The sequence below is a fragment of the Pristiophorus japonicus genome, chromosome 20 (assembly GCF_044704955.1).
Source record: "Pristiophorus japonicus isolate sPriJap1 chromosome 20, sPriJap1.hap1, whole genome shotgun sequence".
Classification (NCBI taxonomy): Eukaryota; Metazoa; Chordata; class Chondrichthyes; family Pristiophoridae; genus Pristiophorus; species Pristiophorus japonicus.
In genome coordinates this window covers 25,153,354-25,225,442 of record NC_091996.1, presented here as the reverse complement: position 1 = coordinate 25,225,442, position 72,089 = coordinate 25,153,354, and positions in this window count along the sequence as shown.

Genomic DNA, 72,089 nt, shown 5'->3' with positions numbered 1-72,089 from the left:
ATCATGCTTGACAAACCTTTTGGAATTTTTTGAGGATGTTTCCAGTAGAGTGCTCAAGGGAGAACTAGTTGATGTGGTGTATTTGGACTTTCAGAAGGCTTTCGATAAGGTCCCACACAAGAGATTAATGTGCAAAGTTAAAGCACATGGGATTGGGGGTAGTGTGCTGACGTGGATTGAGAACTGGTTGGCAGATAGGAAGCAAAGAGTAGGAGTAAATGGGTATTTTTCAGAATGGCAGGCAGTGCCTAGTGGGGTACCGCAAGGTTCTGTGCTGGGGCCCCAGCTGTTTACATTGTACATTAATGATTTAGACGAGGGGATTAAATGTAATATCTCAAAATTTGCGGATGACACTAAGTTGGGTGGCAGTGTGAGCTGCAAGAAGGATGCTATGAGGCTGCAGAGTGACTTGGATAGGTTAGGTGAGTGGGCAAATGCATGGCAGATGAAGTATAATGTGGATAAATGTGAGGTTATCCACTTTGGTGGTAAAAACAGAGAGACAGACTATTCCCTGAATGGTGACAGATTAGGAAAAGGGGAGGTGCAACGAGACCTGGGTGTCATGGTACATCAGTCATTGAAGGTTGGCATGCAGGTACAGCAGGCGGTTAAGAAAGCAAATGGCATGTTGGCCTTCATAGCGAGGGGATTTGAGTAAGGGGCAGGGAGGTGTTACTACAGTTGTACAGGGCCTTGGTGAGGCCACACCTGGAGTACTGTGTACAGTTTTGGTCTCCTAACTTGAGGAAGGACATTCTTGCTATTGAGGGAGTGCAGCGAAGGTTCACCAGACTGATTCCCGGGATGGTGGGACTGACCTATCAAGAAAGATTGGATCAACTGGGCTTGTATTCACTGGAGTTCAGAAGAATGAGAGGGGACCTCATATAAACGTTTAAAATTCTGATTGGTTTAGACAGGTTAAATGCAGGAAGAATGTTCCCAATGTTGGGGAAGTCCAAAACCAGGGGTCACAGTCTAAGGATAAGGGGTAAGCTATTTAGGACCGAGATGAGGAGAAACCTCTTCACCCAGAGAGTGGTGAACCTGTGGAATTCTCTACCACAGAAAATTGTTGAGGCCAATTCACTAAATATATTCAAAAGGGAGTTAGATGAAGTCCTTACTACTAGGGGGATCAAGGGGTCTGGCAAGAAAGCAGGAATGGGGTACTGAAGTTGCATGTTCAGCCATGAACTCATTGAATGGCGGTGCAGGCTAGAAGGGACGAATGGCCTACTCCTGCACCGATTTTCCATGTTTCTATGTTTCAAACAAGTACATCATTGGCTGTGAAACAGTTTGGATGCCCCTGAAGTAATGTATGCACCTGTCACAGGTTTATAGTTGCAGAGCTGTTGAAATTTCTGCAGTCTGGAAGAGTCCGTGTTCCTCGTTTTTATTGAGAGTGCGAGGTTGCAGCCCCTCTTCCACATCTGAAGGGGCTGCTCCTCAAATTCTGGTTGCACTTCAGTCTCACACTCCTGATCTTTGGGCACCCTATGCGGAGGGGAGCGGGCAGGTTGGAAGGCCTCCTCATAGGACTGCTCCTGGGCATGGCCAAGGGGGCCATCAGCCAGTCCAGGCAGCGGACAGTCGAGGGTGTCGTTCAGCCCGACTGCCTGCCTCTTTTCCGTGGTTACATCCGAGCCAGGGTGTCCCGAGAGATGGAGCACGCAGTGTCCACCAGTACGCTCGCGGCCTTCTGCGAGAGGTGGGCACCGGAGGGACTGGAGTGCATCATCATCCCCAGCAACCAAATTTTAATTTGAACCTTGTTCAAAGTTTACTTTTTCTCTGTTTGTCAGTTTTAGTGCTCCCCACTCTCCCCGCCCGCCCCACCACCCCCGCCACCCCACCACCGCCTTTAGCCAGGGGGCACTTGTATAATTTGTGTTTTTGGTGCCCTCAAAAAAAAACAAGGGGGCGCTTGTTTGAAAATGTTTGGGATGTGCACCCCCTTTTAACCAGGGGGCACTTGATTAAAGTGCACAACTAAAATAGTTGTGGAGCTGTTGAATTGGGAGTGGCTTAACCAGTCATGTGATGTTCACAAAACTCAATAAAACCCCAGCCAGTTGGGTTTGGGGGACCCACGATGAGGCAGGTGGTTATGAGCCTGGTGGATGAACTGGTAATGTGCAGTGTGATTGTTAAACCTTTTGCTAATAAACCAACTCGTTCTTAATCGCAATGTGTTGCTATGAATTCTTAAGGAAGGAACCCATGAAGCAAATACATTACACCTGAGATCATGAAGAGTGCTATATGAATGCAAGTTTGTTCATTTTAAACGAAAAGGCTCAAAACGAGAAATAAATTCTTCCAAATGAAAGTAAGGATAAAAAAAATGTCAGATTCAGTTTATATGGAATTTGCAAAATGTTTAGTTTGGAGATGAAAATAATTCCGTTACTTCTTAACCATCTTTCTCATTTATATATAATGGTCTTGCTATTAGTCAACACGCTGCAAATGAGCTGCATTATATTAATGAAAACTGAATGATTTTCAGTTCCTGTATATGGATTATACGATTTGACACTTTTAGTTAGTAAATCTCCATTAAATTGGTGGCCCTGTCCAATCTGAAAAAAAAGAAAGACTTGCATTTCTATGAAAGGGGATCTCATAGAAACATAGAAACATAGAAAATAGGTGCAGGAGTAGGCCATTCAGCCCTTCGAGCCTGCACCGCCATTCAATAAGATCATGGCTGATCATTCCTTCAGTACCCCTTTCCTGCTTTGTCTCCATACCCCTTGATCCCCTTAACCGTAAGGGCCATATCTAACGCCCTCTTGAATATATCCAGTGAACTGGCATCAACAACTCTCTGCAGCAAGGAATTCCACAGGTTAACCACTCTGAGTGAAGAAGTTTCTCCTCATCTCAGTCCTAACTGCCCTACCCCTTATCCTAAGACTATGTCCCCTGGTTCTGGACTTCCCCAACATCGGGAACATTCTTCCCGCATCTAACCAGTCCAGTCCTGTCAGAATCTTATAGGTTTCTATGAGATCCCCACTCATCCTTCTAAACTCCAGTGAAGAAAGGCCCAATTGATCCAGTCTCTCCTCATATGACAGCCCACCCATCCCTGGAATCAGTCTGGTGAACCTTCGCTGCACTCCCTCAATAGCAAGAACGTCCTTCCTCAGACTAGGAGACAAAAACTGAACACAATATTCCAGGTGAGGCCTCACTAAGGCTCTGTACAGCTGCATTAATACCTCCCTGCTTCCATATTCAAATCCCCTAGCTATGAAGGCCAACATACCATTTGCCTTCTTTACCGCCTGCTGTACCTGCATGCCCACTTTCAGTGACTGATGAACCATGACACCCAGGTCACGTTGCACCTCCCCTTTTCCTAGTCTGCCACCATTAAGACAATATTCTGCCTTCGTGTTTTTGCCCCCAAAATGGATAACTTCACATTTATCCAAATTATACTGCATCTACCATGTATTTGCCCACTTACCTAACCTGTCCAAGTCACCCTGCAGCCTCTTAGCATCCTCCTCACAGCTCACACCGCCACCCACTTTAGTGTCATTTGCAAACTTGGAGATATTACACTCTATTCCTTCATCTATATCGTTAATGTACATTGTAAAGAGCTGGGGTTCCAGCACTGAGCCCTGCGGCACTCCACTAGTCACTGCCTCCATATTCTGAAAAATACCCATTTATCCCAACTCTCTGCTTCCTGTCTGCCAACCAGTTCCCTATCCACATCAGTATATTACCCCCAATACGATGTGCTTTGATTTTGCACACCAATCTCTTGTGCGGGACCTTGTCAAAAGCCTTTTGAAAGTCCAAATACACCACATCCACTGGTTCTCCCTTGTCTATTCTGCTAGTTACATCTTCAAAAGATTCCAGAAGATTCGTCAAGCATGATTTCCCTTTCATAAATCCATGCTGACTTGGTCCGATCCTGTCACTGCTTTCCAAATGCGCTGCTATTACATCCTCAATGATTGATTGAGGGATGAGGTCCTACGAGATGAATTTAAGGAGCTAGGAGCTAAATTAAAAAGTAGGACCTCAAAAGTAGTAATCTCGGGATTGCTATCAGTGCCACGTGCTAATCAGAGTAGGAATCGCAAGATAGCACAGATGAATACGTGGCTTGAGCAGTGGTGCAGCAGAGAGGGATTCAAATTCGTGGGGCATTGGAACAGGTTCTGGGCGAGGTGGGACCAGTACAAACTGGACGGTCTGCACTTGGGCAGGACCGGAACCAATGTCCTAGGGGGAGTGTTTGCTAGTGCTGTTGGGGAGGAGTTAAACTAATATGGCACGGGGATGGGAACCAATACAGGGAGACAGAGGGAAACAAAAACAAAAGACAGAAAAGAGATGAGTAAAAGTGGAGGGCAGAGAAACCAAAGGCAAGAAACAAAAAGAGCCACTGAATATAAAAGGGCTGCAGGAGGGGTCAAAACTAAAAATCATGTTTTAAAAACCAGAATGAAAACACTCCACCTAAATACACGCAGCATTCAAAATAAAGTAAATGATTTGACAGCACAAATCATTACAAATGGGTATGATTTGGTGACCATTACAGAAACATGGTTGCAGGGTGGCCAAGACTGGGAATTAAACATACAAGGGTATCTGACGATTCAGAAAGATAGGCAAGAAGGGAAAGGAGGTGGGGTAGCTCTGGTAATAAAAGATGATATCAGGCCAGTTGTGAGGGATGATATTGGCTCTAATGAACAAAATGTTGAATCATTATGGGTGGAGATTAGAGATAGTAAGGGGAAAAAGTCACTGGTCGGCGTAGTTTATAGGCCCCCAAATAATAACTTCACGGTGGGGCGGACAATAATCAAGGGAATAATAGAGGCATGTCAAAAAGGAACGGCAGTAGTCATGGGGGATTTTAACCTACATATCGATTGGTCAAATCAAATCGCATGGGGTAGCCTGGAGGAGGAATTCATAGAATGCATACGGGATTGTTTCTTAGAACAGTATGTAACAGAACCTACAAGGGAGCAAGCCATCTTAGATCTGGTCCTGTGTAATGAGACAGGAAAAATAAACGATCTCCTCGTAAAAGATCCTCTCGGAATGAGTGATCACAATATGGTTGAATTTGTAATACAGATTGAGGATGAGGAAGTTGTGTCAGAAACGAGCGTACTATGCTTAAACAAAGGGGACTACAGTGGGATGATGGCAGAGTTGGCTAAAGTAGACTGGAAACAAGGACTAAACGGTGGCACAATTGAGGAACAGTGGAGGACTTTTAAGGAGCTCTTTCATAGTGCGCAACAAAAATATATTCCAGTGAAAAAGAAGGGCGGCAAGAGAAGGGATAACCAGCCGTGGATAACCAAGGAAATAAAGGAGAGTATCAAATCAAAGACCAATGCGTATAAGGTGGCCAAGGTTAGTAGGAAACTAGAGGATTGGGAAAATTTTAAGCAACAGCAAAGACTGACTAAAAAAGCAATAAAGAAAGGGAAGATAGATTACGAAGGTAAACTTGCGCAAAACATAAAAACAGATAGTAAAAGCTTTTACAGATATATAAAATGGAAAAGAGTGACTAAAGTAAATGTTGGTCCCTTAGAAGATGAAAAGGGGGATTTAATAATGGGAAATGTGGAAATGGCTGAGACCTTAAACAATTATTTTGCTTCCGTCTTCACAGTGGAAGACACAAATATCATGCCAAAATTTGCAGGCCACAGGAATGTGGGAAGGGAGGACCTTGAGACAATCACTATCACTAGGGGGGTAGTGCTGGACAGACTAATGGGACTGAAGGTAGACAAGTCCCCTGGTCCTAATGAAATGCATCCCAGGGTATTAAAAGAGATGGCGGAAGTTATAGCAGATGCATTCGTTATAATCTACCAAAATTCTCTGGACTCTGGGGAGGTGCCAGCGGATTGGAAAGCAGCTAATATAACGCCTCTGTTTAAAAAAGGGGGCAGGCAAAAGGCAGGTAAGTATAGGCCGGTTTGTTTAACATCTGTAGTGGGGAAAATGCTTGAAACTATCATTAAGAAAGAAATAGCGGGGCATCTAGATAGGAATAGTGCAATCAAGCAAACGCAGCATGGATTCATGAAGGGGAAATCATGTTTAACTAATTTACTGGAATTCTTTGAGGATATAACGAGCATGGTGGATAGAGGTGTACCGATGGATGTGGTGTATTTAGATTTCCAAAAGGCATTCGATAAGGTGCCACACAAAAGGTTACTGCAGAAGATAAAGGTATGCGGAGTCAGAGGAAATGTATTAGCATGGATAGAGAATTGGCTGGCGAACAGAAAGCAGAGAGCCGGGATAAATGGGTCCTTTTCCGGTTGGAAATCAGTGGTTAGTGGTGTGCCACAGTGATCAGTGCTGGGACCACAACTGTTTACAATATATATAGATGATCTAGAAGAGGGGACAGAGTGTAGTGCAACAAGATTTGCAGATGACACTAAGATTAGTGGGAAAGCGGGTTGTGTGGAGGACTCAGAGAGGCTGCAAGGCAATTTGGATAGGTTAAGCGAATGGGCTAAGGTTTGGCAGATGGAATACAATGTCGGAAAGTGTGAGGTCATCCACCTTGGGAAAAAAAACAGTAAAAGGGAATATTATTTGAATGGGGAGAAATTACAACATGCTGCGGTGCAGAGGGACCTGGGGGTCCTTGTGCATGAATCCCAAAATGTTAGTTTGCAGGTGCAGCAGGTAATCAGGAAGGCGAATGGAATGTTGGCCTTCATTGCGAGAGGGACGGAGTACAAAAGCAGGGAGGTCTTGCTGCAACTGTATAAGGTATTGGTGAGGCCGCACCTGGAGTACTGCGTGCAGTTTTAGTCACCTTACTCAAGGAAGGATATACTAGCTTTGGAAGGGGTACAGAGACGATTCACTAGGCTGATTCCAGAAATGAGGGGGTTACCTTATGATGATAGATTGAGTAGACTGGGTCTTTACTCGTTGGAGTTCAGAAGGATGAGGGGTGATCTTATAGAAACATTTAAAATCATGAAAGGGATAGACAAGATAGAGGCAGAGAGGTTGTTTCCACTGGTCGGGGAGACTAGAACTAGGGGGCACAGCCTCAAAATACGGAGGAGCCAATTTAAAACCGAGTTGAGAAAGAATTTCTTCTCCCAGAGGGTTGTACATCTGTGGAATTCTCTGCCCGAGGAAGCAGTTGAGGCTAGCTCATTGAATGTTTTCAAGTCAAAGATAGATAGATTTTTAACCAATAAGGGAATTAAGGGTTACGGGGAGAGGGCGGGTAAGTGGAGCTGAGTCCACGGCCAGATCAGCCATGATCTTATTGAATGGCGGAGCAGGCTCGAGAGGCTAGATGGCCTACTCCTGTTCCGAATTCTTATGTTCTTATGATTCCAACATTTTCCCCACTACTGATGTCAGGCTAACCGATATATAATTACCCGTTTTCTCTCTCCCTCCTTTTTTAAAAAGTGGTGTTACATTAGCTACCCTCCAGTCCATAAGAACTGATCCAAAGTCAATAGACTGTTGGAAAATGATCACCAATGCATCCACTATTTCTAGGGCCACTTCCTTGAGTACTCTGGGATGCAGACTATCAGGCCCCGGGGATTTATCGGCCTTCAATCCCATCAATTTCCCTAACACAATTTCCCGACTAATAAGGATATCCTTCAGTTCCTCCTTCTCACTCGACCCACTGTCCCCTGGTACCTTCGGAAGGTTATTTGTAACTTCCTTCGTGAAGACAGAACCGAAGTATTGGTTCAGTTGGTCTGCCATTTCTTTGTTCCCCGTTATAAATTCACCTGAATCCGACTGCAAGGGACCTACATTTGTCTTTACTAATCTTTTTCTCTTCATGTATTTATAGAAGCTTTTGCAGTCAGTTTTTATATTCCCTGCAAGCTTCCTCTCATACTGTATTTTCCCCCTCCTAATTAAACCTCTGTTGAATTCTAAATTTCTCCCAGTCCTCAGGTTTGTTGCATTTTCGAGTCAATTTATATGCCTCTTCCTTGGCTTTAACACTATCCTTAATTTCCTTTGTTAGCCATGGTTGAGCCACCTTCCCAGTTTTATTTTTACTCCAGAAATATATAAAATTCTGATGGGATTGGACAGGTTAGATGCAGGAAGAATGTTCCCGATGTTGGGGAAGTCCAGAACCAGGGTCACAGTCTAAGGATAAGGGGTAAGCCATTTAGGACCGAGATGAGGAGAAATTTCTTCACTCAGAGAATTGTGAACCTGTGGAAATCTCTACCACAGAAAGCTGTTGAGGCCAGTTCGTTAGATATATTCAAAAGGGAGTTAGATGTGGCCCTTACGGCTAAAGGGATCAAGGGGTGTGGAGAGAAAGCAGGAATGGGATACTGAAGTTGCATGGTCAGCCATGATTATATTGAATGGTGATGCAGGCTCGAAGGGCCGAATGGCCTACTCCTGCACCTATTTTCTATGTTTCTATTTGTGTAGCACCTTTCATGACCCCAGGACACCCCAAAGTGCTTTACAGCCAATTAAGTACTTTTTGAAATATAGTCACTGCTATAATGTAGGAAACGCGGCAGCTAATTGCGCACATCAAGCTCCCACAAACAGCAATGTGATGATAACCAGATAATCTGTTTTTATGTTGATTGAGGGATAAGTATTGTCCCAGGACACTGGGGATAACTCCCCTGCTCTTCTTCAAAATAGTGCCATGGAATCTTTTATCACCACTCGAGAGGGCAGACGGGGCCTCAGTTTAATGTCTCATCCGAAAGACCTCCGACAGTGCCGCACTCCATCAGCACTGCACTGTAGTGTCAGCCTAGATTATGGGCTCAAGTTCCTGGAGTGGGACTTGAACGCACAACCTTCTGACTCAGAAACCCACTGAGCCACAGCTGACACTGGAATAATGATGGGAGAATAATGGCCGGTGTCCCAATTCATTAATCACTTAAAATTGCTTACTATGAACCTGAGTTTCATTTAGCCAATAGGAGCAATGCAAGGAATGGCTGCCTTTATCTACAACATAGTAAAATAACAGAGGACTGGATTTTCCAGTAGCCATCAAGCAGTAATATTGCCGAGCCATGTTCTTACTTGCATTATGGGCAGAACTGTGTATCTCGGACATGGTGGCAGAAACCGATCTGATAATCAGTGCTTCCACGATTGAATTTTCTCCCCTTTCCTCCCTTCCTCACAAGACAGCTGATAAAGTTCCGATGTCATCAATCTTACTTCACCCATTCGTTGTGTGCGAACCAAGCCACTGTTTGCTTTATATATCAGACTACTTGCCTCGTATGAGAGATTCCTGCGATTTGTTCCTCGATGGGCCAGAACGTGAGCCTTGCAGTTAAACAGCAGATGTTGGGTTTGATTTCATGCATTGCATGTCTTTCCAGTGGGCACAATCTATTTTTTTTTAACGTAAATAGTGGCTGTCTACAGCTGAGAGATGATTTGAATTTATCGCCATCAATGATGCATTATTCTTCCCCATCCACTGTAAAATTCAGATGGATTTTTCTTTTCTCTTCCGCTGCCTCTGTAAATCCCATATCCTGTTCTGCCTTCAACATAATGTTTGAGTGAATAATCTCCAACAGGATTGAGCATGATTACACTGACATAACTGACATCGATTGCAGAGAATCAGAGTGCGATATGAAATCCTGCTACAGTCTAACTTATTTTACCACAGCAAATGTTCATGCTACCAAGAGCTGTGGGTGAAGAATGAAGCAGTCAGCCAAATCCTGTTGGAAACTATTGACTGCAACGATGGTGCAAATACATTGTGGTGCAGAGTAGCAGAAAGTCATCCCTGTAATGTATTTGTTTCATGGGTTCTTTGCTTAAGAATTCATAGCAACACATTGCTATTAAGAACTAGTTGTTTTATTAACAAAGGTTTAACAATCACACTACACATTACCAGTTCATCCACTGGGCTCACAATCACCTGCCTCATCGTGGATCCCCTAAACCCAACTGGCTGGGGTTTTATTGAGTCTTGTGAACATCACGTGACTGGCTACGCCACACACAATTCAACAGCACCACAAACCTGTGAGCATACTCACAGGTGCATATATTACAGTTCCCTTGATAGGTTAGGTGTTGATTATCCATTCCTAGCTGTTAAAATGTCAAAAGGACATTAGGCACAGCCATCAGGATGGGAGGAAAAATTGGAAGGCCAAACACCCTGGATCATTCTCTTCTAATACCCAGTGCTTTAACTATGGGAGGAATCCAGGCATCAGGTCTCATCGAGGCCCCGTCTGCCCCATCAGGTGGATGTAAAATATCCCATGGCAGTATTACGAAGAAGGGCAGAGGAGTTCTCCCCAATGTCCCGGCCAATATTTATCGCTCAACCAACGTCACTGCAACATCTATTCATTATCACATTGCTGTCCATCTCCTAACTTGCACCAAGTCCTGTTCACTGATCACCCCTGTGCTCACTGACCTGCATTGGCCAACAGTCTGGCAATGCCTCGATTTTAAATTTGCATCCTTGTTTTCAAATCCCGCCATGGCCTCGCCCCTTTCTAGCTCGAACAACTTCCAGTCTACAACCATTCAAGATCCTCTGCACTCCTCAAATTCTAGCCTCTTGATTTTAATCACTCCACCATTGAGCACAAAAAAATCTAGGCTGACATTCCAGTGCAGTGCTGAGGGAGTGCTGCACTGTTGGAGGTGCCGTCTTTCGGATGAACTGTTAAACCGAGACCCCGTCTGATCTCTCAGGTGTTCATAAAAGATCACGCGGCACTATTTGGCCTGAAAAAGCAGAAAACCTGAGGACTGGGAGAAATTTAGAATTCAGCAGAGGAGGACAAAGGGTTTAATTAGGAGGGGGAAAATAGAGTATGAGAGGAAGCTTGTTGGGAACATAAAAACTGACTGCAAAAGCTTCTATAGATATGTGAAGAGAAAAAGGTTAGTGAAGACAAACGTAGGTCCCTTGCAGTCAGATTCAGGTGAACTTATAATGGGGAACAAAGAGATGGCAGACCAGTTGAACAAATACTTTGGTTCTGTCTTCATGAAGGAAGACACAAGTAACCTTCCGGAACAACTAGGGGACCGAGGGTCTAGTGAGCAGGAGGAACTGAAGGAAATCCTTGTTAGGTGGGAAATTGTGTTAGGGAAATTGATGGGATTGAAGGCCGATAAATCCCCGGGGCCTGATAGTCTGCATCCCACAGTACTTAAGGAAGTGGCCCTAGAAATAGTGGATGCATTGGTGATCATTTTCCAACATTCGATCGACTCTGCATCAGTTCCTATGGACTGGAGGGCAGCTAATGTAACACCACTTTTTAAAAAGGAGGGAGAGAGAAAACGGGTAATTATAGACCGGTTAGCCTGACATCAGTAGTGGAGAAAATGTTGGAATCAATTATTAAAGATGAAATAGCAACGCATTTGGAAAGCAGTGACAGGATCGGTCCAAGTCAGCATGGAATTATGAGCGGGAAATCATGCTTGACAAACCTTCTAGAATTTTTTGAGGATGTAACTGGTAGAGTAGACAAGGGAGAACCAGTGGATGTGGTGTATTTGGACTTTCAAGAGGCTTTTGACAAGGTCCCACACAAGAGATTGGTGTGCAAAATCAAAGCACATGGTATTGGGGGTAATGTACTGATGTGAATAGAGAACTGGTTGGCAGACAGGAAGCAGAGAGTCGGGATAAATGGATCCTTTTCAGAATGGCAGGCAGTGACTAGTGGGGTGCCGCAGGGCTCAGTGCTGAGACCCTAGCTATTTACAATATACATCAATGATTTAGATGAAGGAATAGAGTGTAATATCTCCACGTTTTTAGATAACATTAAGCTGGGTGGTGGTGTGAGCTGTGAGGAGGATGCTAAGAGGCTGCAGGGTGAATTGGACAGATTATGTGAGTGGGCAAATGCATGGCAGATGCAGTATAAGGTCGATAAATGTGAGGTTATCCACTTTGGTGGCAAAAACACGATGGCAGAATATTATCTGAATGGCGGCAGATTAGGAAAGGGGGAGATGCACGAGACCTGGGTGTCATGGTACATCAGTCATTGAAAGTTGACATGCAGGTACAGCAGGCAGTGAAGAAGGCAAATGGTATGTTGGCCTTCATAGCTCGGGGATTTGAGTATAGGAGCAGGGAGGTCTTACTGCAGTTGTACAGGGCCTTGGTGAGGCCTCACCTGGAATATTGTGTTCAGTTTTGGTCTCCTAATCTGAGGAAGGACGTTCTTGCTATTGAGGGATTGCAGCAAAAGTTCACCAGACTGATTCCCGGGATGGCAGGACTGACTTATGAGGAGTGACTGGATCGACTGGGCCTGTATTCACTGGAGTTTGGAAGGATGAGAGGGGATCTCATAAAAACATATAAAATTCTGACAAGACTGGACAGGTTAGATGCAGGAAGAATGTTCCTGATGTTGGGGAAGTCCAGAACCAGGGGGCACAGTCTAAGGATAAGGGGTAAGCTAGTAAGGACCGAGATGAACATAAGAACATAAGAACATAAGAATTAGGAACAGGAGTAGGCCATCTAGCCCCTCGAGCCTGCTCCGCCATTCAAAAAGATCATGGCTGATCTGGCCGTGGTCTCAGCTCCGCTTACCCGCCCGCTCCCCATAACCCTTAATTCCCTTATTGGTTAAAAATCTATCTATCTGTGATTTGAATACATTCAATGAGCTAGCCTCAACTGCTTCCTTGGGCAGAGAATTCCACAGATTCACAACCCTCTGGGAGAAGAAATTCCTTCTCAACTCGGTTTTAAATTGGCTCCCCCGTATTTTGAGGCTGTGCCCCCTAGTTCTAGTCTCCCCGACCAGTGGAAACAACCTCTCTGCCTCTATCTTGTCTATCCCTTTCATTATTTTAATTGTTTCTAGAAGATCACCCCTCATCCTTCTGAACTCCAACAAGTAAAGACCCAGTCTACTCAATCTATCACCATAACGTAACCCCCTCATCTCCGGAATCAGCCTAGTGAATCGTCTCTGTACCCCCTCCAAGGCTAGTATATCCTTCCTTAAGTAAGGTGACCAAAACTGCATGCAGTACTCCAGGTGAGGCCTCACCAATACCCTGTATAGTTGCAGCAGGACCTCCCTGCTTTTTTATTCCATCCCTCTCACAATGAAGGCCAACATTCCATTCGCCTTCCTGATTACCTGCTGCACCTGCAAACTAATTTTTTGGGATTCATGCACAAGGACCCCCAGGTCCCTCTGCACCGCAGCATGTTGTAATTTCTCCCCATTCAAATAATATTCCCTTTTACTGTTTTTTCTCCCAAGGTGGATGACCTCACATTTTCCGACATTGTATTCCATCTGCCAAACCTTAGCCCATTCGCTTAACCTATCTAAATCTCTTTGCAGCCTCTCTGTGTCCTCTACACAACTCGCTTTCCCACTAATCTTTGTGTCATCTGCAAATTTTGTTACACTACACTCTGTCCCCTCTTCCAGGTCATCTATGTATATTGTAAACTGTTGTGGTCCCAGCACCGATCCCTGTGGCACACCACTAACCACCAATTTCCAACCCGAAAAGGACCCATTTATCCCGACTCTCTGCTTTCTGTTAGCCAGCCAATTCACGATCCATGCTAATACATTTCCTCTGACTCTGCGTATCTTTATCTTCTGCAGTAACCTTTTGTGTGGCACCTTATCGAATGCCTTTTGGAAATCTAAATACACCACATCCATTGGTACACCTCTATCCACCATGCTTGTTATATCCTCAAAGAATTCCAGTAAATTAGTTAAACATGATTTCCCCTTCATGAATCCTTGTAGCGTCTGATTGCACTATTCCTATCTAGATGCCCCGCTATTTCTTCCTTAATGATAGCTTCAAGCACTTTCCCCACTACAGACGTTAAATTAACCGGCCTATAGTTACCTGCCATTTGTCTGCCCCCCTTTTTAAACAGAGGCGTTACATTCGCTGCTTTCCAATCCGCTGGTACCTCCCCAGAGTCCAGAGAATTTTGGTAGATTATAACGAATGCATCTGCTATAACTTCCGCCATCTCTTTTAATACCCTGGGATGCATTTCATCAGGACCAGGGGACTTGTCTATCTTGAGTCCCATTAGCCTGTCCAGCACAACCCCTCTAGTGATAGTGATTTTCTCAAGGTCCTCCCTTCCCACATTCCTGTGACCAGCAATTTTTGACATGGTTTTTGTGTCTTCCACTGTGAAGACCGAAGCAAAATAATTGTTTAAGGTCTCAGCCATTTCCACATTTCCCATTCTTAAATCTCCCTTCTCATCTTCTAAGGGACCAACATTAACTTTAGTCACTCTCTTCCGTTTTATATATCGGTAAAAGCTTTTACTATCTGTTTTTATGTTTTGCGCAAGTTTACTTTCATAATCTATCTTTCCTTTCTTTATTGCATTCTTAGTCATTCTTTGCTGTCGTTTAAAATTTTCCCAATCTTCTAGTTTCCCACTAACCTTGGCCACCTTATATGCATTGGTTTTTAATTTGATACTCTCCTTTATTTCCTTGGTTATCCACGGCTGGTTATCCCTTCTCTTACTGCCCTTCTTTTTCACTGGAATATATTTTTGTTGAGCACTATGAAAGAGCTCCTTAAAAGTCCTCCACTGTTCCTCAATTGTGCCACAGTTTAGTCTGTGTTTCCAGTCTATTTTAGCCAACTCTGCCCTCATCCCACTGTAGTCCCCTTTGTTTAAGCATAGTACACTCGTTTGAGACACTACTTCCTCACCCTCAATCTGTATTATAAATTCAACCATACTGTGATCACTCATTCCGAGAGGATCTTTTACTAGGAGATCGTTTATTATTCCTGTCTCATTACACAGGACCAGATCTAAGATAGCTTGCTCCCTTGTAGTTTCTGCAACATACTGTTCTCAGAAACAATCCCGTATGCATTCTATGAATTCCTCCTCCAGGCTACCCCGTGCGATTTGATTTGACCAATCGATATGTCGGTTAAAATCCCCCATGATTACTGCCGTTCCTTTTTCACATGCCTCCATTATTCCCTTGATTATTGTCCGCCCCACCGTGAAGTTATTATTTGGGGGCCTATAAGCTACGCCCACCAGTGACTTTTTCCCCTTACTATCTCTAATCTCCACCCACAATGATTCAACATTTTGTTCATTCGAGCCAATATCATCTCTCACAACTGCTCTGATATCATCCTTTATTAACAGAGCTACCCCACCTCCTTTCCCTTCTTGTCTATCCTTCCGACTTGTCAGATACCCCTGTATATTTAATTCCCAGTCTTGGCCACCCTGCAACTACGTTTCTGTAATGGCCACCAAATCATACCCATTTGTAATGATTTGTGCCGTCAATTCATTTACTTTATTTCGAATGCTGCGTGCGTTTAGGTAGTGTTTTCATAATAGTTTTTAAACCATGATTTTTAGTTTTTACCACTCCTGCAGCCACTTTATATTCATACATATTGTCCCTTCCTGTCACCTTGTGGTTTACACTTACCCCAGTGCTACTCTGCTCTGTTGTCTCCTGCCTTTCGCATTCTTTCTTGGGGTCCTGTTCATCTGAGCTCTCACCCACCCTAACCAGCTCAGAGCCCTCTCCTGGGTTCCGAATACTCCTCGCATTGAGGCACCGAGCTTTCAGGCTTGCCTTTTTATTACAATTTGACCCTTCAGAATTTTGCTGTACAGTGGCCCTTTTTGTTTTTTGCCTTGGGTTTCTCTGCCCTCCACTTTTACTCATCTCCTTTCTGTCTTTTGCTTCTGTCTCCATTTTGTTTCCCTTTGTCTCCCTGCATTGGTTCCCATCCCCCTGCCATATTAGTTTAACTCCTCACCAACAGCACTAGCAAACACTCCCCCTAGGACGTTGGTTCCGGTCCTGCCTAGGTGCAGACCGTCCGGTTTGTACTGGTCCCACCTCCCCCAGAACTGGTCCAATGCCCCAGGAATTTGAATCCCTCCCTGCTGCACCACTGCTCAAGCCACATATTCATCTGAACTATCCTGCGATTCCTACTCTGACTAGCACGTGGCACTGGTAGCAATCCCGAGATTACTACTTTTGAGGTCCTACTTTTTAATTTAGCTCCTAGCTCCTTAAATTCGTCTCGTAGGACCTCATCCCGTTTTTTACCTATATTTTGGTACCAATATGCACCACGACAACTGGCTGTTCACCCTCCCTTTTCAGAATGTCCTGCACCCGCTCCGAGACATCCTTGACCCTTGCACCAGGGAGGCAACATACCATCCTGGAGTCTCGGTTGCGGCCACAGAAATGTCTATCTATTCTCCTTACAATCGAATCCCCTCTCACTATTGCTCTCCCACTATTTTTCCTGCCCTCCTGTGCAGCAGAGCCAGCCACAGTGCCATGAACCTGGCTGCTGCTGCTCTCCCCTGATGAGTCATCCCCCTCAACAGTACTCAAAGCAGTGTATCTGCTTTGCAGGGGGATGACCGCAGGGGACCCCTGCACTACCTTCCTTGCACTGCTCTTCCTGTTGGTCTTCCATTCCCTATCTGGCTGAGGGGGAACTTCTTCACTCAGAGAGTTGTTAACCTGTGGAATTCTCTACCATGGAGAGTTGTTGATGCAAGTTCATTGGATATATTCAAGAGGGAGTTAGATACGGCTCTTAAGGCTAAAGGGATCAAGGGGTATGGAGAGAAAGCAGGAAAGAGGTACTGAGGTGAATGATCAGCCATGATCTTATTGAATGGTGGTGCAGGCTCAAAGGGCCGAATGGCCTACTCCTACTCCTTTCTATGTTTCTAAGAGCAGGGGAGTTATCCCCAATGTCCTGGCCAATATTTATCCCTCAATCAACATAACAAAACCAGATGATCTGGTCATTATCGCATTGCTGTTTGTGGGAGCTTGCTACCGTGTTTCCTACATTACAACAGTGACGACACTCCAAAAGTACTTCATTGGTTGTAAAGCGCTTTGAGACATCTAGTGGTCGTGAAAGCTGCTATATAAATACAACTCTTTCTTTCTTTTTCTCTTTTTCTTTCGATCTCTCTCTCTTTCTCTCTTTCTTTCTTTTCTCTCTTACACTCTTCCTCTCTCTCTTTCTTTTTCTCTCGATCTCTCTCTTTCTTTTTCTTTCCCGATTAACAACATGAAGTGGTCTGTCTAACTCTTTGCTTTAATATATGTTTCATTTGCCCAAGTATATTCCAAAGTTTTTATTTAAAGCACTGCCACTTAACTTTCTGTCCTTGGGAGAATGAAACTTAAGGCAAAACAAACTCTCCCTTCTGCTCGATGATTCTCTGAAACGCTTACTCATCCACTGTAATACTTCAAGCGTAGAATGGGAATTCCCTTTTTTCACTTTTTGAATTATATCCTTGAAACTGACATGAAGAGTTTACTTATCATTGACACAGGCTTCAAATTTTCTCCCAGGCAGCACAGTTTGAGTTCAAGTTTCTGTCAATTTTTTTTTTTAAATAGGACTTGTTCCAAAAAGTAATCCCTAATGTTTCAACTCCTGTGAGCTCTGTCTCTGCTCGCAAACTCCTACCACATTCTTCACTGCTTCACTTTCTTGTAGGGCTCGAGATTCCTGTACCTCTCTCTCACTGAAGTCCCAAGGACCACAAAGAAGATTTACTAACATGTAAGCAAATTGGATGATGTTCCTCATCCTTCCTTCTCTATGACTAGGATTCAAATCCAACCCAGAGTGATGAGGAGAGATTGAGTAGAATGGGCATATATTCCCTGGAGTTTAGAAGAATGAGGTTATTGAAATATATAACATTCTTGGAGGGCTTGACAGGGTAGATGTTTAAAGACTGTTTTCCCTGGCTGGAGAGTCTCGGACTCGGGGTTAACGTCTCAGGATAAGCCATTTAACTCTATGATGAGATGAGGAGAAATTTCTTCTTTCAGAGGGCTGTAAATCTGTAGAATTCTCTACCCCAGAGGGCTGTGGATGCTCAGTCGTTGAGGGCCGAATGACCTACTCCTGCATCCATTTTCTATGTTTCTATGTTTCAAGACTGAGATTGATAGATTTTTGGAGACTAAAGGAATCAAGGGGAAGGGGTATAGGGCATTCTTTGTGACTGTGACAAAGGCAAACTATCCCTCCTCATCCTTCATGACTTGTCTGCAACCTTTGACACGGTTGACCACTCTATCTGATACGTCCTTACTACACAGTATAAATGCACACGAGGCCCATGCTTGAGAGAAGGTCAGTCTGTGACCTGTCCTTTATTCCTTAGCACTCAAGTGATGAAGGTGGGTGGAGCTTTCCCTTTTATATCTGAAGGTCCAGGTTAGGAGTGTCTCCCACCTAGTGGTCATTGTTCTCACAGTGTACAACTTAGGTCAGATTATACATGGGTTACAATGCTGGTTGAATACATGACATCACCTCCCCCCCAAAGTCTTATTGGGATCACAGGTTGAGTCTCTCTGGTGGTTTACGCTCCCTTGTGGAGCGCCTGAGTTGGGGCTCCGGTTGTTGGGCGCTGGCCTGAGTGTCTGCTATTTGCAGTGCCTCAGGCCTGTCCGGACTGCCCACAGTGACTGGGCTCTCCTCCCTTTGGTTCCGGTGTTTGGTCACCTGTGGTGGAGTGAACTCTATATCGTGTTCTTCCTCTGCTTCTTCTATGGGGTTGCTGAACCTCCTTTTTGTTTGATCCACATGTTTGCGGCAGATTTGTCCATTGGTAAGTTTAACTACCAGAATCCTATTTCCCTCTTTGGCAACCACAGTGCCTGCGAGCCATTTGGGTCCTGCAGCGTAGTTGAGAACAAAAACAGGATCATTTACATCAATACATCGCGCCCTCGCATTCCTGTCATGGTAGTGATATTGTGATTGGCGCCTGCTCTCGACAATTTCTTTCATGGTGGGGTGTATAAGGGATAATCGGGTTTTGAGCGTCCTTTTCATTAGTAGCTCTGCGGGTGGAACCTCTGTGAGCGAGTGTGGTCGGAATCTATAGGCCAACAGGAGGCGTGATAAGCGGGTTTGTAGGGAACCCCCTTGGAATCTGAGCATCCCCTGTTTGATTATCTGCACTGCTCGTTCTGCCTGGCCGTTTGAGGCCGGCTTGAACGGTGCCGTTCTAACATGGTTAATTCCATTGCCTGCCATGAAGTCCTGGAACTCAGTGCTTGTGAAGCACGGGCCATTGTCGCTGACCAAGATGTCCGGTAGGCCGTGGGTGGCGAACATTGCCCGTAGACTTTCTATCGTGGCAGAGGATGTGCTTGAATTTAAAATGTCACAATCGATCCATTTGGAGTAGGCGTCTACGACAACCAAAAACATTTTCCCCATGAAAGGACCTGCGTAGTCCACATGGATGCGTGACCAAGGCTTGGCGAGCCATGGCCAGGGGCTAAGGGGGGCTTCCCTGGGCGCATGGCCCAGCTGGGCACACGTGTTGCACCTGTGAACACAAAGTTCCAGATCTGCGTCTATCCCTGGCCACCAAACATGTGACCTGGCAATTGCCTTCATCGTGACAATGCCCGGGTGCTCATTGTGGAGTTCTCTGATGAACACCTCTCTGCCCATCTGGGGCATGACTACGCGGTTTCCCCACAGTAGGCAATCGGCCTGAATCGAGAGTTCATTCTTGCGCCTGTGAAATGGTTTAAATTTCTCAGGGCATGCCCTGTACGTGGTTGCCCAGTCCCCATTCAGGACACATTTCTTGACTAGAAACAATAGCGGGTCTCTATTTGTCCAGAATTTAATCTGACGGCCTGTCACGGGTGAGCCTTCGCTTCCGAAAGCTTCAACAGCCATGACCATCTCAGCACCATTCTCGGTAGCCCCCTCAGTGATGGCTAGTGGGAGCCTGCTGAGTGTATCGGCGCAGTTTTCGGTGCCCGGTCTATGCCGAATTGTGTAGTCATAGGCAGCTAACATGAGTGCCCACCTCTGTATGCGAGCCGATGCGTTTGCATTTATGGCCTTGTTGTCGGCCAAAAGGGACGTTAGGGGTTTGTGATCTGTCTCCAGCTCAAATTTCCTGCCAAACAGGTACTGGTGCATTTTCTTTACCGCATATATACATGCGAGCGCCTCCTTTTCTACCATCCCGTAGCCCCTTTCTGCCTGGGACAGACTCCTGGAGGCATAAGCTACCGGCTGTAACTGACCCTTGGCATTGACATGCTGCAACACACACCCGACACCATAGGACGACGCATCGCACGTTAACACAAGTTTCTTACATGGGTCATATAGCGTTAACAGATTGTTGGAACATACCAAATTGCATGCTCTATTAAAAGCCCTTTCCCGGCTGTCCCCCCAGACCCATTCGCGACTTTTGTGTAGGAGCACGTGTAGCGACTCTAGCAGCGTGCTCAATTTGGGAAGAATGTTACCAAAATAGTTCAGGAGCCCCAGGAACGAACGCAGCTCTGTCGTGTTACGGGGTCTGGGTGCTCTCTGGATCACTTCCGTCTTGGATGCAGTAGGACTGATCCCGTCTGCTGCTACCCTCATCCCCAGGAATTCTACCTCTGGAGCTAGGAAGACGCACTTCGCCTTTTTCAGTCGCAGACCTACCCGGTCCAGTCTGCGTAGCACCTCCTCCAGGTTGTGGAGGTGTTCTTCAGTATCGTAACCCGTAATGAGGATGTCGTCCTGAAAAACCACCGTCCCTGGAATCGACTTGAGGAGGCTTTCCATATTTCGTTGGAAGATCGCGGCGGCCGAGCGAATCCCGAACGGACATCTGTTGTACTCAAACAACCCCTTGTGTGCCGTGATGGTGGTCAGCTTCTTCGACTCACTCGCCAGCTCCTGGGTCATGTAAGGTGAGGTCAGGTCCAATTTTGAAAAAAGTTTGCCACCGGATAGCGTCGCAAAGAGGTCCTCCGCTCTCGGTAGCGGGTACTGGTCTTGGAGTGACACCCGATTGATGGTGGCCTTGTAATCGCCACATATCCTGACCGACCCATCCGCCTTGAGCACCGGCAAATCTGGCTCGCCCAGTCACTGAATTCGACTGGCGAGATGATGCCTTCCCTCAACAGGCGGTCCAATTCGCCTTCTATCTTTTCCCGCATCACGTACGGCACCGCTCTGGCCTTGTGGTGTACTGGTCTGGCATCCGGGTTTATGTGAATCACTACCTTGGCCCCCATGAAAGTGCCAATGCCGTGTTGAAATAATGAGTCAAATTTGTCCAGGACCTGTGAGCATGATACTCGCTCCACAGAGGAAATTGCATTGACATCGCCCCATTTCCAGTTCATGACAGCAAGCCAACTCCTCCCCAGTAGTGCGGGACCGTCCCCTGGGACAATCCAGAGTGGCAACTTGTTCTCCGAATCTTTGTGGGTCACGACTACCGTGGCGCTGCCTAGCACCGGAATGATCTGCTTTGTGTAAGTCTGTAGCTGTGCGTCAATCGGCGATAATTTTGGCCTCCTGGCCTTGGACGGCCACAACTTTTCGAACTGTTTGATACCCATCAGGGACTGGCTGGCACCCGTGTCTAACTCCATTGATACTGGGATGCCATTGAGGAGTACTTTCATCATTATCGGTGGCGTCCTGGTGTATGAACTGTATACGTGCTCCACATGAACTCGCTGAACTTCAGCTTCCAGCGATTTCCCCCAGTGTCCATTTCTGCAATTTCTGCAGGTATTTTGCTCATCTCTGCAAACTCCGGCTGAATGTATGCCTCCATGCCTCCAGCATGAGTTGTGGTTTGAAACAAAAGGTCCCTTGCCAGTCGATCGTCCCTGACTGCCCCTGTTATTGTCCTTGAGTGCACCATTAATAGGTGTTGATGGCCCCATTACTGGCCGCATTGTCCCTTGCAATGGCGTGAATCGCTGTTCAGCTTGCCATTGTCTCTGTCGAACTCCCCCTCTGGGTTCGACTCCATGTTGGGGCATGCCTGACTGCCCTTGTCTGCCTGAAGAACTGTGTGCTGCTTTAACAATGTTGAATCTCTGTCCCAACCATTCCTTAACACAGTACCTCTCGTCTGTTCTGCTAGTGGCCATGCTCGCGTGGTTTAAATCCCAGTTTCTTGTCGCCATTGATACGTCCTTACTACACAGTATAAATGCACACGAGGCCCATGCTTGAGAGAAGGTCAGTCTGTGACCTGTCCTTTATTCCTTAGCACTCAAGTGATGAAGGTGGGTGGAGCTTCCCCTTTTATACCTGAAGGTCCAGGTTAGGAGTGTCTCCCACCTAGTGGTCATTGTTCTCACAGTGTACAACTTAGGTCAGATTATACATGGGTTACAATGCTGGTTGAATACATGACACTATCCTTCTCCAACGACTCTCCACTGTCATCCAGCTGGGTGAGACTGCACTCGCCTGGTTCCATTCTTATCTATCTAATCGTAGCCAGAGAGTCACCTGCAACGGCTTCTCTTCCCGCCCCCACATCGTTACCTCTGGTGTCCCCCAAGGATCTATCCTTGGCCCCCTCCTATTTCTCATCTACATGTTGCCCCTTGGCAACATCATCCGGAAACACAGCGTCAGTTTCCAAATGTAGGCTGATGACACCCAGCTCTATCTCACTACCACTTCTCTCGACCCCTCCACAATCTCTAAATTGTCAGACTGCTTGTCTGACATCCAGTTCTGGATGGACAGAAATTAAGAACATAAGGAATAGGAGCAGGAGTAGGCCATTTGGTCCCTCGAGCCTACTCCGTCATTCAATAAGATCATGGCTGATCTGATCATGGAATCAGCTCCACTTCCCTGCCTGCTCCCCATAACCCTTTACTCCTTTATCGCTCAAAAATCTGTCTATCTCCGCCTTAAATAGATTCAGTGACCCAGCCTCCACAGGTCTCTGGGGCAGAGATTTACAACCCTCTGTGAAAAGATATTTCTCCTCATCTCAGTTTTAAATGGGCGGCCCCTTATTCTAAGACTATGTCCCCTAGTTTTAGTTTCCCCTATGTGGAAATATCCTCTCTGCACCCACCTTGTCAAGCCCCCGCATTATCTTATAAGTTTCAATAAGATCACCTCTCATTCTTCTGAACTCCAATGAGTATAGGCTCAACCTATCTTCATAAGTCAACCCCCTCATCTCCAGAATGAACCTCGTGTACTTTCTCTGAATAGCCTCCAATGCAAGTACATCCTTCCTTAAATATGGAGACCAAAACTGTATGCAGTACTTCAGGTGTGGCCTCACCAATATCCTGTACAGTTGTAGCAGGACTTCTCTGCTTTAATACTCTATCTCCCTTGCAATAAAGGTCAACATTCCATTTGCCTTCCTGATTACTTGCTGTACCTGCAAACTAACTTTTTATGTTTTATGTACAAGGACCCCCAAGTTTTCTGTACTGCAGCACTTTGCAATTTTTGTCCATTTAAATTATCATTTGCTTTTCTATTATTTCTGCCAAAGTGGATAACCTCACATTTTCCCACATTATTCTCCATCTGCCAAATTTTTGCCCACTCACTTAGCCTATATATATCCCTTTGCAGATTTTTTCGTGTTCTCACAATTTGCTTTCCCATCCATCTTTGTATCATCAACAAACTTGGTTACATTATACTTGGTCCCTTCATCCAAGTCATTAATATAGATTGTAAATAGTTGAGGCCCCAGCACTGATCTCTGCAGCACCCCACTAGTCACTGCCAACTGGAAAATGACCCATTTATCCCGACTCTCTGTTTTCTGTTAGTTAGCCAGTCCTCTATCCATGTTAAAATATTACCCCTACCCCATGAACTTTTAGCTTTTGCAGTAACCTCTAATGTGGCACCTTATCGAATGCCTTCTGGAAATCCAAATACACCACATCCACTTGTTCCCTCTTATCCACCCTGCTCATTACATGCTTAAAAAACTCCACCAAATTTGTCAAACACGATTTCCCTTTCATAAAACCATGTTGAGTCTGCTTGATTGAATCATGCTTTTCCAAATGTCTCGCTACTGCTTCCTTAATAATGGACTCCAGCATTTTCCCAACAACAGAGTTAGGCTAACTAGTCTATAGTTTCCTGCTTTTTGTCTGCCTCCTTTTTTAAGTAGGGGCGTTATATTTGCAGTTTTCCAATCTGCTGGGACCGCCCAAGAATTTGGGGAATTTTGGTAGATTACAACCAATGCATCCACTATCTCTGCTGCCACTTCTCTTAAGACCCTAGGATGTAAGCCATCAGGTCCAAGGGACTTGTCTGCCTTTAGTCCCATTATTTTACCTGGTACTATTTCATTAGTGATAGTGATAGTATTAACTTCCTTCCTCCCTAAAGCCCCTTCTCCAATTGAATATTGGGAAGACTGAAGCCATTGTTTTCAGTCCGCGTCACAAACTCCGTTCCCTAGCCACTGACTCTATCCCTCTCCCCAACTCCTGTCCAAGGCTGTACCAGACTGTTTGCAACCTTAGTGTCATATTTGACCCTGAAATGAGCTTTCGACCACATATCCACAGCATAACTAAGACCACCCATTTCCACCTCCGTAACATCGCCCGTCTCCGCTCTTGCCACATTACAACATAATTCTAAAAGGACAAAGAGTGTTAAAAAAACAAGCCTGAAGGCTCTGAGACTCAATGCAAGGAGCTTTCTTAATAAGGTGGGTGAATTGACTGCGCAGATAGCTGTTAACGGATATGATATAATTGAGATTACGGAGACATGGCTCCAGGGTAACCAAGGCTGGGAACTCAACATCCAAGGGTATTCAATATTCAGGAAGGACAGACAGGAAGGAAAAGGAGGTGGGGTAGCGTTACTGGTTAAAGAGGAGATTAACACAACAGTAAGGAAGGACATTAGCACGGATGATGTGGAATGTATATGGGTAGAGCTGGGAAACAACAAAGGGCAGAAAATGTTAGTGGGAGTTGTGTAGACCACCAAACAGTAGAAGGGAGGTTGGGGATGGCATCAAACAGGAAATTAGGGATGTGTGCAATAAGGGTACAGCAGTTATCATGGGTGACTTTAATTTACATATTGATTGGGCTAACCAAACTGGTAGCAATACTGTGGAGGAGGATTTCCTGGAGTGTATAAGGGATGGTTTTCTGGACCAATATGGCGAGGAGCCAACTAGAGAGCAGGCCATCCTAGCGTGGGTCTTGTGTAAAGAAAGAGGATTAATTAGCAATCTGGTCGTGCGGGACCCCTTGGGGAAGAGTGACCATAATATGGTTAAATTTTTCATTAAGATGGAGAGTGACACAGTTAATTCAGAGACTAGGGTTCTGAACTTAAAGAAAGGAAACTTTGACGGTATGAGACATGAATTGGCTAGGATAGACTGGAGAATGATACTTAAAGGGTTGACAGTGGATAGGCAATGGCAGACATTTGAATATCACATGGATGAACTACAACAATTGTACATCCCTGTGTGGCATAAGAATAAAAAAGGGAAGGTGGCTCAACCGTGGCTAACAAGGGAAATTAGGGAAAGTGTTAAATCTAAGGAAGAGGCATATAAATTGGCCAGAAAAAGAGAAAACCTGGGGACTGGGAGAAATTTAGAATTCAGCAGAGGAGGACTAAGGGTTTTAATTAGGAGGGGGAAAATAGAGTATGAGAGTAAGCTTGCAGGAAACGTATAAACTGACTGCAAAAGCTTCTATAGATATGTGAAGAGAAAAAGATTAGTGAAGACAAAGGTAGGTCCCTTGCAGTCAGAATCAGTGGAATTCATAATGGGGAACAAGGAAATGGCAGACCAATTGAACAAATACTTTGGTTCTGTCTTCACAAAAGAAGACACGAATAACCTCCCGAAAATACTAGGGGACTGAGGGTCTAGAGAGAAGAGGGAACTGAGGAAAATCCTTATTAGTCAGGAAATGGTGTTAGGGAAATTGAAGGGACTGAAGGCCGATAAATCCCCAGGGCCTGATAGTCTGCATCCCAGAGTACTTAAGGAAGTGGCCCTAGAAATAGTAGGTTCATTGGTGGTCATTTTCCAACATTCCATGGACTCTGATTCAGTTCCTATGGATTGGAGGGTAGCTAATGTAACCCCACTTTTTAAAAAAGGAGGGAGAGAGAAAACAGGGAATTATAGACCGGTTAGCCTGACATCGGTGGTGGGGAAAATGCTGGAATCAATTATTAAAGATGTAATAGCAGCGAATTTGGAAAGCAGTGACAGGATCGGTCCAAGTCAGCATGGATTTATGAAAAGGAAATCATGCTTGACAAATCTTCTAGAGTTTTTTGAGGATGTAACTAGTAGAGTGGATAAGGGAGAACCAGTGGATGTGGTGTATTTGGACTTTCAAAAGGCTTTTGACAAGGTCCCACACAGGAGATTAATGTGCAAAATTAAGGCATCTGGTATTGGGGGTAATGTATTGACATGGATAGAGAACTAGTTGATAGACAGGAAGCAAAGAGTGGGAATAAATGGGTCCTTTTCAGAATGGCAGGCAGTGACTAGTGGGGTGCCGCAGGGCTCAGTGCTGAGACCCCAGCTATTTACAATATACATTAATGATTTAGATGAAGGAATTGAATGTAACATCTCCAAGTTTGCAGTAGACACTAAGCTGGATGGCAGTGCGAGCTGCAAGGAGGATGCTAAGAGGCTGCAGGGTGACTTGGACAGGTTAGGTGAATGGGCAAATGCATGGTAGATGCAGTATAATGTGGATAAATGTGAGGTTATCCACTTTGGTGGCAAAAACAAGAAGGCAGACAGATTAGTAAAAGGGGAGGTGCAACGAGACCTGGGTGTCATGGTACATCAGTCATTGAAGGTAGGCTTGCAGGTACAGCAGGCACTAAAGAAAGTAAATGGCATGCTGGCCTTCATAGTGAGAGGATTTGAGTATAGCAGCAAGGAGGTCTTACTTCAGTTATACAGGGCCTTGGTGAGACCACACCTTGAGTATTGTGTGCAGTTTTGGTCTCCTAATCTGAGGAAGGATGTGCTTGCTATTGAGGGAGTGCAGCGAAGGTTCACCAGACTGATTCCCGGGATGGCAAGATTGACATATGAGGAAAGACTGGATCAGCTAGGCTTATACTCACTGGAATTTAGAAGAATGAGAGGGGATCTCATAGAAACTTATAAAATTCTGACGAGACTGGACAGGTTAGATGCAGGAAGAATGTTCCCGATGTTGGGGAAGTCCAGAACCAGGGGTCACAGTCTAAAGATAAGGGGTAAGCCATATAGGACCGAGATGAGGAGAAACTTTTTCACCCAGAGAGTTGTGAACCTGTGGAATTCTCTGCCACAGAAAGTTGTTGAGTCCAGTTCGTTGGACATATTCAAAAGGGAGTTAGATGTGGCCCTTATGGCTAAAAGGATAAATGGGTATGGAGAGAAGGCAGGGATGGGGTACTGAGGTTGCATGATCAGCCATGATCATATTGAATGGTGGTGCAGGCTCGAAGGACCGAATGGCCTGTAGCTGCATCTATTTTTTATGTTTCTAGGTTTGCCTTTGTTACCTCTAGACTTGACTAGTCCAACGCACACCTGGCTGGCCTCCCACATTCTACCCTACGTAAACTAGAGTTGGTCCAAAACTCAGTTGCCCATGTTCTAACTCGCACCAAGTCACCCTCAACCATCATCCCTCTGCTGCCTGACCTACATTGGCTTCCGGTTAAGCAACGCCCTAATTTCAAAATTCTCATCCTGATTTTCAAATCCCTCCAGTCTCACAACCCCCCGACATGTCTGCACTCCTCTAATTCTGCCCTCTTGAGCATCCCTGATTATAATCGTTCAACCATTGGTGGCCGTGTCTTCTGTTGCCTCAACCCCAAGCTCTGGAACTCCCTGTCTAAACCTCTCCGCCTCTCTACCTATCTTTCCTCCTTCAAGACGCTCCTTAAAACCTTTAGTCACCAGCGGTAATTTCTAATTATGCGGCTCGGTGTCAAATTTTTATCGCATAATACTCCTGTGAAGCACCTTGGGACGTTTTGCTACATATATGAATACACGTTGTTGTTGTTGTAGGGTGGGAAAGGAAAGTTGAGATAAAAGATTAACCATGATCTTATTGAAGGGCGCACAGACTTGAGGGGCCGTGTGGCCTACTCCTGCTCCTATTTCTTATATTCTTAACTACATTAGAATCATGTCAAGTTGTCCTGCTTGTGACTATTCATGCTCTTTGCAATCTCTAAAATTCCCATGTGGAATAATTTTGGGCAGTATCATCTTAGCTCATGCACTAAAGTCTTTGTTCCGAGAATTTATAAACTGGCTGGGAAATGTTAGTGTTACACTAGTGTACATGATGGTGCTGTTGTGAGGATGGGGCTGAAGATATGGTGAGGAAGAGAGAATTTTATTCTGCGTAAGTCCTATGATGTACCTGTCTTGAGGGTTGCTCGATGCTTACATTAGGTGCAAGGAGAGTGTTTCTTCCCAAGGAATGACATCCTTCACTTTGATCATAAACGTTATTTCTGAAGAATAACCATAAAATTCTTCAAATGACGCCAGTGAAAATGAGCTGCCCCTGCAAGGATAATTAAGGTGAACTGAAAGATAATGTTTTTTAGGTGGACTCCTCCCTATTAGAAACATGAACAAAAGACTGTATAAACTGGCTACATCCACACTCAATGAAAGAATGAAGCCTTGTGCTCCCTCATGTTGGCCAGGACCATATGTGAAGGGAGGGTGAGCAATGAAGGCACCAAACAGAGCTTGAGTGCTTCCCCAGTGAAAGAGGCCATTTGCCTGATTTACAATTAGAGCCACGGCAGGAATCCAGAACTGAAACCCTGGCAGTCAAACCGGCTCATTGTATAGAGCGGAGGGAACTACACGAAGGGAAGATGGCTGACCACTATCAGCCCGCTGGCTCCCTATCCTCACCAAGAGATTTTAGCTGGGCTTTCAGTGAATCATGCTCTTTTAATCATTGCAAAATGGGGGAATTAAAAAAATAGAAAAATCTATATTGGCACACGGGCCAATACGTAGCAGATGTGCACAGCATGTTGGCACGTTAACAGGTTAAAGGAAAATTTAAAATAATGAGAAGTGAAGCATGGTTCACCGTAAGTCCTGTAAAAACGTCTTATGGTTGGGGACGGGAGGTCGGCAAGCTGCCAGCAGCCAAGATTGTTTACCTCTGAACATTCAACGGTGTAGCCTGCCAGCTACATTTGTCAAAAATCTGCACTTGCAATATTTATGAAAAGTGTGTATTGTTTATTCCCAGTAAAGCCAAATTGGCTCTCCTCCTATCCACTCCATTGTGACCACGAGGACCAGTTGAATTGTGCACCTTCCAACAGCTGCTGTTTCCAGACATTCGCTTCGAAGGCTTGAGACAAAGACACTCCCTATCTTTTTGAATAGGGGGGAAATATAAGCCATCGGCCATAGAGATAGAAAGAGAATAAAATATCAACCGCTACATATAAAGTTAGTTTTAGTCTTCAATTATCTTGCGTATTTTCTTTTTTTCTTCTTGCCCATTCCGCAATCTGCTCTAGTAGCGCTTCCCATTGTGCCTTGGGTAAGGAGGATGTTGACGGTTAGGAGGAGCATGCCAAGACACGAGACTCCCAAAGCAAGCGCTCTGCTAGGAACTCCTTCACGGATACGAGCCAAAGGTGGGCAGAGGAAACATTACAAGGACACCCTCAAAGTCTCCCTGATAAAGTGCAACATCCCCACTGACACCTGGGAGTCCCTGGCCAAAGCCCGCCCTAAGTGGAGGAAGTGCATCCGGGAGGGCGCTGAGCACCTCGAGTCTCATCGCCAAGTGCATGCAGAAAACAAGCAGAAGCAGTGGAAGGAGCGTGCGGCAAACCAGACTCCCCACCCACCCTTTCCCTCAATGACTATCTGCCCCACCTGTGACGGGGACTGTGGCTCTCGTATTGGACTTTACAGCCACCTAAGGACTCATTTTAAGAGTGGAAGCAAGTCTTCCTCGATTCCGAGGGACTGCCTATGAGATGAGAGAGGCCTTGGGTTAAAGATGTGTTGACTATAGTGCACACCACCTAATGGTCTACAACGTGTTCCACCCCCAAAAATATGTTGGGCTGAAAAGCGTGTGGACCGCAGAGTGTTTAGTCGGCTCTGGGCATACTTCAGCCATTAGTAAAATAACCACAGTCTTACCAATGTAAAAACAGACCATATATCTCCGAAGCATTGTTACCATGGACACAGCTCCAAAATTGATCTTACAGGTATGTGACGAAATGGAAGTCAAATGATTTATTGATTCTCTCACCAGGCCTGTGTCCCACATGCCTCATTGCATTCCTGGTGGTGATTTTCTTTTAAGTTAGTTCAAGGTTCTGTCAGTGTATGATTCATGCTTTGGGACGTTAGCCATGAAGAGGGCTGTCAGTGAAATGGGGATGTAATATATGTGTTATTAGATATTTCTCTTTCTATTTATATGAAGTGTCAGCTTACAGAAATGTCAAGAGTATATCGCCAGTGCAAAACATATTTATTAAAGGTACGCTTACAAAACGAATAATTGGCTGTCGTTAATTATCAATTTCATCTTCCCCACTTTTGCTGTTTCTTCACTTTTGCAATTCACAGTGGAAATGATGTAATCTTACAGAACTGTAGCCATTGTGCCTCAGGTAAATGATGTACTGTATGTGCAATGCATCATGTCATTGCAGCTCCACCAGGAGTTTAGCCCAACTGTTGCCTGCACAACTAATGAGAGGCTTCAGATACAGTACATTTGGATCAGTCAAAGAGTATTTATAGCACCATAATAAGGCCAGGACAGTCTGTCAGAATCCTTCAGGATGGCAGCCATTTCTACCTGCTACCCTGTCATTGATATTTTGCTGACCATTGTTATCAAACCCCTCCATGGCCTCGCCCCTCCCTATCTCCGTAATCTCCTCTAGCCCTCCGAGATCTCCAATTCTGGCCTCCTGCGCATCCACGTTTTTCATTGCTCCACCATTGGCTGCCATGCCTTCAGCTTCCTAGGCCCTTAGCCTTCCCTAAAACTCTCCACCTCTCTACCTCACTTTCCTCCGTTAAGTCGCTCCTTAAAACCTACCTCTTTGACTGCCTATTTTAATATCTCCTTACGTGGCTCGGTGCCAAAGTTTGTTTGATAATGCTGTTATGAAACACCTTGGGACGGTTTATTATGTTAAAGGCGATGTATAAATGCAAGTTGTTGTCAGATAGACAGCCATAGTCGTAGCTGATGATCCTTCTGCCCTGGATGAGAAGAAAGGAAGGAACAATGAGCGAGAGATACATTTTGCAAAAACTATACCGCTTTTGATCAATTCTGTTTAAAACAAATGGCTCAACCCTGTTAGTTCCTATACTGATTGAAGGGTTTCTAAAAACCTAATAACAAGACAAGATGAATAAGCCTAGAAATTGGAGAATGCTGACAGTAGCACCCAAGGATCACGACCGCCAACTGAGAGAGCGCAGGCAATCTGGTCCTGTCTGCTCATTGTGTCAGCTGTGGCTCAGTGGGCAGTACATTCGCCTCAGTTAGAAGGTTGTGGGTTCAAGTCCCACTCCAGAGACTTGAGCATGTAAATCTAGGCTGACGCTCCAGTGCAGTGCTGAGGGAGTGCTGCACTGTGGGAGGTGCCGTCTTTCAGATGAGACGTTAAACCGAGGCCCCATCTGCTCTCTCAAGTGGACACAAAAGATCCCATGACACTATTTCGAAGAAGAGCAGGGGCGTTATCCCTGGTGTCCTGGCCAATATTTATCCCTCGGTCAACATAACAAAAACAGATTATCTGGCCATTATCACATTGCTGTTTGTGGGAGCTCGCTGTGCACAAGTTGGCTGCCGTATTTCCCATATTACAACAGTGACTACACTCCAAAAGTACTTCATTGGCTGTTAAGCACTTTGGGCCGTCTGGTGGTCAAGAAAGACACTATTTCATTGCAAGTTTTTTTTTTTCTCTTGAACGATAAGGGGATAAGGGGTTATGGGGAGCGGGCGGGGAAATGGAGCTGGGTCCATGATCGGATCAACCATGATCTTATTGAATGGCAGAGCAGGCTCGAGGGGCCGTATGGCCTACTCCTGTTCTTATTTTCTATGTTCTTATGTTCAATATCAACATGGTAGTGTTTTGCCAGTGTAATGCGCTCTTTGCAGCGCCAATCTCAGTCAGAGACCAAAGATCGCCTCTCTCTCTCCCGCTTGCAGTGTAGGGGAACGGGGAAGAAAGGAGCAACCTGATCCAATGCCCTACTTGCTCCAGAAATGTTATCTGCTCCCCGATGCTTGCCGTTTTTCTAATAGTTTATGATAAGAATGCATCTGTGTTCTCTGCAAAACTAATCTTTCCCCAATGGTTACACTTGAAAGTGTTTAACTGTGCAGTAATCCTGCGAGATTTTAGTGGGTCTTGCAGACTCGACACAAAATAATTATTTGATAAATAATTGGTTTTGGAATTTCAAATAAATTATTCATAATTCCTTAAGCAGTTGAGTCCAGATTTGTTAGGGGCTGGCACGTCTGGTGACGTTATCATTAAAGATAAAAGCGATCTTCTTCAATGGTTGCAATGGAGTTCACCCATTGATTCATTGACCTACAAACACCGTAGGCCTCCCGGAAAGCTGCCAGAAAATGCAACACCACCGCCCCCCCCCCCCCCCCACCCCCCGCCTCACCACCCCACCTCTCCCCCCAACCCCTGCCACTGAGGGGCAAAAAAATAAAATTTTAAAGGGCGTATGAAGTTCCACATGTCAGCGTCCATCCTCGTAAGTCCGGCCTGACTCCTCAGGGCCGCGAACGCTGCTGAAGACCCTTTTAGCGGCAGCAATCACTGCCGTGATTTAGCACGGGCGGCAATGCGAGCGGAAACTCCAAAATGGATGGACTGGTGTTGACTTGGCGTTGCACGCCGATTGATGTCATACTTCGACTCGTGAAAGTACTCTCGCCGATGACCAGCGTCGGCAGCGCCGCCGACCTGCCAAAAATAGCGGCCGCCGTGGGCAGCGCTGGCCGTTGTTTCTTCACCATTTCACGGCCGTAATGGTTGGCGCAATCCCACCCAAATTTCTTGGCCATAGTTTTCAGTGAAATAAAAAATCCCCTTTCTGCCACAAAGCAGTACTGCAAAACTCAACCATGCCACCATGCTGGCATTTAATGTAAAAAAGAGGGAGATTGTCAGCGTTATTAAATGGTACAAATTCTGCTGCCGAAACTCTGAAAGACTAGCTCATCAATGGAAGAATATGTGTGTTATACAATAGAAACAGCAGCTGGGAATATATTCATAGCTTTAACACGATCATGAGGATTTGAAGGATCTTCACAAACTTTCTCTCTCGAGTATAATGGAGTCTTGCAACATACTTCTGTTAATTTCTACATAACAAGCACGCAAAGAAATTAAATTATAGTCACATGTCCTTGCGTTCACACTTATTTTTTTAAAGGTGTGAGTGTGTGTTTAGATATATATATATATCTGTGTGCATTTTTTTGTATGTTTGTACATATGCCTGATTACATTGAATTTACAACACAGAAATGGGCCATTTGGCTCAACTGGTTGGTGCTGATGTTAATGCGTCACATGAGCCTCCTCCCACCTTATTTCGCCTAACCCCATCAGCACAACCTTCGATTACTTTCTCCCTCATGTACTTATCCAGCTTCCCACTGTTATACAGCCGATGGTTGGTGTAAAATTGTAATCATGATAAGTAATCTCTTGAGGATAGATTGAGTAGGTTGGGCCTATACGCATTGCAGTTCAGAAGAATGAGAGGTGATCATATTGAAACATATAAGATAATGAGGGGGCGCGACAAGGTGGATGCAGAGAGGATATTTCCAGTCATAAGGGAAACTAAAACTAGTGGACAAGTCCCAGAATAAGGGCCCGCCCATTTAAAATTGAGATGAGGAGGAATTTCTTCTCTCACAGGTTTGTAAATCTGTGGAATTCTCTGCCCCAGAGAGCTGTGGAGGCTGGGTCATTGAATATATTTAAGGCGGAGATAGACAGATTTTTGATTGATAAGGGAATAAATCAGGGAAGTGGAACTGAGTCCATGATCAGATCAGCCATGATCTTATTAAATGGCGGAACAGGCTCGAGGGGCTAAATGGCCGACTCTTGCTCCTATTTCTGATGTTCTTATGAAATAGTGTAAAAATTCCTTCCTTCTAAAAAAAAAGTATATAATGTATGCACCTGTGAGGATGCTCACAGGTTTGTAGAGCTGTTGCCCCCCCCTCCCAAAAAAGGGCACCTGAAATGTGTTTGGAGTGTTTCCCCTGCCCCCCCCCCCTCCCCCTTGGATTAACGTTTTTGTTTTGCAACAAAAGAGTTGTAGAGCTGTTGCATTGAGTGGCTTAGCCAGTCATGTGATGTTCACAAGACTCAATAAAACCCCAGTCAGTCAAGTCGAGGTCATCCACGATGAGGTATGCAGTTGTGAGCCTAGTGGATGAACTGGTAATGTGTAGTGTGATTGTTAAACCTTTGTTAATAAACCAACTAGTTCTTAATAGCAATGTGTTGCTATGAATTCTTAAGCAAAGAACCCATGAAGCAAATACATTACAGTTAGGAGCTGCGGCTGTCTGAGAGGACCACTGCAAAGTGGTGTCACACTGCTTGCTGACTTTTAAAGCACCGTCAATTTGGGGGACTTCAGATCTGTCTTGCACCATACATTTCGCAATAATATGAACCTGCAACTGCTTCACGTTGACACAACACATGTTTTAATTCTTTGCACACAAACTTTTTTTAAACCCCTCTCATTATACATATTAAAAATAGAATCCACAATACCAGCTCCTGCTCCTTTACAATCGGCGTAGAAAATCAAATACTCGAAGAGGAACGAACCCCTCTTGATCTTCTAATGATATTATTTTCCTGAATCAGGTATAGCACTCTTTTCTACTGCAATATACATGTCATACTTTCAGCTTATGAAATATGGCATTGGATTATCTTTAAATTTGTTTTCCAAAGATTGGTCATGATATGTGAAAGGAACTTGGCTTATTTGTTTTTAAAACTACTCCAGTGATTTCTCCCCCACTTTTTTGTTTTGTTGTGGTTGTATATTTAACCAAGCAGTGTTGTGAGACTCGCGTCAGTTAATTATTTTATACTTCATAATAATCACTCTTTGTGCATTATTCATGCTGCTAGATTTACAGCCTTAAAATTTATGTTCTGTAAACTGGGGCTACAAATAATCGGAGCTCGAAGGGTTAAGCAGTCCATATGCCAGGATCCTAAACCTACAATGTTTAAAATGAAATGTTTTAAAATTTATAGTCCATTCTGACCCAGAGTTCTTCAGCAGATTCCTCAGGAGAACCCTGCTGCATGCAGCAGACGAAAAAAAAAGGCTTTAAAATTTAAAGAGGTGATGAAGAAACTGCCCAGAAAAAAAAAATGCTCCCTGGAAATTTTAATAAGTTTTCTTCTTCGAGGAAACTAAGGTCTCCTTTTCTGCAATGGGAGTTTAGCAAATTAAATACTTTTCCTTCAGAAGTTTAGCATCTATTTATTTTTTTTGACGATGTAAGTAAAGATGCAGACAGCAGTAAAGCTGAGCGAGAGGACGTAATGAGCGAACGGCTCAGTGAACTCTGAGGCTGATGGCTTTCCTAACGGTGCTTTTGAGCAAATATGTAGCAACACTTTAATGAGCATTTAACACTTTTACATGTTCTCACACAGTTGGTATGATGTTGTTAACATGCTTCTCAAGATGATGAGCGTGGAGTCCAAGCCACTCATTAACCCTGTTATTCTGTTAATTAGGGTGCCTATTTGCTACCTCGTGACAATATATCAAGTAATGGATACCCGGCAATCATTCCAATGCACTGATCTAATTAAGGGCTTTAAATTACATTATAAAGCTTGCAAGTCAAGCTGTAATGCTATGTGACCAGCATCTGAGGCTTGAAGCAACATTTCAATATCTGAATCTCTATCTGTTATTGATTACTCACAATATTTATCTAAATTTCACGTGGAGGACTTTTCCCTCTCGTGCCCCAACAAGCTGCCTGTGAAGATGTCAGTCAGTGGGATCTTTCTCCTCAATGACATTCATTGGGGACAATTCTCAGCCGTGGCCTCCTTTATGCAAGAGTTCTTTAAAAAATCATCTGCAGTTGATTGTCAGGACATTCTAAAAAATCCACGCACAGGCATCTTCCACCCTTCAGGATGTAGTTCAGGACATGGAATATTAGGTCCTTCATTGAAACACCTGTGAACTCATCCCTTTTTGGCATGGAAGCAAGTCATCCTCACTTCAAGGTATTGCCTATGATGATGATACCCATGCTCAGAAGCTAGAATTTGCATTGCCCCCCGCCTCACCCCACCCAGGATATTTTCATGTAAATTTGGAGAACTCACATCATTTAGGTTGACATTTTGGTGCAGTACTGAGAGAGTTAAACCTGCACGGGTGGACGTAAAGGATCCCATGGCACTATTCAAAAAAAGAGCTGGGAGTTCTCTCTGTGCTATGGTTAACATTCCACCTTCAACTAAAACCACCCCAACACAAATTAAGCTCGTCATTCATCTAATTTGTTGTTTGCGAGACCTTGCTCGTCGGACATTGGCTGCTACGCTTTCCTAAAACTACGCAAAAGTAACTAATTGTCTGTGAAGGACATCCTGAAGATGTGCTATATAAATGCAATTGCTTTCTGCCTTACGACCTGCGGAGATGTTCTCTCGCGGGTTGCGGCGACCCACGATGTCCCAGGGCCCGGCGCTCCAGCTCTTTTTATAGCCCCGGCCTGCGGAGATGTTCTCTCTCAGGTTGGGTGGCCCATGATGTCCCAGAACCCGGCCCAGTGATCGGGGCACAGGAGCGATGAGGGATTGTGGCTGAGATTTGGTGGGTGATCGTGACGGAGGTTCGGCGAACGTTTGGTGCAGAGGTACGGCGGGAGATTGTGGCAGAGGTGCGGCGAGAGATCGTGGCGGAGGAGCGGCGAATGAGAGTATGGGGCTGAGAAGGGTCGAGGAACCGGGGCAGCACGGGCCAGCCCACACTACGATGTGTGAGCACACTAGGTCCGTGCAGCAGAGCAGGTCTCCAGTCATCCTGGTTAACTCTTGCCACTGGATAAAGGCCTAACTCTGTCAAGCCCGTGTGGTGGCTGATGTGCAACGGTCACCACACGTTAAAAAAATCCACGCACAGGCATCTTCCACTCCCTCAATTGGAGTTCAGGACTGGAACATCGGGTCCTTCATTGAAGCATCTGTGAACTCATGTGGAGGCAAGTCATCCTCGTTCGAGGGACCGCCTTTGATTGATGACTCAGGCAACAAATCGCATCACAGCAAGCCATTTGCCCGATATATTCTTCCAAAATGTGGCGAAGGTTTAATTAGTTAAGAACAGCACAGTCAGATTTATGTGGAGTTTCACTCATCATTTTTGCTTCTTTAGCACAGTAGAAGCCGTAATTCTGAATAATATGTTCAGCGGTAACTCACAAATTGGGATGAATAGAGCAGCATGCCAGTGGAGCCCTTAAGTGCTCTGTTGTTACCTGCAGCTCGTGGGTTTGTGCCCTGGGGGAGATGATTCCTCCAGATCCTTCTGTCTCTCACAATTAGGGCATCTACCTCCAGGGTCAAATTAACATTTCACCCACTAACTCTGCGTTCAATTTTCCCCGGTCATTTGCGCTGGTTTGTTTTAAATGAAAGTTTCCCCAGGGAATCTGCGCCAGCGTAACTGAGTTAGTTACGATTCTTTTAGGTTCATTTTTTTTTACGCCATAGGAGGCGTTACCTCATGTCTGCGCCAGTTTTTATCATTTTTCAAAGTTTGGCCCCCAAAAAATTTATCTCAGGTCAGCGTATCTGGCCACTCCCGAAAAACCTTCTGGTGAGTTAAGAGAAAACAGCGCACATTGATAAGTCGGCACAGAAAGATACCATTGCTTTTCATCGAAGTTTTGGAGGGAGATAAGAACACTTTAAATATGCCTAATAAAGATTACATTTTTTTATTTTACAACGGAGTAGATGGAAGTTTGATGGAATTCTGAACTTTTCATTTTTTTTTAACTCACACGCTACCATCGAACATATTCAAATAGGGCTGGAGGGTTGGAGTGTCGGCCGGCAGAATCAGCCCCGGACACAGGCTCGGCTGCAAAACAAGCCCCGGGGTGGGGGGTTGGGGAGGTGGCGATCGGAAGCCTGCACTCGGCATCAAATGAGCCCGGGCGGTGGAAGGTGGTTGATGATAATGATGAGGAGGAAGATGCAGATGACAAGCAGGAGGAAGAGGAGGACAAGGAAGACATGCCAGTACCTGAACCTGGAGCACGACGGCGGAGGAATGCGGGCCATCATGCCCCCTTTAACGATTGCTCGAGCCTTGCACCAGCAGCTCATCCATGAACGCTTTGCTACCTGAAGGCTCAGCGGCAACTATTCCACATGGACCATGTTGACCGTTTGGACCTGTTCCGTAATGTTGTGTTGTGTTAATGGAACAAATGATGGAAATGATTCTTGTTTACTTCAAAAGTTGTGTTAATAATGGAACAAATAATGTAAATGATTCAGTTCTAATTTAAAATATATTTTATTCATTAATTTAACAAAAATTTGTACTTAACTTCAATAAAAATATTATTGTATCAAACTTTAAAGTTTTCAGTTACGATCACTTACAAACTTTAAGATCACTTACAAACTTTAAGATCACTTAAAAACTTTACGGTCACTTACTCATTTTAAACGTGTAAATTTGCATAATTTACAAAAAACCTTTAATTTGAGAACAGTTGCAACAATAACAACAATAACAACAATAATAATAACAATAATAATAATAACAACAATAATAATAACAACAACAGCAGCAAAGAAAGGCTGAAAACCGCCCGCCACGCTTGGGTTAAGAAAGGAAAGATAGATTTCGAAGGTAAACTTGCGCAAAACATAAAAACAGATAGTAAAAGCTTTTACCGATAAATAAAACGGAAGGGAGTGACTAAAGTAAATGTTGGTCCCTTAGAAGATGAGAAGGGGGATTTAATAATGGGAAATGTGGAAATGGCTGAGACCTTAAACAATTATTTTGCTTCGGTCTTCACAGTGGAAGACACAAAAACCATGCCAAAAATTGCTGGTCACGGGAATGTGGGAAGGGAGGACCTTGAGACAATCACTATCACTAGGGGTTAGTGCTGGACAGGCTAATGGGACTCAAGGTAGACAAGTCCCCTGGTCCTGATGAAATGCATCCCAGGGTATTAAAAGAGGTGGCGGAAGTTATAGCAGATGCATTCGTTATAATCTACCAAAATTCTCTGGACTCTGGGGAGGTACCAGTGGATTGGAAAGCAGCTAATGTAACGCCTCTGTTTAAAAAAGGGGGCAGACAAAAGGCAGGTAACTATAGGCCAGTTAGTTTAACATCTGTAGTGGGGAAAATGCTTGAAACTATCATTAAGGAAGAAATAGCGGGACATCTAGATAGGAATAGTGCAATCAAGCAGACGCAGCATGGATTCATGAAGGGGAAATCATGTTTAACTAATTTACTAGAATTCTTTGAGGACATAACGAGCATGGTGGATAGAGGTGTACCGATGGATGTGGTGTATTTAGATTTCCAAAAGGCATTCGATAAGGTGCCACACAAAAGGTTACTGCAGAAGATAGAGGTACGCGGAGTCAGAGGAAATGTATAAGCATGGATAGAGAATTGGCTGGCGAACAGAAAGCAGTGAGTCGGGATAAATGGGTCCTTTTCGGGTTGGAAATCGGTGGTTCGTGGTGTGCCACAGGGATCAGTGCTGGGACCACAACTGTTTACAATATACATAGATGACCTGGAAGAGGGGACAGAGTGTAGTGTAACAAAATTTGCAGATGACACTAAGATTAGTGGGAAAGTGGGTTGTGTAGAGGATACAGAGGCTGCAAAGAGATTTGGATAGGTTAAGCGAATGGGCGAAGGTTTGGCAGATAGAATACAATGTCGGAAAGTGTGAGGTCATCCACCTTGGGAAAAAAAACAGTAAAATGGAATATTATTTGAATGGGGAGAAATTACAACATGCTGAGATGCAGAGGGACCTGGGGGTCCTTGTGCATGAATCCCCAAAATTAGTTTGCAGGTGCAGCAGGTAATCAGGAAGGCGAATGGAATGTTGGCCTTCATTGCGAGAGGGATGGAGTACAAAAGCAGGGAGGTCCTGCTGCAACTGTATAGGGTATTGGTAAGGCCACACCTGGAGTACTGCGTGCAGTTTTGGTCACCTTACTTAAGGAAGGCTTTGGAGGGGGTACAGAGACGATTCACTAGGCTGATTCCGGTGATGAGGGGGTTACCTTATGATGATAGATTGAGTAGACTGGGTCTTTACTCCTTGGAGTTCAGAAGGATGAGGGGTGATCTTATAGAAACATTTAAAATCATGAAAGGGATAGACAAGATAGAGGCAGAGAGGTTGTTTCCACTGGTAGGGGAGGCTAGAACTAGGGGGCACAGCCTCAAAATATGGGGGAGCCAATTTAAAACCGAGTTGAGAAGGAATTTCTTCTCCCAGAGGGTTGTGAATCTGTGGAATTCTCTGCCCAAGGAAGCAGTTGAGGCTGGCTCATTGAATGTATTCAAATCATAGATAGATAGATTTTTAACCAATAAGGGAATTAAGGGTTACGGGGAGAGGGCGGGTAAGTGGAGTTGAGTCCACGGCCAGATCAGCCATGATCTTATTGAATGGCGGAGCAGGCTCAAGGGGCTAGATGGCCTACTCCTGTTCCTAATTCTTATGTTCTTATGTTCTTATGTCTTGGTGACTCCACCTCTGCCCGCAGACGGTGGTGCAGTGTTTCTGGGGTGGGTACTAAGCGTATTCTTTCTAACATCTCGGGTAATGCGCACCTGTTGAGGGGGGTTGTGGGCAGGCAGCAATGTGGAGGGCCCGGCTTGGGCCTCTTCAGAGGCTGGTCTGAGGATTGGAGTGGGAGTGGCAGTTGATTCTGTCAATGGACGCGGGATCTGGACATGATCCCTTATTGCAGCAGCTAACTCCGACATTCCATCCCTCATGTTCACAGAGAGTGTTTGAACTACCTGTGACATTTCCTCCCTCATGTTCACTGACATGGTTTCAGCTGACTGAGATCGTCCCTCATTCATGGTCCCGGACATCGTTCCTATTTCTCGTGAGAGTGTTGGTTACTTCTCCCGGCAGTCCCGACACCTCATCACCCACCCCACTGATGGTGTCAAGGAGTGATCGCGTAAGGTCAATGCTCTCCGCACCCCTCCTCACCCTGGGTGTGGCTCACTGCATCCCACTGAGACCCGCAGCCTGGGACTGTGGGGCCCTGGATGTGCCTTGCTGTACCCCACCACTGGGACCCACAGCCTCGGACGGTGGGGCCCTGGATGTGCCTTGCTGTAACCCACCACTGGGACCCACAGCCTCGGACGGTGGGGCCCTGGGTGTGCCTTGCTGTAACTGGGACCTACAGCCTGGGACAGTGGGAAACCATGGGATGTCCCACCAACATCCAAACCACTAGTCAGAAAAGGGGCTAGCAACTCAATGGGTGGCACCTGCACTTCCTCCAAAGTGAGTACAAGAGATGGACTTCATCCATCTCCTCCCCCTCACCCCCATGCACTTTGTCTGGAAGGTGGGATCGGAAGATGTTATCCTCTTCAGGCTCGTCCTCGTCTGAATATGCTTCTGCATCATCAGGGTTGGCCTCAAGTTCTGCAAAATATAACAGAACACAGACGAATGTTTAGCAACAAAGGAGGGGGCAGGGTGGGTGGCATGAGTAGGCTCACACAGCGCAGGCAGCAGGCTGATGTGAAGGACCACAATGAATGATAGCACATTACACCAACCGAAGTGTAGCTGATGGAGACATCCCCATGAACCGAAGCATGGCTAGCCCGCGCAGTACTTAACATTTAGCAAAGGCAGACTGGAATTTGCAGGACTTACCCTTTCCCTCGAGTGTGGGCCCAGCTTGTGCAGTGGTGGTTGCTTTTCTCCAAGCAGGACCCATTAAAGCAGCGACCCTCTCTTCCAAGGTTGTCAGTGGCTGCAGATTTACCGGGCCTCCTCCTGTTCAAGTTCTTTCCCTTTTGATATGTGCCACCTTCCTCTGAAAAGAGAAACTTTTTAGAGAGGGTGTCTTTCTGCTGGGTGGGACATGTACAGCTGGTCACATTTACATTACAATTGCAAATGCATTGAATAAATTAATATATTACTTACACTAACTACTTGACCAAGGTCCTGCCACTTCTTTTTGCACTAGCCTCCACATCTCAGGGTGTTCACCATTGCACAGTAATCTTCTGCAAGTTGGTTCCAGCGTTTCTTCATTTCTTTGGGTGGAACTTTTACGTGACCTCTGCTGGTGTCCAGCTCGTGCCATCTGCCCTCAATCACAGTAACCAGTGCCTCCACTTCATCCTGTAAGAAACTCTTGGTCCTTGCACCACGTTGCATCTTGTATTGCAGCCCCTATTTTTCCAACGTTCTCACACAGCACTCAACGTTCTCACACACCCAACTGGCTCTTTACAAATGGCCGATTGCAGACCGGGAGTTTTACTGTGCCTGTACATCCATAGGGATAACGTCAAAAACGTCCTTTGTTTTTCCGCGCATAAAAAAAAGCGACAACTGAACTCCTTTATAACACTGACTAAAACAAAGTGAGCAGAGGGTACCAGGGGCGAGGCTCACACCGCATCGGGATTTGGGGAGTTTGTCGTTGAAATTTTGACCTCTTCCCTGTTGATGGTTGACAATTGTCCAATTTTGCTGATGAAATTGAATCAGTTTTGTATTTCTTGAATTCAAAGAGTTTCAGGACAGTGCCACTGATTTCGCAAACAATACAGATTACAGTATCTCGCATCCTCGCTGCAATGTATTTGCTTCATGGGTTCTTTGCTGAAGAATTCATAGCAACACATTGCTATTAAGAACTAGTTGACTTATTAACAAAAGTTTAACAATCACACTACACATTACCAGTTCATCCACTAGGCTCACAAGTGCATACCTCATCGTGGATGACCTAGACCCAACTGTCTGGGGTTTTATTGAGTCTTGTGGCTAAGCCACCCACCATGTAACAGCTCTACAACTATTTTAGTTGTATCAGTAATCAAGTGCCCCCTGATTAAAGGGGGAACACACTCCAAAAATGTTTCAAGTACCCCCTTGTATTTTTTTTAGGACATTAAAAACACAAATTATACATGTGCCCCCTGGCTAAAAGTGGGGGGGGGGGGGGCACTAAAATCAACAAACATGGACAAATTAAATGTTGGACAAGGGTCAAATTAAAATTTGGTTGTCGGCGGTGATGATGCACTCCAGCCCCTCCAGCGCCCACCTCTCGCGGAAGGCTGCGAGTGTACCAGTGGACACCGTGTGCTCCATCTCCAGGGATACCCTGCATGGATGTAACCGTGGAAAAGAGGCAGGCAGTCGGGCTGAATGATCCCCTCGACCGCCCGCAGCCTGGACCGGCTGATGGCACCCTTGGCCATGCCCAGGAGCAGTCCTACGAGAAGGCCCTCGGACCTACCCGCTCCCCTCCGCACAGGGTTCCCAAAGATCAGGAGTGTGGGACTGAAGTGCAACCAGAATTTGAGGAGCAGCCCCTTCAAATATTGGAAGAGGGGCTGCAACCTCGCACACTCAGTAAAAATGTGGAACACAGACTCTTCCAGACCGCAGAAATTGCAGGCGGCCTGGGAGCCCGTGAACCGACTTAAAAACTTACTGCACGGGACTGCTCCGTGCACCACCCTCCAGGCCAAGTCCCCAATAAATAAGGGGAGGATTCCCGTGTAGAGAGGCAACAGTTCTACAACTCTTTTAGGGAGTACAAAACAAACATTAGATCGAGTGCCCCCGATCTGGGAGACACTCCAGACACTTATACCTGCCCTCTATTTTTTGTTTTTTTTGGAGGGGGTTTTTTGTGGGTTTTTTTCTTTTGTGATTTTTTTTTGGGCATTAAAATCATATAATTTACAAGTGCCCCCTATAAAAGGGGAGGGGGACACTAAAACCCGGCAATTAAAACAAATTAAACTTTAAAAGAAATAACATCAAATTAAAATTTGGTTGCCGGGCGTGACGATGCACTCCAGTCCCTCCGGTGCCCACCTCTCGCGGAAGGCCGCGAGCGTACCGGTGGACACCGCGTGCTCTATCTCTAAGGACACCCTGGTGCGGATGTACGCGCGGAAGAGAGGCAGGCAGTCAGGCTGCACGACCCCCTCGACCGCCCGCTGCCTGGACCTGCTGATGGCCCCCTTGGCCGTGCCCAGCAGCAGTCCTACGAGGAGGCCCTCGGACCTACCCGCTCCCCTCCCCACAGGGTGCCCGAAGATCAGGAGTGTAGGACTGAAGTGCAACCAGAAATTGAGGAGCAGCCCCTTTAAATAATGAAACAGGGGCTGCAACCTCGTACATTCAATAAAAACATGGAACACGGACTCCTCCAGACCGCAGAAATTGCAGGCGGCCTGGGAGCCCGTGAACCGACTTAAAAATTTATTGCACGGGACTGCTCCATGCAACAACCTCCAGGCCAAGTCCCCAATAAATAAGGGGAGGATTCCCGCGTAGAGAGGCAACAGTTCTACAAACCCATGAGCTTACCCGCAGGTGCAAACATTACACTCCTTAAATATGGCTTTGCGGTGGTGAACTGATTAAATCCAAAATGGGATCTTGCTCAATAAACTGGAGTTTAGGATTGGTCTTTTCAACATATTTCAACATTAGTGCAGATACATGTTATAAACGTTACAATTTCTTTTGTTTAGCTTAAGTTTGAAGTGTTTTAAAGCTCAAAGTTAATCCATCATTGCAGCCAGGCTGTTTAATGGGGGGAAAAAAGTGTAAAATGAATGCAGCCCACTTGTCTTTTATATTCAAGATCTATATTTGGAGCTCTGCTGCCCTGTGGCTACTTGTAACAAATCCTCCCCCACTACCTGTAGGAGTTGAGACGACCTATGTGTTTTTTAAATTTATGTGAGCACCATTGTCAAGGTGTCGCGGTTCTGCGGAGAAGCTCAATCTCAGGAATGTGCATTTTGTGCACTTGTAACTGATATGTCCTTACTATACAGTACAAATGCACACGAGGCCCATACTTGAGAGAAGTTCACTCTGTGACCAGTAACCTTTATTAGCCAGCACTGGAGTGATGAAGGTGCGTGGAGCTTCCCCTTTTATACCTGAAAGTCCAGGTTAGGAGTGTCTCCCACAAGTTCACCACCTAGTGGTCAATGTTCTCAAGGTGTACAACTTAGGTCAGTTTATACATGGATTACAATGACAGTTGAATACATGACATCACCTCCCCGCCAAAGTCTTATTGGGATCACAGGTTAAGTCTCTCTGGTGGTTTACGCTCTCTTGCAGAGCGCCTGAGTTGGGGCTCCGGTTGTTGGGCGCTGGCCTGAGTGTCTGCTCTTTGCGGTGCCTCTGGCCTGTCCGGACTGCCCACAGTGACTGGGCTCTCCTCCACTTGGTCACCTGTGGTGGAGTGAACTCTACGTCGTGTTCTTCCTCTGCTTCTTCTATGGGGTTGCTGAACCTCCTTTTTGTTTGATCCACGTGTTTGCGGCAGATTTGTCCATTGGTAAGTTTAACTGCCCGAATCCTATTCCCCTCTTTGGCAATCACAGTGCCTGTGAGTCATTTAGGCCCTGCAGCGTAGTTGAGGACAAAGACAGGGTCATTGACATCAATACATCGCGCCCTCGCATTCCCGTCATGGTAGTCACATTGTGACCGGCGCGTGCTCTCAACAATTTATTTCATGGTGGGGTATATAAGGGATAACCTGGTTTTGAGCGTCCTTTTCATTAGCAGCTCTGCGGGTGGGACCCCTGTGAGCAAGTGTGGTCGGGATCTATTGGCCAACAAGAGGCATGATAAACGGCTTTGTAGGGAACCCCCTTGAATTCTAAGCATCCCCTGTTTGATTATCTGCACTGCTCGTTCCACCTGGCCGTTTGAGGCCGGCTTGAACGGTGCCATTCTGACATGATTGATACCATTTCTTGCCATGAAGTCCAGGCCATTGTCGCTGACCCGGCAGACCATGGGCGGCGAACATTGCCCGTAGATTTTCTACCGTGGCAGAGGATGTGTTTTGAATTGAGAATGTCACACTCAATTCATTTGGAGTACGCGTCTACTACAACCAAAAACATTTTTCCCATGAAAGGACCTGCGTAGTCCATATGGATGCGTGACCATGGCTTGGCGGGCCAGGACCAGGGGCTAAGGGGGGCTTCCCTGGGCGCATTGCCCAGCTGGGCACACATGTTGCACCTGCGAACACAAAGTTCCAGGTCTGCATCTATCCCTGGCCACCAAAAGTGTCACCTGGCAATTGCCTTCATCTTGACAATGCCCGGGTGCTCATTGTGAAGTTCTCTGATGAACATCTCTCTGCCCATCTGGGGCATGACTACTCGGTTTCCCCACAGTAGGCAATCGGCCTGAATACAGAGTTCGTCCTTGCGCCTGTGAAATGGTTTGAATTCCTCAGGGCATGCCCCGTACGTGGCTGCCCAGTCCCCATTCAGGACACATTTCTTGACTAAAGACAGTAGCGGATCTCTATTTGTCCAGACTTTCATTTGACGGGCTGTCACGGGTGAGCCTTCGCTTTCGAAAGCTTCAACAGCCATGACCATCTCAGCAGCATGCTCAGTTGCTCCCTTGGTGGTGGCTAGTGGGAGCCTGCTGAGTGCATCGGCGCAGTTTTCAGTGCCCGGTCTGTGCCGAATTGTATAGTCATAGGCGGCTGACTTGAGTGCCCACCTCTGTATGCGGGCCGACGCATCTGCATTTATGGCCTTGTTACCGGCCAAAAGGGACGTTAGGGGTTTGTGATCTGCCTCCAGCTCACATTTCCTGCCGAACAGGTACTGGTGCATTTTTTTTACTGCATATACGCATGCACGCGCTTCCTTTTCTACCATCCCATAGCCCCTTTCTGCCTGGGACAGACTTCAGGAGGCATAAGCTACCGACTGTAACTGACCCTTGGCATTGACATGCTGCAACACACACCCGACCCCATAGGATGACGCATCGCACGTTAAAACAAGTTTCTTACATGGGTCATATAGCGTTAACAGATTGTTGGAGCATAACAAATTGTGTGCTCTATCAAAAGCCCTTTCCTGGCTATCCCCCCGACCCATTCGCGACCTTTGCACAGGAGCACGTGCAGCGGCTCTAACTGCGTGTTCAATTTGGGAAGAAGGTTGCCAAAATAGTTCAGGAGTCCCAGGAACGAACGCAGCTCCGTCGTGTTACGGGGTCTGGGTGCTCTCTGGATCGCTTCCGTCTTGGATGCAGTAGGGCTGATCCCGTCTGCTGCTACCCTCATCCCCAGGAATTCTACCTCTGGAGCTAGGAAGACGCACTTCGCCTTTTTCAGTCGCAGACCTACCCGGTCCAGTCTGCGTAGCACCTCCTCCAGGTTGTGGAGGTGTTCTTCAGTATCGTAACCCGTAATGAGGATGTCGTCTTGAAAAACCACCTTCCTTGGAATCGACTTGAGGAGGCTCTCCATATTTCATTGCAAGATCGCGGCGGCCGAGCAAATCCCGAACGGACATCTGTTGCACTCAAATAACCCCTTGTGTGTCATGATGGTGGTCAGCTTCTTCGACTCACTCGCCAGCTCCTGCGTCATGTGAGCTGAGGTACATAATTCTAAAAGGATAAAGGGTGTTAAAAAAACAAGCCTGAAGGCTTTGTGTCTTAATGCAAGGAGTATAGAAACATAGAAACATAGAAAATAGGTGCAGGAGTAGGCCATTCGGCCCTTCGAGCCTGCACCGCCATTCAATGAGTTCATGGCTGAACATGCAACTTCAGTACCCCATTCCTGCTTTCTCACCATACCCCTTGATTCCCCTAGTAGTAAGGACTTCATCTAACTCCTTTTTGAATATATTTAGTGAATTGGCCTCAACAACTTTCTGTGGTAGAGAATTCCACAGGTTCACCACTCTCTGGGTGAAGAAATTCCTCCTCATCTCAGTCCTAAATGGCTTCCCCCTTATCCTTAGACTGTGTCCCCTGGTTCTGGACTTCCCCAACATTGGGAACATTCTTCCTGCATCTAACCTGTCTAACCCCGTCAGAATTTTAAACGTTTCTATGAGGTCCCCTCTCATTCTTCTGAACTCCAGTGAATACAAGCCCAGTTGATCCAGTCTTTCTTGATATGTCAGTCCCGCCATCCCGGGAATCAGTCTGGTGAACCTTCGCTGCACTCCCTCAATAGCAAGAATGTCCTTCCTCAGGTTAGGAGACCAAAACTGTACACAATACTCCAGGTGTGGCCTCACCAAGGCCCTGTACAACTGTAGCAACACCTCCCTGCCCTTGTACTCAAATCCCCTCGCTATGAAGGCCAACATGCCATTTGCTTTCTTAACCGCCTGCTGTACCTGCATGCCAACCTTCAATGACTGATGTACCATGACACCCAGGTCTCGTTGCACCTCTCCTTTTCCTGATCTGTCACCATTCAGATAATAGTCTGTCTCTCTGTTTTTACCACCAAAGTGGATAACCTCACATTTATCCACATTATACTTCATCTGCCATGCATTTGCCCACTCACCTAACCTATCCAAGTCGCTCTGCAGCCTCATAGAATCCTCCTTGCAGCTCACACTGCCACCCAACTTAGTGTCATCCGCAAATTTGGAGATACTACATTTAATCCCCTCGTCTAAATCATTAATGTACAGTGTAAACAGCTGGGGCCCCAGCACAGAACCTTGCGGTACCCCACTAGTCACTGCCTGCCATTCTGAAAAGTCCCCATTTACTCCTACTCTTTGCTTCCTGTCTGACAACCAGTTCTCAATCCATGTCAGCACACTACCCCCAATCCCATGTGCTTTAACTTTGCACATTAATCTCTTGTGTGGGACCTTGTCGAAAGCCTTCTGAAAGTCCAAATATACCACATCGACTGGTTCTCCCTTGTCCACTCGACTGGAAACATCCTCAAAAAATTCCAGAAGATTTGTCAAGCATGATTTCCCTTTCACAAATCCATGCTGACTTGGACCTATCATATTACCTCTTTCCAAATGCACTGCGATGACATCCTTAATAATTGATTCCATCATTTTACCCACTACCGATGTCAGGCTGACCGGTCTGTAATTCCCTGTTTTCTCTCTCCCTCCTTTTTTAAAAAGTGGGGTTACATTGGCTACCCTCCACTCCATAGGAACTGATCCAGAGTCAATGGAATGTTGGAAAATGACTGTCAATGCATCCACTATTTCCAAGGCCACCTCCTTAAGTACTCTGGGATGCAGTCCATCAGGCCCTGGGGATTTATCGGCCTTATCTGTAATAAGGTGGATGAATTAACTGTGCAAATAGATGTTAACAGATATGATGTGATTGGGATTACAGAGACGTGGCTCCAGGATGATCAGGGCTGGGAACTCAACATCCAAGGGTATTCAACATTCAGGAAGGATAGAATCAAAGGAAAAGGAGATGGGGTAGCATTGCTGGTTAAAGAGGAGATTAATGCAATAGCTAGGAAGGACATTAGCTTGGATGATGTGGAATCTATATGGGTAGAGCTGCAGAACAACAAAGGGCAAAAAATGTTGGTGGGATTTATGTACAGACCTCCAAACAGTAGTAGTGATGTTGGGGAGGGCATCAAACAGGAAAGGTGCAGCAGTTATCATGGGTGATTTTAATATGCACATAGATTGGGCTAACCAAACTGGAAGCAATACGGTGCAGGAGGATTTCCTGGAGTGCATAAGGGATGGTTTTCTAGACCAATATGTCGAGAAACCAACTAGGGGGGAGGCCATCTTAGACTGGGTGTTGTGTAATGAGAGAGGATTAATTAGCAATCTCGTTGTGCGAGGCCCCTTGGGGAAGAGTGACCATAATATGGTGGAATTCTACATTAGGATGGAGAATGAAACAGCTAATTCAGAGACCATGGTCCAGAACTTAAAGAAGGGTAACTTTGAAGGTATGAGGTGTGAATTGGCTAGGATAGATTGGCGAATGATACTGAAGGGGTTGACTGTGGATGTGCAATGGCAGACATTTAGAGACCGCATGGATGAAATACAACAATTGTACATCCCTGTCTGGCGTAAAAATAAAAAAGGGAAGGTAGCTCAACCGTGGCTATCAAGGGAAATCAGGGATAGTATTAAAGCCAAGGAAGTGGCATACAAATTGGCCAGAAATATCAGTGAACCCGGGGACTGGGAGAAATTTAGAACTCAGCAGAGGAGGACAAAGGGTTTGATTAGGGCAGGGAAAATAGAGTACGAGGAAGCTTGCAGGGAACATTAAGGCGGATTGCAAAAGCTTCTATAGATATGTAAAGAGAAAAAGGTTAGTAAAGACAAATGTAGGTCCCCTGCAGTCAGAATCAGGGGAAGTCATAACGGGGAACAAGGAAATGGCAGACCAATTGAACAAGTACTTTGGTTCGGTATTCACTAAGGAGGACACAAACAACCTTCCGGATATAAAAGGGGTCAGAGGGTCTAGTAAGAAGGAAGAACTGAGGGAAATCTTTATTAGTCGGGAAATTGTGTTGAGGAAATTGATGGGATTGAAGACCAATAAATCCCCAGGGCCTGATGGACTGCATCCCAGAGTACTTAAGGAGGTGGCCTTGGAAATAGCGGATGCATTGACAGTCATTTTCCAACATTCCATAGACTCTGGATCAGTTCCTATGGAGTGGAGGGTAGCCAATGTAACCGCACTTTTTAAAAAAGGAGGGAGAGAGAAAACAGGGAATTATAGACCGGTCAGCCTGACATCGGTAGTGGGTAAAATGATGGAATCAATTATTAAGGATGTCATAGCAGCGCATTTGGAAAGAGGTGACATGATAGGTCCAAGTCAGCATGGATTTATGAAAGGGAAATCATGCTTGACAAACCTTTTGGAATTTTTTGAGGATGTTTCCAGTAGAGTGGACAAGGGAGAACCAGTTGATGTGGTGTATTTGGACTTTCAGAAGGCTTTCGACAAGGTCTCACACAAGAGATTAATGTGCAAATTTAAAGCACATGGGATTGGGGGTAGTGTGCTGACGTGGATTGAGAAATGGTTGGCAGATAGGAAGCAAAGAGTTGGAGTAAATGGGTATTTTTCAGAATGGCAGGCAGTGACTAATGGGGTACCGCAAGGTTCTGTGCTGGGGCCCCAGCTGTTTACATTGTACATTAATGATTTAGACGAGGGGATTAAATGTAATATCTCCAAATTTGCGGATGACACTAAGTTGGGTGGCAGTGTGAGGCTGCAGAGTGACTTGGATCGTGGGCAAATGCATGGCAGATGAAGTATAATGTGGGTCAATGTGAGGTTATCCACTTTGGTGGTAAAAACAGAGAGACAGACTATTACCTGAATGATGACAGATTAGGAAAAGGGGAGGTGCAACGAGACCTGGGTGTCATGGTACATCAGTCATTGAAGGTTGGCATGTAGGTACAGCAGGCGGTTAAGAAAGCAAATAGCATGTTGGCCTTCATAGCGAGGGGATTTGAGTCCAGGGGCAGGGAGGTGTTACTACAGTTGTACAGGGCCTTGGTGAGGCCACACCTGGAGTATTGTGTGCAGTTTTGGTCTCCTAACTTGAGGAAGGACATTCTTGCTATTGAGGGAGTGCAGCGAAGGTTCACCAGACTGATTCCCAGGATGGCTGGACTGACATATCAAGAAAGACTGGATCAACTGGGCTTGTATTCACTGGAGTTCAGAAGAATGAGGGGGGATCTCATAGAAACATTTAAAATTCTGACGGGTTTAGACAGGTTAGATGGAGAAAGAATGTTCCCAATGTTGGAGAAGTCCAGAACCAGGGGTCACAGTCTAAGGATAAGGGGTAAGCCATTTAGGATCGAGATGAGGAGAAACTTCTTCACCCAGAGAGTGGTGAATCTGTGGAATTCTCTACCACAGAAAGTTGTTGAGGCCAATTCACTAAATATATTCAAAAAGGAGTTAGATGTAGTCCTTACTACTAGGGAGATCAAGGAGTATGGCGAGAAAGCAGGAATGGGGTACTGAAGTTGCATGTTCAGCCATGAACTCATTGAATGGCGGTGCAGGTTCGAAGGGCCGAATGGCCTGCTCCTGCACCTATTTTCTATGTTTCTATGTTTCTAGGTCCAATTTTGAAAAATTTTGGCAAAGATGTCCTCCGCTCTTGGTAGCGGGTACTGGTCTTGGAGTGACACCCGATTGATGGTGGCCTTGTAATCACCACATATCCTGACCGACCCATCCGCCTTGAGCACCAGCACAATCGGGCTCGCCCAGTCACTGAATTCGACTGCGAGATGATGCCTTCCCTCAGCAGGCGGTCCAATTCGCCTTCTATCTTTTCCCGTATCACATACGGCACCACTCTGGCCTTGTGGTGTACTGGCCTAGCGTCTGGGTTTATGTGAATCACTACCTTGGTCCCCATGAACGTGCCAATGCCGGGTTGAAATAATGAGTCAAATTTGTCCAGGACCTGTGAGCATGATATTCGCTCCACAGAAGAGATTGCATTGACATCGCCTCATTTCCAGTTCATGACAGCGAGCCAACTCCTCCCCAGTAGTGCGGGACCATCCCCCGGGATAATCCAGAGTGGCAACCTGTTCTCCGAATCTTTGTGGGTCACGACTACCGTGGCGCTGCCTAGCACCGGAATGATCTCCTTTGTCTATGTCCGTAGCTGTGCGTCAATCGGCAATAATTTTGGCCTCCTGGCCTTGGATGCCCACAACTTGTCGAACTGATGATACTCATCAGGGACTGGCTGGCCCCCATGTCTAGCTCCATTGATACTGGAATGCCATTGAGGAGCACTTTCATCATTATCGGTGGCGTCCTGGTATATGAGCTGTATATGTGCTCCACATGAACTCGCTGAACTTCAGCTTCCAGCGATTTCCCCCAGTGTTCATTTTGGCCTCGTAGGGCTTACATCGGGCCCGTCCTCCTCGTACATCAACCTGGCTGCAGGCTTCCTGCACATACACGCCAAGTGACCGCTGACGTTGCAATTTCTGCAGGTATATTGCTGATACCTGAAAGCTCTGGCTGGGTGTTTGCCTCCACACCTCCAACATGAGCCGTTGTTGGAAACAAAAGGTCCATTACGAGTCGATCGTCTCTGACTGTTTCTGTAACTGTCCCTAAGCGCACCATTGACAGGTGTTGATGGCCCCATTACTGGCCGCATTGTCCCTTGCGATGGCATGAATCGCCGTTCAGCTAGCCATTGTCTCTGTTGAATTCCCCCTTTGGGTTCGACTACATGCTCGGGCATGTCCGATTGCCGATGTCTGCCTGGAGAACTGTGTGGTGCATTAACAATGTTGACTCCCTGTCCATTTGCTGCATTTAAGCCAAGATTTTTGTCAAACATCATTCTGGTCTCTTCCTCTCCTGAGATAAATGTCTGGGCCATCAAAGCTGCCTTTTCCAGGGTCAAGTCTTTGGTCTCAATCAGTTTCCTGAAAACCCCAGCGTGCCCGATGCCCTCAATAAAAAAGTCTCGCAGCATCTCCACTCTGCATGCATCTGGGAACTTACATCGGCTCGCCAGTCGCCGGAGGTCTGCCACGAAGTCTGGAACGCTTTGCCCTTCTCGCCGCCGGTGCGTATAAAACCGGTGTCTCGCCATGTGCATGCTGCTCGCCGGTTTTATACAGTTTTATAGTTGTTCCCCGATCAACTTACTGAGCTCTTCAAAAGTCTTGTCCGCCGGCTTCTCTGGTGCTAGAAGGTCCTTCATCAGGGAATACGTCCTGGATCCACAAACCGTCAGGAGATGAATCCTGCGTTTATCAGCCAAATCCTGTCCCAACCATTCCTTAGTGATGAAACTTTGCTGTAGTCTCTCAATAAAATCGTCCCAATCATCACCAACACAGTACCTCTCGTCTGTGCTGCTGGTGGCCATGCTCGCGTGGTTTAAATCCCAGTTTCTCGGCGCCAATGATATGTCCTTACTATTCAGTACAAATGCACACGAGGCCCATACTTGAGAGAAGATCACTCTGTGACCAGTAACCTTTATTAGTCAGCACTGAAGTGATGAAGGTGGGTGGAGCTTCCCCTTTTATACCTGAAAGTCCAGGTTAGGAGTGTCTCCCACAAGTTCAACCCTTGTGGTCAATGTTCTCACGGTGTACAACTTAGGTCAGTCTATACATGGGTTACAATGATAGTTGAATACATGACAGTAACCATCTGTGATTGGTAGGAACTCGAGGGTGAACATCGGGTAAGAGCTGCGTGAGTACCTTGCTGAGATAGACCTCCGAGCAAAACTCACTTTAAACAGTTTGGCTTCTTTAGCTCCCAGCGGTACACTTGCGCTGACTTGTGAGCCCGTGCAGCTTTAGAATCTACAGTATGTCTAAGCAGGGTCTGTGTTTTCCCTGGTGTCTACAGTTAAATGGAGTGGCTGAAAAGCTTTCACAGATCTGTTTGAAGTATTGGACGCTGCTGGTTAATGCATGGCAGTTATGGATAGGTCTACCTCTATTGATTGATTGAATATATTATTTATGTAATTTAATTTGTAAATACAGTGTTACAAACGAAAATTAGTGCAAGTGTATCGTACAGTATTACACAGCTTGATTTGTCAACCATGGCTTATTCCCAGTAGGTTTGCTTTGCCAGGAATGCTGTAACATCGTGGTTACGTTCCTGGACCAGTAATCCAGAGGCCTGGACTAATAATCCGGAGATGTGGGGAATTTCAATTCAGTTAATTAAATCTGAAATTCAAAAGCTAGTATCAGTAATGATGACCATGAAACTACCGGATTGTCGTAAAAAACGGTCTGGTTCACTAATGTCCTTTAGGGAAGGAAATCTGCCATCCTTACCCAGTCTGGCCGATATGTGATTCCAGACCCACAGCAATGTGGTTAACTCTTAACTGCCCTCTGAAATGGCCTAGCAAGCCACTCAGTTGTACCAAACCGCTCCAATAAAGTCAGCACTGTGGGAGTGCCGTCACTACACGGACTGCAGCGGTTCAAGAAGGCAGCTCACCACCACCTTCTCAAGGGCGATTAGGGATGGGCAATAAATGCTGGCTTTGCCAGTGAAGCCCACATCCCGTGAATGAATAAATAAATAAAAACTATTTTTCTTGCTCCAGGACAGAAGCTTCATTTGCGACTTCATAGTTTCCCTATTGAGTTCTGTCAAACTAACTGTGAGGAGGCATTTAAATACGTTCTCGACGGCATTTCTGTTAACATCTCCCTGATATTATTCTTTAGCTGTAAAAACGGTGGCCTGAGAAACTAGCAACTGTGGAGCTCATCTTCGATCCCTTCCATTTGAATTTCAAGACACGCGCTCATTGGCTGGTGCCCTGCGATGCAGGAGCATTGTAGTTCCACAGCATCACAGCAGCAATGCTTGCACAGTGATGTGGACCCTTCAGCTTCTCAAGGACACTCCAACAAGGGGAAACAATGTGCATATTTCCTGAAAAGACTCACCAGAAATTGTTTGGTTGAAGCGCTGCATGTGTTAAATATACCAGTGGAAAGCAGGGGGCTTACTCAGACAACCCCTTCGAGAATCAAGATTTGCACTCCAAACACCTCTTCAGTGATTTGACCCAACTTCCCTTTTCCCAGTAAAACATAGTGACCCAAGCCCATTGTGTTGTTTTCTTTTGTCTCTGCATCATAATTAGTTGCAACGTAAAACAAGTTAATTGTTTTTTTCTTATTCGGACCTGGGATGTGGGCCTTGCTGGTAAGTCCAGCATTTATTTCCCATCCCGAATTGCCCTTGAGAGAGTGGTGATGGTGGTGAGCCACCATTTCAGAGGGCAGTTAAGAATCAACCACATTGCTGTGGGCCTGGAGTCACATATAGGCCCAGTCCGGGTAAGGACGGCAGATTTCCTGCCCTAAAGGACATTAGTGAACCAGATGGGTTTTTATGACAATCCAGTAGTTTTATGGTCACCATTACTGATACTAGCTTTTTAATTCCAGATTTATTTAATTACATTTATTTAAATTCCCCAGCTGCCATGGTGGAGATTTGAACTCATGTCTCTGGATCGTTCGTCCAGGCCTGGATTACTAGTCCAGTAACATAACCACTATGCTACCGTAAATAAGGATTGTATAAAATGGATTTTGCTCACGACATTAATATTTTGAATCAGAGGGAGATAACTATATCTACAACTATGTGGTAGCAATTGCAGTAATCAGTTGTTTAGTGGACCGGTTTCATTTTTTTATCTTATTTTTATTCCTTTCTTTTTTTCCTCCTCCAGAAAGGTTACTCCTGCGAGGCCCACACGGAAAGCTTCGGCCCTCTATGGCCCAGTTCCTTGCCGTAAGATGCCCCTTCCCAGGACCCCAGGACCTCCATCCCCACACCTATCCGAGTGTGGGCTGCCCTGATCTCCGCAGGCCGGAAGCCGCCTCCCACCCATTCCAGGCAGGTCATCATAGGCGGTCCCTCGAAACGAGGATGACTTGCTTCCACGCCAAAAAAGGGTGAGTTCACAGGTGTGCCAATGAAGAATCTAATATTCCACGTCCTGAACTACATCCTGAAGGGTGGAAGATACCTGTGCGTGGATTTTTTTAACATGTAGTGGCCGTTGCACACCAGCCACCACACGGGCTTGACAGGCCGGTAGTCAGCCAGTAGCATGTTAAAAACGCCAAGGCCTCATTCTGTCATGGGCGGGCAGGAATCCAACGGAAACCGGCGCCTCCATTGGATGATCTGGCCAAGGCTGGGAGCTGCACACAAGGGTCAGTTATGGGCACAAACTCAATTCCCTACTATTCCAAGTGCAATACAACAGCAACAACAAGCCACACCACTGGGACTCCCCTGCCAAATGTGTAAAGCTTACTGCTGACTATAACCATGTCCTTCTGAATGATAATCCCCCGGACCAGAACAAACTTCAAGTTGCAACTGAAAGTGCAAAAGGTGTCAAGTAATTTTTACTGCGTTGTCAAAATAAGTAGCTTGAGGGGATTTATTGCATGTATCCCGCAGCCATTTCTGACTCAGGAAATTAGAGATTGAAGTGTAGTATGTGTGAAATAATTGGAGGGTTTTAACAGATCAGGATCAACTGACAGTCCACTATTAATGAGATAACAGTCACAATTTTGCAAGGCCCTGCCAATGGAGTTGTCCTTGTTGGCAGCGGGCACAAATTGTTATATTGGGCACCAACCTAGAGCAGCTGACCCCCAGGTGACTCTCAAAATGTTATTGCCTCAGGGATTCATCTTCCACCCTCCATAATAACATAAGAAATAGGAGCAGGAGTAGGCCATACGGTCCCTCGAGCCTGCTCCACCATTCAATAAGATCATGGCTGATCATCGACCTCAACTCGATTTTCCTGACCCCCATATCCCTTGATTCCTCTAGAGTCCAAAAATCTATCTATCTCGGCCTTTAATACACTCAATGACTGAGCATTCACAGCAAGGAAATCTAACCGGGTCATGGGATATATCTGCAGAGGGATAGAGCACATATCCCAAGAGGTCGTCATAAGAACATAAGAAATAGGAACAGGAGTAGGCCATTTGGCCCTTTGAGCCTGCTCCGCCATTCAATAAGATCATGGATGATCTGATCATGGACACAACTCCACTTCCCTGCCCGCCCCCCATAACCTTTGACTCCCCTACCGCTCAAAAATCTGTCTATCTCCACCTTAAATATATTCAATGACCCAGCCTCCACAGCTCTCTGGGGCAGAGAATTCCAAAGATTCACAACCGTTTGAGTGAAGAAATTCCTCCTCATCTCAGTCTTACCCTGAGACTGCAACCCCTAGTTCTAGACTCTCCAGCCAGGGGGAGGCGATCTCTCAGCATCTACCCTGTCACTCCCCCTCAGAATCTCAGGCCATGCAGGCCATATACGGCAAGATTGTGCAGGATGTAACAGGCCGCTAGGATGTGGGAGACTCTTTGTGGGGCATGTTGGAGGGAGCACATAGACTTATCAAGACACACGAATCTCTGCTTCATCAGCCCTCTGGTGTGCTCAATAATAATCCTGGTGTTCCCAAGGCTTTGATTATACCAATGTTGCTCAACACAGAGGGCTGACATGAGCCACGCATGTAGGAGATATCCCTTGGCCCCCAACAGCCACCCTGCCAGGTTGCTGGAGGGGTTGAATATTGAGAAAGAAGGAACTTGCATTTTTTAGCACCTTTCATGACCTTAGGCCGTCCCAAAGCACTTCACAGCCAATTAAGTACTTTTTTCTTGAAGTGTAGTCCTGTTGTAATGTAGGAAACATGGCAGCCAAATATGCGCACAGCAAGCTCCCCCAAAGAGCAGTGGGATAATGTTTTTTTAAAAAGGGATGTTGGTTGAGGGATGAATATTGGATGAATTAGAACTCCGCTGTTCTTCTTCCAGTGGCCGTGGGATCTTTCACGTCCATCCCGGGAGAGCAGACAGGATGGTTGACTGTCGCTGGAGAAATGCATCGTGACAGCTGCCTGGGTACCTTGCACAATCGCCTGATCTTGTTTCTGTGATCAGAGAGGAGTAACTGGGCTTTAGTGGAGTGGTAGCCTTTCCTATTTACCAATGCTGCCGGCTGGTGTTTGGGTGTCCTGATGGACTCCAGGGAGCAGCGCGAGCTGGTGCAAGAGGGTGACGGCAGCGAAGAGTGATGTCATCAAAGTCCAGGTCGGCAATTGGAGTGTGGGCAGATACAGCAGGAGTGGCGAGATCGGGGCGAAGGAGCGACGAGAGACTGTAGAGGGACATGATCGGGGCCCAGGGAGGTGTGAGTTCGGGGCCAGGGGCCCAGGGGCAGCACGGACCAGCCCACACTGCGATATGTGTGCGCACTAGGTCCGTGCAGCAGAGCTGGTCTCCAGTTGTCTTGGGTAACCCTTGCCACTGGACCAAGACATAGCTCTGCCAAACCCGTGTGGTGGCTGGTGTGCAACGGCCATCACATGTTAAAAAAATCCACGCACAGGCATCTTCCACCTTTCAGGATGTAGTTCGGGTCCTTCCTTCGAAACACCTGTGAACTCATCCTTTTTTGGTGTGGAAGCAAGTCATCCTCATTTCGAGGGACTGCCTATGATGATGATGTGTGCAGCCAATGATGCTCCAGACCCGAGGGAAGCCGCACAATGCTGCCAATCCCTGAACTCTCTGCTATTGACTGTTGAGCTCAACGGGGAAGGTAATGCACTGGTTAGCCCTGCCGAACAGGCCGATGGGGACCTGCGTATTGCAGCTGATTACTGCAGACTGGGAAATGTGGGGAGATTTTCCCTGCAGCAGTCTTGAAGCCTGAGCCCGTCCAACATTCTGCTGACCCCATCCTAACTCGCACCCTGTGCTCGCTGGCCTATATTGGCTCCCAGTCACTCCTCAACTTTCAATGCCTCCCTATCTCTGTAACCTCCTCCAGCCCCACACCCTTTGAAAATTCTGCATTCCTCCAACTCTGGCCTCTTATGCATCGGCCACTTCCTTTTCCCCATGATTGGCGGCATTGCCTTCAACTGTCCAGACCCAAACTTCTTGAATTCCCTCCCTAAACCTCTCCACGTATCTTTTCTCCTTTAAGACCTTCCTTAAAGCCTACATGTTTGATCAAGCTTTTAGTCGCCCCTCCTAATATTTTCTTTTTGTGCTGGATGTCAATTATCTCATCTGCGCTAAAGTAGGCGGTCTTTCTGATGGAGTGGATACGGAGTTGGAAACTCAGCTCAAGGTCAAATAGGACGCCAAGGTTGCGAATGGTCTGGTTTGGCCTGAGACAGTGGTCAGGGAGGAGATTGGAATCAAGGGAGTCAAGGGTTATGGGGAGCGGGCGGGGAAGTGAAGTTGAGGTCAAGATCAGATCAGCCATGATCTTATTCAATGGTGGAGCAGGCTCGAGGGGCCAAATGGCCTACTCCTGCTCCTAGTTCATATGTTCTTATGTTCTAATCATTGGCGAGAGAACAGAGTTTGCGGCAGAGGGCCGAAGACAATGGCTTTGGTCTTCCCAATGTTAAATTGTAGCTCGTCCAGGACTGACTGTCGGCACAACAAGAGACAATTAAGACAAAGAGAACATGTGAACAGCTGAGGAGGTGGTGGTGGGGGTGTGGGGATAAGGCACACCCCCACCACCAAATGGAAGCATAATAAACTGACAAAGCGAGGCAGACTCCAGTGGCTCAGGAGCCTGCGGGAACTAAAAAGCAGTGTGCGTTTTTTTCCCCCTTCCTTTTGTAAATGCCCATCATCCATAATCTCCTCCAGTTCTGACGAAATGTTAACTTGTGTGCTCTGTCCACAGATGTTGGGCTGACTTGCTGCCATTTTTTGTTGTTTCTTTACACAACTTCTGAAAAGTATGAGCATTTAATGCTACTTGTGATTGCCTGGTTGCAGTGGTTTTATTTTCAGGCGGGCTTTACAAAGTCTGGCTTCACAGGAAATAGCTGACCGGAGCAACAACAACAACAACTTGTATTTAGATAGTGCCTTTAACCTAGTGAAACGTCCCAAGGTGTTTCACAGGAGTGTTATGACAAAAAGCACACAAAAGCAGTACCACGGTCAATATAGCAGGGGCAAGGGGAGTGGTGGAAAGAAGTGGGATCTGGATTCAAACCCTGCCCAGACTGATGGGGTGATGATCTTTGCCAGCTGCGGAATAACTTTCAAGCGTTTCGGCCTAGTTCTGTGGTAGCTGTCGCTCCACAGAACCAAAAACTGTCTGAAATCGGGCACTTAATTGCCTGACTGAGAGAGCGGCTCTGCCTTGTTCCTTGGCCGGATGAAGTGGAGCTCTGCACATGTCCGCGGAGAGCTCTGCTCACCATATGGGTATGCGGAAGTCGGCAAGGGCGATTAATTTCAGGTTAGTTGCACACATTTAAAATGAGCCAAGCCCCACGAGCTAGTTGTGTGCTGATCGACGAGCTGGGAGACTTTAAACAAAAAGTCGTTGCAGTTAGTGGAATAAACACTGAAGATTCTTTCCATTTATTTTAAATCAAGTTGAAATCATTGCTGAAATTCAAATAAAGTCAGTGGGGGTGCATTTTGCCTCTTTGCGTTGGTGTAAAATGGGCGACATGGGAAAAGCTGCCGGTCATACATCTCTTCCCATTTTCAGTTTACCCCAACGTGTTTTTATTATGTTCCACGTTTCTTTATTCAGCAGCTGTGAAAAGGTTAAACAAATAATTGATCTTTAAACAAGGATTCAAAAAGGATATGGTGGTCGACATAGACCGCACAGGATATTGCAGCTCCAGTGTGCTGTTCATGCAGTGGTCAGATGTGGATTGCTATAGCAGTGAACTCCCATTTGGTGAGTTGTACAGTCTACATTATACCATTGGGGAAGATTTCGAGCAGAGCTCACACACATCCTCAGAGGGCGGGGCATATCCAAGCAATGACCACCCCATGTGACACTCTTTCACCTATAGGCATTCAATGATAGAAAGGCTTTGGCAAAGTCTTGGGCGGAATTGTCCTGGGCAGAATTAACCTGTGCTGTTCTTCTGTGACGGTGCATGTTGAAGGGAGATCAAGCAGACTGCAAAGCAGCAACGGTAAGTTTTGAAAACTCTCGGGGGCCGAAATTGGCCCTCTCCTTAAGGCCCGTTACCATCGCAAATCGGCAGCCGTGGAGTGGAATGGCCACTGATAGCCCAAATGCCCTTCCAGGTGTGGTGCCCCAATCCCCCCCCCCTTAACGCTCCACTGCTGCCGATCCGTGTTAAGTGCATCACCATCGTGTGCACCACCAATCTACCACCCTCCCCCTCCCCCCCCACCCCGACAGCGAAATTCTGCTCTGAAAATCTTCCTGCCCGGCGGTGCCAAAACCTGCTTTTTCCCAATGGTCTTCTGCAACAGTGGTGCGGCTTCCCTTAATGGGGAGGATACACTGCCGCTACTGTCATATCAGCCTGACAATCATGCCCTGAGGTTCGGCCGGACGACCAACTCTTGGGTGTGCGCGCCCCATTTTGGGCGGGCTGCAATTTCGGCCCCTAGAAATTTTACAGCACTGTGCTCCAGAAAATACTATCAAATTGGTCATTTTGATTGGTCGACTATGTGATGCCATTTAAATTTCCCAGAATTGGGAAGCCAAAGACAAACTATACAAATGTAACTTCAGTGCATCCCTTAAATAAGCTTGCGACCACATATTCGCAGCATAACTAAGACCGCCTATTTCCACCTCCATAACATCACCCATCTCCGCCCTTGCCTCAGCTCATCCCCTTCTGAAACTCTCATCCATGCCTTTGTTACCTCTAGACTTGACTATTCCAATGCGCTTCTGGCTGGCCCTCCCACATTCTGCCCTACGTAAACTAGAGGTGATCCAAAACTCATCAGCCTGTGTCCTAACTCGCACCAAGTCCCGCTCACCCATCACCCCTGTGCTCGCTGACCTACGTTGGCTCCTGGTTAAGTAACGTCTCGATTTCAAAATTCTCACCCTTGATTTCAAATCCCTCCATGGCCTTGCCCCTCCCTATCTCTGTAATCTCCTTCAGCAACCTGCCCCCCCTCCCCTCACCCCCCACCTGCGCTCCTCTAATTCTGCCTTCTTGAGCATCCCTGATTATATTCGTTCAACCATTGGTGGCCGTGTCTTCTGTTGCCTGGGCCCGAAGCTCTGGAACGCCCTGCCTAAACCTCTCCGGCTCACTACCTCTCCTCCTTTAAGACGCTCTTTAAAACATATCTCATTGACCAAGCTTTTGGTCACCTACCCTAATTTCTCCTTATGTCCAATAATATTGTTGTGAAGCAACTTGGGATATTTTACTATGTTAAAGGCACTATATAAATGCAAGTTGTTGTTGTTATTGATCAACACGATCATGTGCGAGTCTGCCAGAACATTTGGTGCAGTGTAACGCATCAATCAGGTTCGTATAGGTCCCTAGTTTGAAACCCTTTGATCCTGATTCCCACCGCACAGGAAGGGGCAGTTCTGAGCGATATTGTATAACTCATCAGAAGCAAAGGGATAGTTGACAGGATGCAAAGGTTGCATCTTGTCGACTTGAAATACATATTTTTTTTTGTGATAGAGGAGTCATTTTCCAACTTTGTGCAGCCGGCATGAGGTCTTGTCCCCACCACCAGTACGTCAGATATACAGATGCACACAGCACACAATATTCTGGCCATTAATCTGTTAGAAAATCACACACACGCCCCCAAATTTTCAATATCTTCTGCAGGTGGGCAAGGAACATGTGGTGGGCACAAAATCAGAAATTACCCATCATATTCCTGACCCTAGACTAGACTAGAAAGAAAGAGACTTGCATTTATATAGCGCCTTTCATGGCCACCGGACATCTCAAAGCACTTTACAGCCAATGAAGTACTGTTGGAGTGTAGTCACTGTTGTAATGTGGGAAACGCGGCAGCCAATTTGCACACAGCAAGCTCCCACAAACAGCAATGTGATAATGACCAGATTATCTGTTTTTTTGTTATGTTGATTGAGGGATAAATATTGGCCAGGACACCGGGGATAACTCCCTGCTCTTCAAAATAGTGTCATGGGATCTTTTACATCCACTTGAGAGAGCAGGCAGGGCCTCGGTTTAACGTCTCATCCGAAGGACATTCTCCCTCAGCACTGCAGTGACAGCTTAGATTTTTTGTACTCAAGTTCCTGAAGTGGGGTTTGAACCCAGACCCTTATGACTTGTTCTGAGCCATGATCTTGTTGAATGGCGGAGCAGGCTCGAGGGGCTAGATGGCCTACTCCTGTTCCTAATTCTTATGTTCTTATGACTCAGAGGCAAGAGTGCTACCCTCTGAGCCACAGCTGATACTGCAACTTTCAGCAAGACCAACAAGGAGTTTTCCTCACTGAAGTTTAAAAAAATAAATCCCTGGTAATATCCTTAAGAATGAGGTTGCATTGCTCGAAGGTTTTTTTCCTTGCACTGCCGCTTTGCATAAAGCTTGTGAGAGGCTGTCATTTTTAGGACGATTGGCCACATCCCCTCCCAGCATCGCCTCCCCATCCCAGAATAGAAAGAGCAACCTCACAAAGGTCTGGTGTGAAAAATAACTCACAGGAATGCAAAAAAAAACCACACAAAGCAAATCTGTAACACGAGTGCAATTCATATCGGGGAAAAAAAAACAATTCCTAGAAAAATCAACCGAGCAGGCAATTCATAATCCCTCCTTCAATTATTTTTTTTTATTATTTTGTTTGAAATGGAAGATTTAAAAGATGTAATATCACCACGCAGTAGATCAAAATAAGGTTCACTCCAGCCATTCATAAACCTTAATTAGCAGCTACACTGCAGCACTTAGAATTTACAGAGTGCACAGCTTCCAGCTAACATCCTGTTGTGCACCTGCAAATGTACTATTTTATAGTTGACCTTTGGAGGTTGGATATTGTAGCCTGGAGTGGAATGTTGTGTACATCTGAGACAGAAAATTCCAGAAAATCCATTAGAAACAAACCAGATAGAGTTGCCAGCAAGCGCACACAGTCCTGTCTGAACCACATACTGGAGGCATTCATAAGAGATCATGGGCTACTTATTTATATAATGACAATTTTAGGTATAATTTCATGTTACCGCATTACAAGATCTAATCAGGGAAATTGTATCTGTTCTCTCAGTTTAGGGCTGAATGAAAGATTTTAAAGATACGTTTTATTTATAATCTGGCGAAGGCTACAGCATATAAATAATAAAGATTTTTTTTTGTTGACAAAAATAGGCAAATGTACCACAAAGTTTCATTCACCCACGAGTGATTCCTTTCCTCGTATTCTGTTTTATGTTTTCTACATAGAGGTTACTAGATTTAACAATTATAAACATGATTGGGAATCTTACAGCTAATCACTCTTTGTCATTTTTTTTAAAGAAATATGTAAGACCTGTGCTAAATATCTGACTTTTTAGGAGCATTGATTTGGATTGTGTGTCAATGGTTTCCAAATCAAGCAATTTTACTTACCAGGCTTGCAATGGTCAGTGAGATCACAAAGTGCTTCATTTTCCCACACATAAACAATACAGCAGCTTTTCTAATAACTCTCATTGAAAATCCTGAGATAACTAAATGAAGTTGACTGACTCAAATATTATCCCAATCTCACTGTTTACCTTCTGTTTATCCGCTTGCAAGGTACAATTTTGAATTATAATTGCAAAATGAATGGGTTGTTTCAAGAACAGCAGAACATATTTTTTATATCCGCTTTTTATTTTAATTTGCATTGCTGCACACCTCTCCCACTCTAGTTCATTGCTTCACTTTGAGTTCAGAGTACTGTCTTCAAGTATTTCTTTTCTCTCATAGGAAAATGTCCAGTGCTGAAAGAAGGTGTATTCTTAACTGTGGTGTATTCTTAATTGCTGAGCTGTGCGTGTATGTGTGTGAGTGTGCGTGTGTGTGTGTGGTGTATGTGTGCGTGAGTGTGTGGGTTGTGGTGTGAATATGTGTGGGGTGTGATTGTACGTGTGCGTGTGTGTGTGGGTGTGCGTGTATGAGTGTGGGTGTGAGTGTGTGTGTGTATGGGTGTGTGTGTGGATGTGTGTATGGCTGTGGGTGTGAGTGTGTGTGTGGTGTATGTGTGCATGAGTATGTGGGTTGTGGTGTGAATATGTGTGGGGTGTGATTGTGCGTGTCTGAGTGTGCGTGTGTATGGGTGTGTGTGTGGATGTGTGTATGGCTGTGGGTGTGAGTGTGTGTATGGTGTGTGGGTGTGGGTGTGAGTGTGTGTGTGTGTGTGTGTGTGTGTGTGTGTGGCTGGGGATATAGGTGGCTGGGAGAGGATCCGTCTGTTGCCTTCCTCCTCTCGGGTTGCACCGTTAAATCCTACTTTCAGACACTGTCTGATAAAGTCGAGTGAAGAGTCTTCCAGCAGACAGACAGATATTTTGTGTTCGCTGAGTCTGGAGCTAAGCAGAGATGGAATATCCTCGAAACACAAGAGACACACAGGTTTGGACATTTGGAGCAGGACTTGAAGGCCAGAAGGGGTTACTGGAAATGTGGTCACAGATGCTCGTTGCTGGCCAAGTCCAAAGTTCTCTGTTATCTCTCGTGCAAGAACGCATTTGGCAGGTACCTCAGTTCAATGTAGATTTGATGAAGCAACTTGCAAATTGCAAGTCCCTTACCAGTATGGGAAGACACATCCAGAGGCAGGTTCAATGCCAGCAACAATTTGGATGTGCGATATATAAATCCCATCAAAAAATACCATCAACAATCTGTTTCTTGCTTTCGATTGGAGACTCACGCCAATCCACAATGTTCCGTGCCATTTATGTTTCCTGTCCAGGCTTACACCATTCGCTGTGCATGAATACTGCTGAATATCCAATAGCAGATTCTCTGCTGTAAACTCCAACGCCAGACTTGCATCTTTAGTCTTCACAAAATGTGCCCATTTTATTGAACACTGAAAGTCAAAATAATTACAGATAAAGATTTAGTCAAGAAGAAATGAAGTTTGTTTGTTGTAAAACAACGTAAATAGAGTTCATGAGGAGGAAAAGCTTACCGAAAGAAATTATGTTGTAGAACCGTTTCCAAATACATGCTACAGGGTTCATTGCGACACCTGTGAACTCATCCCTTTTTGGCGTGGCAGCAAGTCATCCTCGATACGAGGGACCGCCTATGATGATAATGATAGAGTACTTTAATTAGGCACCCTATTAAATTTCAAGATGTTTATTTATTTGGCCTCAAAGAGTTTTACGATTAATGTATATTAAGTTAAATTCAGCCCACAAGGAGTTAACTTCTATCTGGAATGTATATTAGGTCCACTAGCTAGAGCCATTTGAAGCAGCCAAAATAGATGCATTTAAGGGGAGGCTAGACAAGCATATGAGGGAGAAGGGAATAGAGGGTTATATTGATAGATTTATGATGAGGAAAGACGGGAGGAGGCTCGAGTGGAGCCGAAACGCCGGCATGGACTGGTTGGGCTGAATGGCCTGTTTCTGTGCTGTAACTCCTCTGTAAAGTTGTGTTTCTCGCAAACCACATCAGTTTCAGACAATGGGGTTTATTGGTACATTTCACAGGCATTTTCACCTTAATGTTAGCATGGCTTCCATTTATTAAGATCACCAGGAGTCCCAGGTGGCCAGACAATGTGTTTCGGACACTTTACATCTTACAAGAAGCAGTATGAAATAGATTGTTTTTCACTGAAAAAGTGTTGAGTCATGTATTTGATGCAAAATAAACCAGTTTGTTGGTTTGGAGTGTATTCTGGTCTTGCTGGAATGAAAAGAAAGACTTGCATTTCTATAGCGCCTTTCAGGACCTCAGGAGTGCTTCAAAGTGCTTCACAGACAATTTTTGAAGTGTCGCCACTGTTGTTATGTAGGAATGTAGAGAGCTTCTAGACGATAGGAGAAATCCACACAAAGCACATGCAAGATCACAGTATCCAGGGTACACTTTGAGGAGTGTGATTGGTGTGTTACCCCCACTCCCCCCCAAAACCACCAGTCATGCTATGTGAGTAGATATTAGCAGTAAAGCTAAACTCTGAAATAAATGTGGCCTTTTCAGTGCCACCCACATCCCAAGGTCAAATGTTAAAAATGTAGTTTGCCAGGAGAGGAAGTGAGAAGTCATACTTAATGATTTTGGCCATTTGAAATAGTTTAAATATTTTTATGGCAAGTCGACGATATAATTTTTTTTTTAAAGTAAGCTGTTGGCAAATGGGTAACAGTCAGTACTGGGACGGGTGATGAGAGAAGGAGGAGATGGTGAGGGTTCAGGCTACCTTATCTCACTCAGACTCGAACAGGCCTTGGGCCTATGACCGAGGACATTTCTTCCCTACAACAATAAATCTTTCCCAATGTCGATAACAAACCTGGGCTTGACTGGCAAGAAAATATCCAGGAATGGGATCAATTAAAGTAATATCTGTGGGTATCTGCTCATATTTATCAAAAATACCATTTGGATTACAATGCTTGCAACTATTGTCATAGCAACTGTGACAGGGTCACAGCAAGGTCATGTAGATGCATTTAACATCTGCCTTTAAAAGAAAGAAGTGCCAAATACAAAGAGATGTAAAAGCACAGTGAGAGAAAGTGTGTGAGAGTTATACCGTGAGAGAGAGGGGAAAACAAACGGAAAGACGGAGAGGGATGACCAGCAGGGAGAAAAAGTATTTTTTCTTATTTTTGTATTTGAGCCCGACCCAATTAGTTAAATGTCTTCCGAACCTCGGGCGTTCCCCCATAACAGGCCCCAACATCGGATGAACCCGCCCCTTCACCTCCAGCCGCAACAATGGAGTTGTCAATCGCCCCAATAACGGCCTCGGTACCCCCGGATCACAATCGGAGCCCTCTTGAAGCATAGAATAGAATCATAGAATGGTTACAGCACAGGAGGCCCTTTGGCCCGTCGAGCCCTTGCCGACTCTCCACAAGAGCACCTCAGCCAGAGCCACTCCCCCGCCCCTTCCCCGCAGCCCTGCAATTTTTCTCCTTCAGATACCTATCCAACTCACCTTCGAAAGCCGTGATCATGTCCGCCTCCACCACCCTTTCAGGCAGTGCATTCCAGATCCCAACCAGTCACCGTGTAAAAAAGTTTTTGCTTGTGTTCTTGTGTAAAAGCCTTTGGTTCCTTTGCCAATCACATTAAATCTATGCCCTCTGGTTCTCGGCCCTTCTGCCAATGGGAACAGTTTCTCTCTATCCACTCTGCCCAGACCTCTCATGATTTTGAACACCTCCATCAAATCTCCTCTCAATCCTCTCTGCTCTGAGAATAACCCACGTTAAAAGAATTCATGCACAAGCATCTTCCACCATTTAAAATGAGTTCATCAGTCACCTGAGTACTCATTTTTAGTGTGGAAGCAAGTCATCCTCGCCCGCGAGGGACTACCTATGATGATGATTAGTTAAATGGTGAAAGTGGATACAGCAGCACCACAGTCCATGAACAATTAGCTTTGCCATACGGATTACAGATTCGTAAAGTGATTGCTTTGTGTTGCTGCTCAGGTCACTTCAGTCAGTCAGTTGGCTATTTTCTGACACCTGTTTGATCCATTATGCAAAATTGTTACCGTGATGGGCTCATTAACAAGCACCGTCTACTGAACATTTCAAACCGCTAATCACACAGAGAGCTAGCAAACTATTAGGGGAAACACCCAGCAGGTCAGACAGCATCTGTGGGGAGAGAAACAGAGTTAACATTTCAGCCCGATTACCTTTTCGTCAGAACTGGAAGAGGTGTAACAGTTTATACGCAAGTACAGAGCCTGGGTGAAGGAAAGGAGAAAGGGGAACCGGCCGCTTTTGTTACTGAGTGCTACCTATATGTAGCACCTGTTCGTTCACCCTGGGGATTCCGCAAAGAGTTTATTGAACCTGACTTGGATTAAAAGTTTTGTTGAACCTATGAACACTCAGATGTAAACAGGTGATGGCGTGAACTCTGCTAATGATGAGACAGTACACTTAAAAATGTATGCCAGTTGTGCATGTACATGGTACACTGTAAACTCTCGCTGTGTGAAACCACAGAACATATCAACCTGTTAGCAGACTGAGACTTTGGGGGAAAAATTCCATTGGGCCCTCTTTGGTGACGGTAATATCTGGGAGGCGGGACATTTTGCACCAATGCAAGTCCCACCCCACTCGCTAGATTCAGGTCACTGCCCCCGAAAGGGAGTGCAAGATAAAGCGCTCCACTTCCTTTCGGGGGCGGTACTGGGACGGAGGCATGAGGAGCAGGACCCCAGCGCTACGCACTGGGCCACATAGCCCTGCCGCATAAGAGAGGTTCTTCCCTCAGTTAAAGGGAAGGGCCCAAGCTGCAATGTCTGCAATAATGAACGGGTCCGCCCTGGAGCACCGAGGGAACGGGAGATGCCGTGCCAACAACCCGGCACTCGAGCAGATTACGATTCTGGGAATCCCTGGCCCAAGACCGCCCTAAGTGGAGGAAGTGCATCCGGGAGGGCGCTGAGCACCTCGAGTCTCGTCGCCAAGAGCATGCAGAAACCAAGCGCAGGCAGCGGAAGGAGTGTGCGGCAAACCAGACTCCCCACTCACCCTTTCCTCCAACGACTGTCTGTCCCACCTGTGACAGAGACTGTAATTCCTGTATTGGACTGTCTAGCCACCTGAGCACTCACTTTTAGAGTGGAAGCAAGTCTTCCTCAATTTCGAGGAGCTTCCTATGGTGATGATAACTTGAGCAGAGTGCCGGGATGACCGATCGCGGCACGGACCCTGCGTTCAATGGGGTGCTCGGCAAAATCGGCGGAATTATTTTTGTTATGGCCCGCACCTCCCTTTTAACTTACTCCCTGCGAGCGGCCGGCCACCCTGTACGCGCCCCCTGAAGCTGTCACTGGCATCGCCCCGGTGCAGCTTCAGGGGACGATACCTAACTTAGGATCCAGGACGCTAACGGGGTGCTGCACACGGTGATGATGTCATCATTGCCGATACAGTGGAGTGGGACGATACGAGTTACCGCCACCACTAAACTCCTGTGGAATTTAGCGGGAGTCATTAGCGGCCCCGCACCCGGGCAAAAAGTCATTTGCGTCCCGTGAGCACCGCCGTGGAGCACATAGATAAACACGGAAATCCGGAAGTTGCAATTTGGGGCGAGTGCATTCTGGAGTAAGTGAGCTTTTAAGGGCATGATAAGTGATAACTATTGCTGAACAACCTCTCTGGCACTGAAAAGTTAATTTTATAAGAATAGAGTCTCACTCCCTCAGAAGAAAATTAGAGTTGGAAATGTTTTCTTAATTAACATTTTTTTTTAGCTTTTTCTGTCTGTTTCTTTTATCCCTCTCCCTTAATCCCATCCATATTTCTCAATCTTGATTTTGCTTTCTGTACATCATTCCCATCTAATTTACATTTCCTGCTTTATTCTTCCTGGTTTGGACTCTGCATGTCTCCAGTGAGGAGACTTCAGTCTGATTGGTTGAAGAGCCTCACTGTTGCTTGACCTACTCACAGACGGCATAGGTATCCTGTAGAGGGCGAGCTGGATCAGATGCCGGATTAGAGGAAAACCCCTCTGACAAGCCCGCTAAACGTCTGTGGGCAGCTGTCAGTGAGGTGAACGGCAAGTCCTTTGCTACGGAGAGCAAAATCTGGGCCAATACTTATGTGACGATTTCTTCTTCTTAGGCAGTCCCTTGTATCAAGGATGACTTGTTTCCACCAAAAAGGCATGAGTTCGCAGGAGTTTCAATGAAGGACCTGATGCTCCAGGACTCGAACTACATATTGAAGGGTGGAAGATGCCTGTGCGTGGATTTTTTTAACGTGTGGTGGCCGTTGCGTAACAGGCTCTCTAAGAGAGTAAAAAGTTATCGTGCTGCAAATTAAAGTAAAATTTACATTTTGTTTTACGTTTTATTTAAATACTAATGAACTTTAATTCTGTATTTTAGTACAGTATATTGTTAATATTAATTTAATGAGTTGCATTTTTTACACTTTTTGTGTTTTGCAGTTCAGTGGGAGCTTTCTCGGATGAAGCTCTGCTTACAACATGATAAATTGGACGGCTGGTTGTCACATGTAAAAGAATGTTGCACTGACTCATGCATCCGAAGTTAAACATACTGTATAATCTTACAGGCTGTCCAATTGGGATCCAACAGAGATCTGAGCGGAAACAGATTTTTGCTGTAAGCAGGGCAGATTTTGTGTTCTGTGAGGTTGCTGGAGCACTGAGCACTGGGTTTTATATACCTATCAATGCACCATCTACTAGACCGATTACTCCCAGTGTCACTGTGTTATTCAGTACTTGTTATTATAAGTATGCTACAAATGCTATCAGATTACATACAAAAGGCCAGCACAAAATTACCGAGAAGCACATGGTCAGTGACTGATGGCAGGGGACACATCAGCAAGAT